Source organism: Notolepis coatsorum (assembly GCF_963971535.1).
Source record: "Notolepis coatsorum genome assembly, chromosome: 1".
Lineage (NCBI taxonomy): Eukaryota > Metazoa > Chordata > Actinopteri > Aulopiformes > Paralepididae > Notolepis > Notolepis coatsorum.
In genome coordinates, this window is record NC_140165.1 from 158,590,175 (window position 1) to 158,662,263 (window position 72,089).

Sequence of the window (72,089 nt, forward strand, 5' to 3'; positions counted from 1 at the left end):
GACTGCCTTCAATCCCAACACATTGAATGTAGTGCAGACCGGGCAGCATGGCAGCTGCCCCCTACTGCATTGGTCCGACACGTCCCCCCACCATCCCATGAGGGAGGCGTAGGTGAAGACCGTGACGTGTGACAGCCTGCTGCCCAAGGGGACCCCGCAGGTGAGGGCACCAGACCCTCCCCAGAAGACGAGGTCCCCCAGTACTGACATGGGAACCTTCAGCCGCTTCCATATGTCTCACACCGGGTCCATTTCCATACTGGAAAAAACCACCTCTGCATCCTCCCCATGAAGAGGAGGCCAAGAGGGACCCCAGCAGCAGGCGCATCACGGACAGCGCCGTAACCGTCCTAGGACGGAACTTCCCGAGCTCGCCGAGAACCCAATCACTCGCCGCCGCTCCGAGAGGGATGCCCATATAGACCTTGAGCTTAGAAAAAGCCCAAGTACTCCACCCGTTGACTGGGAAGAGGAGAACTCTACTTCCAGTCTACAGCAAAACCCAGGCTGGTGAGACACCACCTGCCTGGTATGAGACCTGGCGATCTACCCTGACCGGCCAAGGACCAGAACGTCGTCCAGGGGAGAATACACTTCGTAACCCCCGACGACGCAGAGGCCCCAGTGCGGTCTACACGCACTTGGAGCGGGGAGCCAGAGAATAGCCGAACGGCAGCCACTGGTACTCGTATGTTAAGCCCTGCAAAGGAAGCGTAGGTAAGCCCTAGGATGGAAGATCGGGATGCGAACACGCATCCTACAGATCTATGGAGAAGAACCAGGCTCCCACCTGACAGCGTCTAACAGGTGGGAGACGGCCAAAATTCTGAACCTTCCATGGGACAGGTCCAGTATGCGTCTATTCGAAGCCTAACCGGTTCATGCTTCCGCGTTCGCGTTTTGCGAATCTGATTGGCCACTTCCGTTTCTGGTGCGATCTGATTGGCCACTGACGTTTCTGGTCATGTGACATGTGCGCCCATTCGCGTGCCACGCCCATTTCCGCCTCGACCAGTAGCAAACTACCTAACGCCTAGTTTATCACTGGTTAAGCTTAGGCGACTCTTTCGAAGTTGGTTAAGGTTAGAGTTTGGAATCAGGGCTGGTGTTCTATCGCCCTGCTCTAAGACAAACTTAACCAACTTCGAAAGAGTGCCTAAGCTTAACCGGCGAAAGAACTTGCCGTCACACGATTGGTGCGACCAGAAACATCAGTGGCCAATCAGAGCGCAAAACGCAAACGCGGAAGCATGAACCGGTTAGGTTTAGAATAGACGCGCCCAGTATGGGTCTGACACCCCCCCCCCCCCCGATTTCTCGGGCACCAGAGAATACCGGGAGGAAACGCCACGCATCGCGTCCTCCTTTGGGACCACGACGATGGCTTGCTTCCCCCACAGAGATTGGATCTTGTCGGCCAGAGCTGTCACTGCTGTTGACCCCGACAATAGGGTCTGTACCAAACCTGAAAACGGGTGGGGTTGTGTAAACACAAGACCCCGCCTCAGCGTTCTCTCCATCCACCTCGACATATGGCACTGCTATAGCCATATGTGATGATAATCCCAAGCGCACCCGCCGCCACTTGGCGCTGGTCCACCAGGAACCGTAGATAGGCGGCCCGGTCCCACCCGCTGTGCATTGCCAACCCTGGACTCGCCAACCGCGCAAGCAGGGCGTCTCGTGGAGCTGGGATACCGCACCCCGACACTACCAACGAGGCAATCGCACCCAAGGGGGGACCCCGACAGAAAGGGCCGGTTTGATATGGGGGAAGCTGACATCACACTGGGTGACAAAAGCTCCCCCACTGAACACCTCCCCGGCATGGATTGCTGAGGAACTGTTCTACAGCTGGACATGCAAGACGTGAGGTCCCCACACTGCCCGATAGGGTGGGTACCTACACACCGTAGCCCTGCAGTGATATTACTACCACCCAAATCACGCGCGCCTGCCAGACCACCGCCAGTCTTCCGGCCGTGGGAGGCACTAACGTGATACCCGGCCTGGCGAAGGCGAGGTCGGGGGAACCCGCGCTGTGCCTCAAGAGGCCTCGAGCCCCCCTGCTGACCTTTGTAGTTGACAGACATAACACCAGGCTCACCAACCACAGACGCAGAACGCGTGGCGTGGGAGCCGCTTGACAGCACAACATTCTCACGGACAGACCCAGGCCTAGCCATCAACTGGGTGTCAGCCCCTGTCCCCATGAGAAGCGAAACGTGGGGCCGCTTGCGCTTCCTTTTGAAAGCACGCGGCCCGCAACCAAAGGAAACAAATCAGAGCCCTTATCCCGCTGGTGTTGGGGGGGCGGGGGGGTGTGACCGGAGAGCGAGCTAGATGGCGAAGTTTTTTTAGGGCGTGCTCATCTAATGTAGCCGACCCCTCGGCCGCCAAGGCTGTCGGCCTTGCGGTCACCTGTTTTCATTGTGTCCAGGGTACCTCAGGCGGGGGAAACATGGCCGCTGGTTGAGGGCCTCGCCACAGCCACTGGCGAGGCCGCGCCCTCACCTCTGGCTGTGCGGTGTGGGGCCTAGGTCAAATACCGCCCGCGCTCCTGCGGAAAGACCAAAGTCCCTCTGCGGAGAGGGGAGCCCTGAGGGAAAAATCTGATCCAACCAAGATGTCTGTAAACAAGCGTTGACAGCATCCTAGCCGCGTCTATGCCTTCTACAACGCTGTTCGGTTTCCGGGTTCCTCTGATTGGCCACTAAGCCCACGTGACCGCGCGCTAGCACGCCACCCTTATCGCCCACTCTCGCGCTGTGAAGCGGAAGCGCCAGCGGGGCGAGGCGGTGGTTTCTCCCCGGCTCCGTGCGCCGCTGACTCGGTCCAGCTCCAGCGGCCGTCTTCCGCCTGTGGTATCCTCTCTCCGAGGCGGCTCGTTCTTATTAATCCCCCATTGTTCAGGTCGACATGGTCGCACAAACACCTGTTGGAGGAGTAGTGGGGGAGAACAATTGTTAAGGGGATGCAGACCAGAGAAAGACGTTTGTCTTGTTTACATCAGGGTCCCCCATTTTCAATTAATATCGACATTTATGACATACACAACATACATGACATTAACATGTCTGATGAGCACAGAGTTGCCAGTCGATAATTCTTGCTATTTAAAAATATTACTCTTCTTCTCCCCCACTACTCCTCCAACGGGTGTTTGTGCGACCATGTCGACCTGAACAATGGGGGATAATAATAAGAACGAGCCGCCTCGGAGAGGATACCGCAGGCTGGACCGAGTCAGCGGCGCACGGAGCCGGGGAGAAACCACCGCCTCGCCCCGCTGGCGCTTCCGCTTCACAGCGCAAGAGTGGGCGATAAGGGGGCCGTGCTAGCGCGCGGTCACATGGGCTTAGTGGCCAATCAGAGGAACCCGGAAACCGAACAGCGTTGTAGAAGGCATAGACGCATCCTAGCCCTCCCTGTGGTTATAGCTTGCGGCTAGGTCAAAGGACTGATGCCACCTGCTTCACAAGCACGGAGCACCAGTGGTGGCTGCAACAAAAAACGACTACTAGTACTACTAAAAACGACTGCCTCACTAGTAGGAATGCAGCAACCTCCACTGTGGTGTGCACCCATGAAGGGGTAAATGAATAAATGAACGAAAACTCCACTAACACACTGCAGAATGGGCTAGTCCATACACACAATGTTAAGGGCATGCAGACCAGAGAAACACCAGTCCCGCACACAATTCATAGATTCACAAAAAGCACACCAGCCCTAGGCCTCAGCCCATCCACCCATGAAATGGTAAACAAGCCCCCGTCAAAACTCCCAACAGTAGACACCGATTGCCTGGCAGCGCAGGCCCTACCTGTGCGCGACCTAGCCCGACAGCTAGCCGCCGTGCAACGTCCCTCGGTCCGCTGTCACGAGACGAGGAAACCCAGGACAGACCTGATGCGCTGTTAGGATGTGCCGAGAAGATTCCAGGGGCTGGTGAATCTCCGGCGAAAACCCAACATTGTTCAATTTCTCTCTGCATTTCATAACAACTGGTTCATGGAGTGCACTGCAGTGTCCATGATGGAAACAAAAAAAGAGGAAGGGGGAGTGTGACCATGTCCGGCGTCTTATAGGAGGACGCTGGGGCGGGGCCTGGTCAGGTGCATTTGTTTTGTTCATGAGCACAGTAGGTGCTGGAGATAAGAGATATCTCAATATCTCATTATAGCGAAGAGCGAGACGCGAGGCCAGTAATGCTATATAACAGGTGTTTCATACTAAACTCCTCATATTAACAGGTGTTCCATACTAAACTCTTCATATTAACAGGTGTTCCATACTAAACTCCTCATATTAACAGGTTATATACTAAACTCCTCATATTAACAGGTTATATACTAAACTCATATTAACAGGTTATATACCAAACTCCTCATTAACAGGTGTTCCATACTAAACTCCTCATATTAACAGGTGTTCCATACTAAACTCATATTAACAGGTGTTCCATACTAAACTCTTCATATTAACAGGTGTTCCTTACTAAACTAAAAAAGATTCAATGACATGATACACCGTAAATTTATCTCAGTCAATGCTCATTTTACCGGCCGTGATGTAGCTAGCGTTACATAGTGGTGGACGAGGGACAGGTTAGTGTGACTGAAAGATACTGAGTTCCATGGTCACAATCAATCTACATGAATCCCCACTGTGAGTGAGGAAGAGTGAGGTTGTAAAGTAGAAGACGGACAGAGAGAACAGACTTTGTGATGTGATCATGACCTACATGACAACTAAGTCACCTGCTCGATTCCTGAAGCCAGTGATTAAACGAGCACTTCACCAAAAAACTGATTTGTATTGCACATAATCTAACACATCCAAAAACTAAACCGTTTTGCACATTCATTTAGTTTGACATTATTATTGAGAGTAAATTAGTTTGTGGCCACCAGTGGCCAATCAGGGACATTGGATCCTTGTGTTGTGTTCATTACAGCACCATGTAATGATGTAGATGGGGGGGAAATAGCAATAGCCTACCTTATATGGACTGCTACTTTATAATTTCATTGATCTGTAATTAACATAACACAATGATTCAATGTCCCGATGACATCACTGGTGACCATATTCAAACTCATTTACTCTCAATGTTAAACTAAATTAATGTGTGTAAGAGTTTTTGGATGGCGTAATTTTTTGGTTAAGTGTCCCTTCAAGAATTAAACTAACACAATTAGCTGTCGGTTAGATTTGCTGTGTGTTTTTTCATATAAAAGTCCATCGAACCAAAAACTGTTACTATGTTATGTCAGTACAGGCATATAGACATGTCTATTTGGACACTAATGTTCCTCTCTACTGTTTCCCGTTTGCTGGGAAATAAAAACGAAACAAAAAGGAAACAAAGGGTTATTTTTTTCTTCTTCAAAAAATTAATTAGCCATTAGACGTACAATACAATTACATAGATACATATTTTCAATACTGCACATTCAGTCTGCCAAAAAAGTTATGATTACAAAGCCAACACGGATGCTGTCATATATATATATAGAGAGATGTATGTACAATGATTATAGCATTCATAATTGCACTATGCCTCAATAAAATGTAAATTACAGGCTTATTTTTTAGGGCATTGTTACAAAAAAATCTATATGCTCAGAATAACGATCAGGTTTTGTGGAGCTCTAAACCTTGGGAGCCAATCAAAAACAAGAAGAGCCTAATTGATTCTCCACCGCTAGTCTATTACAACAGTCAAAAAGCCGGGCTGTGATTGGACAATTGAAAAGACACAGCTGGAATGTGGCTGGACAATCTGTAGGCCAGGAGGAGGGGACAGCAGCAGCACACCCCATGGTTTGATTGGACAGTTCAGACAGTTCAGCACACTGATTAGCTGCCTCCTCTGTGTCAGCTTGCTAACTGGAGCATAAGTCAGTCCAAGCAGTGGGACGGGCCTTTTAGTTACCATGTTGAATAATTCAACATTGCAGCAGTCAGTCAGTCAGTCAGTCAACTCTGTTCATTCAGTAAGCCCTGTCCTCCTTTAATTAGATTATCATAGTAAACACTGAGTCCGGTGGTAAGGGTTGGGTTTGGCATCGGTAATAAATACACACGTTACCGTAATAAAAAGCATTAGTGGCACAGTCGAACATGATCATCAAAAACAACATTGTCTCATAAATTATAGTCAGAATCTATGGAGAACAATCGCTACCATCCTCATCATGGCACATGACAGACAGAAGAGGTCCTCCTAACCTAGCACCTGCACGTGCCTCCTCCAGCACCAGGGAGCTCCTCCTCCAGCACCAAGGAGGTCCATCACTCATCTTAACATTAGCGGTACATAGTCGTTGGTCATCTTTAAAAACGACTGACGTTCACAACAGAATTCAGGCTTTCCCTACTGGAAGCCACGTTCCCCTGGCCGCCATACAAATTCTACACACTGGATGGAACCAAAGTCAATGCAATGTTGTAATAATAATAATAATCAATATCAAATAATTTAATTAAAAAATCACAGTTGATATAGATCAAGACCTGTCAATCAATCCCTCAGAGGACGCAGAAAACCGTTAAAGATCTGTGATGTAATTTACTGCCGGGTGGAGGCGTAAACACAGTGGCGGTTTGGAGCAGACCAACAGGACGGGAGGAGGATCGAATAAAATCATAGAACCGTTTTTTTTTGTCCTTTTTTTTTTTTTTTTTAAACAAGGCAGGAGGGTGGGAGGGAGGGAGCACCTTCATTCAACGACTAGACGTCAGACAGACGGACTCCTTCCCCAGGCCTCCAGTGCACAAACTAGTTTCTCCTTAGTGGAATCCAAGACTCATGGATGCGCAAAGCTTAAAAATGAGGAGCTGTGCTGTACATATTCAAAAGCAATTCGACCCCCAAAACACCCCCCCCCCCCCCCCCCCCCACACACATGATCACCTCCTTAAATAGTAAGATAACATGGACTCCTGCTCACACCTCAAAGAGCAAAGGGTCAACAAAAATGGCAAATAAATTAGTAATATGCAACCATACGATTTTTTTTCTCCGATTTTCTTTTTCGTGTCTGTGTGTGTGTGTGTGTTTCTTTCACAGATCATGTCAGGCAGTCCGTCAGTGTTGTTGATTTTGTTGTTGTTGAGGGTGACGGGGGTCTTCTCCTTTCCTCTCCTGCCCTCTCTCCTCTCTCCTCCCCTCCTACACCAGGTTGTATTCTTTCAGATTGAGTTGTAGGATGGTGTCTTTGACAGCAGCGAACACGAAGCGGATGTTCTCCGTGTCGGTGGCGCAGGTGAAGTGTGAGTAGATGATCTTGTCGCAGTCGGGGTTCAGATCCACAAACATCTTCAAGATGAACTCTCGTCCCGCCGGGGCGTCCCGCTGGGGACCTGGGAGGGACAAAGAATACGGTTTAGTTTATTTAACCTTTATTTGTACATTTTTTGTTTATAAACGTGGTCCCTGTGGGTGTGTGGTGGTATGTATGTATGTATGTATGTATGTATGTATGTATGTATGTAGTATGCATGCGTCTCTTTTTGTAAAACAAACCTTCTGTGTATATAACCCCTTGTGAGGCTGTCACTTCTTATCCCTCTAACCAGGGAGCGTACTGTCAGGGAGCATGTTGTCAGGGAGCGTGTTGTCAGGGAGCGTGTTGTCAGGGAGCGTACTGTCAGGGAGCATGTTGTTAGGGAGCGTGTTGTCAGGGAGCGTACTGTCAGGGAGCGTGTTGTTAGGGAGCGTGTTGTCAGGGAGCATGTTGTTAGGGAGCGTGTTGTCAGGGAGCGTACTGTCAGGGAGCATGTTGTTAGGGAGCGTGTTGTCAGGGAGCATGTTGTTAGGGAGCGTGTTGTCAGGGAGCATACTGTCAGGGAGCATGTTGTCAGGGAGCGTGTTGTCAGGGAGCATGTTGTTAGGGAGCATGTTGTTAGGGAGCGTGTTGTCTTTTATGTCGAGGCCTGCTGTATCCAGTAGTTTGAATGCCAAAACAGCGTCGGCTAGAACCATATCGAATTTCTTGGTCCGGTTGTACTTCTGTTCAAAATCAACAATATAGTCCACCATGGAGACGCCGTCTTCCCGCGAAATCGTATCAAACTCAGAATAGGCTTCGTAGGCCCAGTCCTTCTCTTCTCTCAAAAACACATTGTCAAGTTCCCGAATCAAAGTTGTCATTCCATCATCCTTATTTAGATCATCGGCAGGTATTTCTAACGCAGTATCCCTCGCCCTACCCGTCAACGATAGAGCAACAGTCAACGCTTGTTTCTTCTTGGCTAAATCGGTCACCCGACTCCATATTTCCACTTCATTCTTCCACTTCTCAAAATACTTCTTTTCGTCCAGTCCAGGCGGCAGCCTGTAGTTAGTAACGTTAGAGGCCGACATCCTCTGCTACCATGCTAGTCTATAAATAAGACGAGTGTTTATTTGTACTCCAGTTTATTTCACGCTCTCAACAGCATAGTGGCCACAGCCTCCGCACAGTTAAACAAGTGAAGAGCTCCAGCAGCGCACATTCCGCTCTGCCCAGATTACCGTAAAGGCTGCAGTAGAAGTAGGCTAACTAACAGAACAGTTAGTGATACCGTATTAACTGTACTAGTATCAAGCACCAAAGTTAACTTACCACCCACCTGTCACCTAGACTAGACTGTCCCCACCAGTCACCTAGACCATCCTGACCTGTCACTTAAGACCATCCAGACATGTCACTTAGACCATCCAGGCACGTCCTAGTGTGATCTAATGATAAATCACACTGAAATGACAAGTGTAACCAGAGACCAAATGAGCATCATGCATTATAGGCCAGGTGTAAAACGTACCATCATACTCTGGGAAGTAGTCCACGAGATGGGAGTACATGATCTTCTCCTCCAGAAGGTCCTTCTTGTTGAGGAACAGGATGACTGAGGAGTTCTGGAACCAGGGGTAGGTGATGATGGTCCTGAACAATGCCTTGCTCTCCTCCATACGGTTCTAGAGAAAGAGACATAATGACTTAATTGAACCAGACTTTTTGACACTCAATTAGTTTAGGGTAAGTTTACACACACACAGAGAGACAGAGAGACAGAGAGACAGAGAGACAGAGAGACAGAGAGACAGAGAGAGAGAGAGAGAGAGAGAGAAAAGAGACAGAGTTTTTGTGATCAGTTTCAGTGTTTAATTGACCAAAACAACTGTAAAATACCACCCTCACCATTTGTTTATCTTCCACAGTCAGCCTGACTGATACAGGAAGGAAACACGCTAACATACAGTATTGGTATCAGAGAATTTTCCCAATATTAATGCACACACACACACACACATGCTCTCTTAAAAAGTGTGTGAGTCACTCAACACTGTGTGCAAAGCAGCTGGCTGATAATTTACAAGTGTTTTCCAAGGGAAAGAGAGAGGGAAGGACCTAAGGAGTCTGATTTACATTCTGCCTACTTCACCTCTTAACAGCAGCAGGACAGGCCTACTTCTCCTCTAACAGCAGCAGGACAGGCCTACTTCTCCTCTAACAGCAGCAGGACAGGCCTACTTCTCCTCTAACAGCAGCAGGACACGCCTACTTCACCTCTAACAGCAGCAGGACACGCCTACTTCTCCTCTAACAGCAGCAGGACACGCCTACTTCTCCTCTAACAGCAGCAGGACACGCCTACTTCTCCTCTAACAGCAGCAGGACACGCCTACTTCACCTCTAACAGCAGCAGGACACACCTACTTCACCTCTAACAGCAGCAGGACACGCCTACTTCACCTCTAACAGCAGCAGGACACACCTACTTCACCTCTAACAGCAGCAGGATACGCCTACTTCACCTCTAACAGCAGCAGGATACGCCTACTTCACCTCTAACAGCAGCAGGATACGCCTACTTCACCTCTAACAGCAGCAGGATACGCCTACTTCACCTCTAACAGCAGCAGGGGAAGCCTGCCATTGGAGTGAAGATCATCGAATGGTATTTCTGCTTCATCAGATATAGTATTTACAGGTCAAAACCTCGTAACACCTGATTTTAATTTTTTTTTTATGGTTACAAAGTCATAAGATCTTTCTTTTTTGATCCCCTTGGGGAAATTCAGGCAAAGTGGGTAAGTCCCATGCGTACAATACATAATGGGTGGCCCCGGTGGGAATGGAACCCCTAACCCTGGCAGTGTTAGTGCCTTGCTCTACCCAATGAGTTACACAGGGAATATAACCTCTAACCCTGGCAGTGTTAGTGCCTTGCTCTACCCATTGAGCTACACAGGGAATAGAACATCTAACCCTGGGAGTGTTAGTGCCTTGCTCCACCCATTGAGCTACACAGGGAAAGGAACCGCTAACCCTGGCAGTGTTAGTGCCTTGCTCCACCCATTGAGCTACACAGGGAAAGGAACCGCTAACCCTGGCAGTGTTAGTGTCTTGCGAGCTAGATGGGCAATGGAACCCCCAGTGTTAGTGCCTTGCTCTACACAGGGAATGGAAATGGAATTGGAATTGTTAGCAGAGACTACGGCAAGCCTAACAATGCCCTCATTTATGACATCATCACAACAAAATCCCTAAGGGAGATTTGAACCACTAGAGGGAGCAGCAAGCTTTTCAATTCTCACACAAATAACAAATGATTCATTAAATGCACTTAATTGCTATGTTTCCAAGTGAAAGAAGTCACTGTGTAGTTAAACCTAAAATGGAAACTTTAGGATTCAGAAGCCTATTTACAGACAAGTGATCAAGTCACCTGTTAGATATACATCCAGAACAGAGAACTTGGCACCAGGCTCCAGTTAGCGCTTGTTAGCAATGCTAGTGCAAGTCAATGGAAAGTTCTGGCATCTGTAGGACCGGTCCAACTCACCTCGTTGTCGGACTCCACCAGCACCTGGTCGTACTCGCTCAGCGCCACCAGGAACATGATGGAGGTGACGTTCTCAAAGCAGTGGATCCACTTCCTCCTCTCTGACCTCTGACCCCCCACATCCACCATCCTGCCATAGCAACAGAGTAAACGGGAGTTAGCCAACCTGCCGTAGCAATAGAGTAAACGGGAGTTAGCCCATGACAAATTCACATCTATTTCCACAATCACACGTAGACTATATACCCTACTCGTGTAGATTCACAGACAACTTGTTCAGAGATTGGTTTGTGGCACTGGAGTGTTTTGAACCATACTAACTTTCAGAAAGCACACTTTCTTGCTATCTAGTGCTAATGAAAGGTGGCTTGACGAGAGTAGTCCGATGACAGGAAGTCATCTTCCCTGTGTTGTAGGGGTGTAACGGTACACAAAAACCACGGTATGGTACGTACCTCGGTTTTGAAGTCAAGGTTCGGTACAAGTTTTCGGTACAGTGGGGGAAAGTTTGGCTTTCCATGTTCCACTCAGGGGTGATGTAGTGTGCACTAATTGTACTTGTAGGGCCGTCAACGAATATTCTATATTGAAATTAATAATCGACTTGTAAAAAAAGAAATATTAATAATAATAAAGATTGTGAAAAAAACAGCCCCCGGTGGTTAACATACCGCTGTATTCGTTCAGTAGTCGGTACACAGCCGTTCGGTACACACTGAAACGGTTCGGTACGGATACGCGTACCTTTACACCCCTACTGTGTTGTGCCCTTACAAGTCCCTAGTGACTGATTGGAGAGCGCACACGCACACACACACACACACGCTGAACCCTGGAAACAAAATTCATATCACTAATCAGGCTCATTGATCTCATAATTGTATTCATCTATTTTCCCCATAAATGCACTTTACACCTGTTCTAATTCTGTAATCGACAGTGCATTTGACAGTGCTATAAAAATACATACTGTATCTGAGCGCCATCTACTGGTATATCTCCACTACTACTCTACCCTTGGGTTCTCCGCCCTATTTGGCAGGCAACCCGACTACATGTAGCAGCTGTGCTGTCCTGGTAGAACTGTTGGATTGCTGTATGCCAGCACAGAAGTCAAATTCCGATGTATAACAACATTGGAGAATGAAGTGATTCTGAAAAAGGTGATGTTTTCACCTGTGAAACTAATGTGTCTTTTCTGTAAGGGATGAAGAATGCTGTCCCAGTCCTACGTGTCTTCTCATTTGGCCACTGTTGTGTCTGTCTGCTTGAGTGTTTGGAGTCGTGTCTCCTTTGGCGTGGCTGCGGGTCCTGGGGCGTGTGGCCTGTCATTTCTCTATGTAGTTTGGGGGTGGGATTCACTGGTGTTCCTCGTGGTGGTGGGGGCGCCGGGACCGGGGGGGGATGGGGCGGCCCACAGGCGTGGCATTCCCATCGCCGTGCATGGCGGTGTGAGTGGCGCGCGGGCTGTTTGCATTTTCCTTCGGTCATGGCGTGCTTTATCAGGGGGTGTGTCTTGGATGGGGATCTGGTAGGGATTGATGTGTGGGGTGTTTGGGGGACTGACTGTTCCGGGGGGGGGGTTCACATGCCTTCGAGCGACATTGTACTTATTTTATGCCTATTCTTAAGTCTGCATGTTTACATTGCAAGACTTTTATTGTTTTAAATCTTTTTATTTTTCATGAGGTTTCACATTCAATCGACAGATCTACAGAATGTTCAGTGTCACTCTCATGAACAATTTTCACTGTGCTCCCCACTCACTCCATTCTCCCATCTCTCACTCACGCTTGCACACACTGGGATATACACGCACGCACATGCGCACATAGGCATACACACACGGACACACAGGCACACACGCACACAAACAAACAAAATAAATAAAAATGTATAAATCATAAGTAAATAAGTAATAGGAAATAAAAGTGCAAATGTTGGTATTGTAAACAGTGACAGGTTATAGCACTCGGTTGCTCACACCCGCCTGCCGACGCCCACCCCGACAGGGAAGGGTCCGGGCCGCTGCGTGTTCAGCTCCCGTTCCCAGACCCGACCCCGCGCAGGCAACCAGGCACTGACACGCAGACAAAGAGCCTCAACAGATCAGCTAATCTAATCTGCTAAAACTCCACGTCTGTTATATTAGATATGACACATTTATAGGACTGTATTATGAATTTCCAGTTGAGTATAGAGTGGATTCCAAAGTTCTTGAAATAAGTGACCCTGGTTATGCTTTTCAAGCGTTATCTTTTCTAAGGGAAGAAACTGAGATATTTGTTCTATGAACATATGCAGAAATGTTCCTTCCTTCATTTTACATCTTGGGCAATTCGGTGAGTTTTCTTTCGAGATTTTGTGCATTTTTACAGGAGTAAGGTAGAATTTATGAATAAATTTGAAATTACTTAGGGCGGCTACGTGGCGTAGTGGGCAAGGCGCTTGCCACGAAATGCTGGAGACACTGGGCTCGTCGGTTCGAGCCCAGCGCTCCACATTTGCTTTCAGTTTAGCTGGTCGTCCGTACTAATACACATTGGCCGTATTAGGGGGTGGGAAACTGATGGGTGGGGATCGGGCGTTGTGGACAGCGACTCCTACAGGTCGGTTGGTGCGCCTGCGCAGTAGAATCAGGAAGTGTCGGGGGCAGCGTGAGCCTCCCACGCGTTACTCCTCGCCACTGAGAGATCGAGCTGCGCAGGTGAAAAGATGCGACTGCTGTTACCTCGAGTACCGGAGGGGACTTGTGCTATGTATGACTTAGTCCACATTGCAGCCGGCTTGTGGGAGGCAAGAAACAGCGTCCGTGACAGGGGAGGGTTGAATTGGATGATACGAAATTGGGATGGGAGAAAATATAGAAAATGGGAGAAAAAGTGGATAAAAAAAAAAAAATTGAAATTACTTTCTTTGATCTCATTGCTTGTAAAAGGAAAGAAAATTCTATCACAGATGTCTTGCCAATTGTTTTCTTCAAATTTCGTTGCCAGGTCCGTCTCCCAGCACCTTAACACATTGAGTGCCAGCGACGACATATCTCGTTTCATCAGCCCCCCCGGTGAGTGCCGACGACAACAAATGTCGTTTTATTTTTTTATTAGCGATCTGAATTCATATTTCATCAATCGAGTCTCCCGTTGGTACAGCAGCCCCTCCAGGAGCTCAGATGGGAAAAAAGCGCCCCCTATCGTCTATCCCTGTGTAACTGCAGGTCAGTCGATTAGACTGACCTGGGATCTGTAGATCTGTAAAGGTAGAGCCAACTGGCTCCATTGTGCTGGCGAGCCGTCTGATGAACATGGAAGTGATCGCGAGTTGGAAAGCAGCGTGGAATATATATTTACAGCAGCCAATAATCAATCAATAAGCGTGATCGATATTTGGAATGGCGATCAGGAATTGGAATAATCTTTTTGGAGAACATCTGATCTAAGGTAAGGAGTCTATGTTACCAGTCTTGGGGTAATCGGAGCTGTATTCACTGAGATAACAGCGTGTCCCTATGTGTGTATGTGTGTGTAATGAGGAAACGAGAGAATAGATTTTTCAGCTCGCGTCTATAGCATGGATAACTACACATATACTATCGATAATCTAGCGTTTATTTGAAAACGATTCATAAATAGGCCGACAAATGACAACGTGTTTAGTGTATTCGAGAATATTCCAATAAATGCAGTTTATGGGGGAATCTTTCAATTTTCCAAAAATGTTCGAGAGAACGATAGCTTTTCGAAATGCTATAAAAAGGATATGAACCGATTAAAAAACAATCCGTTTCGACAATGTTGACTGCAAACAAGTCATTGATAAGCGACGGGCAGATTAGACACATAGCCATAATTTAAAACATAGATTAGGCGTTTTTAACGCTAACATTGAAGTGGATGATGGCATTCAACGGGGTAAAAATTTAAACAAGGTCGGCACTGAAACTGTTAATAGAGCTGGAAAGACTGTTTGGCATTCATTAGTTAGAATTTCATATAGTTCACTGATTTGACCTTTAATTGTGGATGAGGTAGTTAGTTTTTCTTCCAATTCTGTCATTTCAAAGCTTAACTTGTTTTCTTTAGTAAGTGAACTTAAAGTGCTTTGAATTTGCATATATTTTAGGAAGTCTGAGTTAGGAATATTATATTCTTCTCTTAGCTCCTGAAATGCTTTTAATTTCCAGTTTTTATGAAAAAGGTCTTTAAGTTGAGTTACTCCCGCGTGTCTCCACTTGTTTATATCAGTTGAGTGAAAATATTTTTTTAAGTCAGGGTTTTGATGAATAGGTGAATAAACAGAGATGCATTTAGTTATGCCAAACTTTTTCGAGCAGTCTTTCCATGCAGACAGGGTATTCACAACCGTGAAGTATTGCTTTATATTTTTTATTGTATCAGAATTCTTTATAAATATAAGAGTCTAGAGGTAAAGGATCAACATATCCCACTTCTGTCTGTATCCAGTGTGAGTCTGGTCCTCCCAATGACCATGATACTATAGTTCGAAGTTGGGCTGACCAGTAGTAGTGTTGGAGATTGGGAAGACCTAGACCACCCATGGACTCGGGTTTAATAAGAGTCAGTAATTTAATCCTTGGTTTTTTATTGGACCAAATACATTTTGAGATATTTATTCAATATGTTAAAATATGTTACAGATAGGTAGCAGGGTACAGTTTGAAAGAGAAAGTTCAATCTCGGAAGGATATTCATCCTAATGACGTTTATCCTTCCTAGAAGGGATAAAGGTAGTTTGTCCCATCTACCTAAATCTGTGTTAATTTGTAAGAGGAGTGTAGTTTTTTTCAAATAAATCATTTAATTGCGGTGTAAAGTGTACTCCCAAGTATTTGAAACCTCCTGGTGACCATTGAAATGGGTAGGATTTCTGCATTTCTTTTGTTGGTTTCATATGTAGGAGACATGCATTAGATTTATTATAGTTTATCTTGTATCATGTCATCAGCATATAAAGATATTTTATGTTCAACCTTATTGATATACACTCCTTTTATGTTAATGTTGTCTCGTACAGATGCAGCCAAAATTTCAATTATTATTGCGAATAATGAACTTGACATTGGGCACCCCTGTCTTGTTCCTCTCATCAGGAGAAACGGATCAGATGTAATACCATTAGTAATAACTGCTGCTTTTGGAGTTTGATAAATTGCTTTAATCCACTGGATAAAATGTCACCCTATATTAAGTTTATGCAACACGTTGAAAAGAAAATTCCATTCAACTCTATCAAAAGCCTTCTCTGCATCCAGAGATAGGAGCAGAGAGGGCCTCTGTTTTAGATTCAGATGATTGGTTATGTTTAATAACCTTCTGATATTATCGGTAGCATATCTTCCCTTAACAAATCCAGCCTGATCTGGGTTTACCAATTTCGGCATAATGTTTTCAAGTCTTTTTGCTAATGCTTTGGTGATAGTCTTATAATCATGATCTAAAAGACTTATAGGTCTATATGATGAACAGTCTAATGGATCCTTACCACTTTTATGCAGTACTGTGATGTTAGCCAAGCTCATTGTTTGAGGAAGTGCCTTATTGCGTCCAAAATTGTTGATTATTCCCATAAAAATGGGTTTCAAGTCATTCCAGTACTCCTTATATAGTTGCGCCGGGAAGCCATCTGGTCCTGGACTTTTGTCTATAGGCATTGAATTGATTGTTGCTAGTATTTCCTGTTCGGTAAAGGGTGCGTTAAGACTCTCTTGATCCGTTTCGGAAAGCTTTGGCATTTTGATACCTTCTAAGAATCTATCCAGTTCATCCTGTGTGTAGTTACCTTGAGATTTGTATAATATATTGTAATACTCCTGGAATGCCTGATTGATTTATTTTGGATGATATGTGATCTCGCCCTTAAATCAAATTGCTTTTATCGTCCTTTCGGCTTGTTCTTTCTTTAGTTGGTGGGCTAATTGTTTACTGGGTTTTATTGTCTTTTATACCTATTCTTATGTCTGCAATTTATGCATTGTTTTTATTCCGTCAATTGTGTGTTGATTTTATGCTTATGTTCATTTTATACTTATTGCTGTGGGGCACTCTGGACTGCGGTCCATGTGTACTATATACAGGGTTCAACAAGGTCCTTGAAGTGCTTGATTTTTTACTAAAAAAGTCAAGGCCTGGAATTCCTTGAAAACAGCCCAAGCACAAGGTGCTTAAAAAATCCTTGAAATTCAAATAAACCATTTGCATTGAATGTTTTGTTCATCCATGATCAAATTGTTCTGAATCAAGAAATCGTATTTTCTTTGTTCCGTTTTAATAAAATCTGACGAGTCGCTGTCTCGCACGCCCCACTGCTTTTCCTCATTTATTCGCGTGATGCAAGCAGGCCAAGAAGATGCTTAAAAAACAAGCATTTAACTCATTGAGCGCCACGCTCTTTCCCCATCTGTACTGCCTGGCGCCAGCTCTTTTTTTTTATACCATTTTCACGATAGTTCACGATCTTTGCGTAGCTATTGTATATTCTATATTATAGCTATGGAGACAATAGTATGGCTCAATTGACAGACACTATTTATAGTCCAACATGTAAAAAAGAGTTTGTTTCTACATACCCTCGTGCGTTCACAATCCCAAGATAAACATTGCCCGTTTCAAAATAATGGCACTAACACACTAATAGCTGGCCCATGCATGTTCATAAGGTAGGTGATACTGCCACCTGGCGTGATTCGATCGTCATTGCAATTCCAACGTAGGCAGATGTGCCAGGGAGCTCCGGCTGAGTGTTTAGAACAGGGATCAAAGGAAAAATATCAAAGGCTCTACGTTACGTTTTTGGCGCTCAAGCATTGGCGGCTAAACACGAGATATTACGTTTTTGGCGCTCAATGAGTTAAAAGTTAATTGTATCCTTTGGGAATGTGGGAACCCTGCATATTATAGTTATTATTGTTATATTGTAGAAATGTGTGCATTGAAATGTATTTTTTTTTATCTGCTTTTTTTTCCTCCTTTTTTCTGTGATTTTTCTCCCCGTCCCAATTTTACCTCTCGTGCCAATTATCCCTCCCCTGTCCTGATCGTTGCTCGCATATGCCCCCCACTGGCCGGTTGTAGGGAGGATAGAAGCCTTGCATCACATGTCCCCTCCGATACATGTGGAGGCAGCCCGTCACATCTTTTCACCTGCCAGCGCGGACTCTCATTTTGGCGAGGAGTAACGTGTAGGAGGCTCACACTGCCCCCGCCATTTTTCCTGACTTTGTTGTGCAGGCGCCCCAACAGACCTGTAGGAGTCGCTGTTCACAACGACCAGACTACCACCCTTCGACTTCCCACCCGCTAACTCTGCCAATTGAGTTAGTATGACGGCCGGCCCAAGCTGGAGGCAACGCCGACAGCCGGATTCGAACCCGGTGTCTCTTGCGTTGGTGACGAGCGCAATGCCTGGGTGTCTCCCTCTCAGCCTGCCTACTGTCTCAATAAAGAACCTTCTCTCCTGTGTCCTCTACTCTGTCTCCCTCTCAGCCTTCTTACTGTCTCAACAAAGAACATTCTCTCCTGTGGCTCCTCTTCTCTGTCTCCCTCTCAGCCTTCCTACTGTCTCATTAAAGAACCTTCTCGGGCGGTCAGGTGGCATAGCGGAGATTGTGCTCGTCACCAATGCAAGAGGCTGCGGTCTCGACTCCCGGAGAGTCAGCATTGCCTTGGCTTGGGCTGATCGCTATACTAACTCGTTTGGCTGAGTTAGTGAGTTAGGGGGAGGGAAGCCGTGGGTGAGTCCTGGGCGTTGTGGACAGCGACCCCTACAGTTCGGTCGGGGCGCCTGCACAGTGAGGGTAGGATCTGGAGAAAGGTAGTGTGACCTTCCACACGTTACACTCTCCCGGTGATAATCTGCTCTGCCAGGCTGGCTGCCGGCTGGCTGCACATGTGTCAGAGGAAAGCATGAGACAGTCTCCGGCCTCCCGGACCAACAGTAGGGGGGGGTGCGCAACAACCAGGAAGGGGGTTGGGAATTGGCATAACGACTAACAGTGGGATGGGAGAAAAATCGGAAAAAGGAGGGGAAAAAGATAATGGGGAAAAGAACCTTCTCACCTGTGTCTCCCCTACTCTGTCTCCCTCTCAGCCTTCCTACTGTCTCATTAAATAACCTTCTCTCCTGTGTCTCCCCTACTCTGTCTCCCCGTTTCTTTTTCCTCACCTGAATATGACACTCTGCAGGTCGAAGGGATACTCTATGATGCCTGTGGTTGGAACTCGAACCCTCAACACGTCCTGCTGGGTGGGGAGGTAGGATGGCTCGGCGATCCGGTCCAAGGCGTTCATGTAACTATGGCAACACCAGAGGGAAGAGGATGAGCATGACTGATTCCCATTAAAGAGGCAGTTTGCTGACTATTAGTGAATGAACTGTAGACATTATTTCCTCAACTGTTTCTTCAACCTTCCCTAAGATGGGTGGGGTTGGTGTAGTCAAGTTGTTGATACTCATAACACATTACAATCAATTATCACATGTCCTCTTCACAACAGAGGGATAAGATTAAGGTTGAAAATGTGTGAAGTGGCCCTTTAAGAAAGTAATTTCTTGTCTTCATGTTTCTGCTGTACATTAAGTTAAGTCTATTTTTCCCCAGTGCCTAAAACATTTCAGACGGCCAAATCCATACAAAGACTAGGCAAAACCCATTTTCCATAGTATGTCCCCTGGACACATGGATTTACTAGTTGCTTTGAGGAAAGGGCTTTCTTTTTTCCACCTTGAGCAATGCATCTTCAACGGGAATAACAGTGACTAGTGACAACTTTAGCTCAACCTTTAGAGTCAAGGAACACCTGAGAGCTACCACTGTAGACCACTAGGAGCTGCCCAGTGCAACCACAGTCTGACACTGTTGACCACTAGGAGCTGCCCAGTACAACCACAGTCTGACACTGTTGACCACTAGGAGCTGCCCAGTACAACCACAGTCTGACACTGTTGACCACTAGGAGCTGCCCAGTACAACCACAGTCTGACACTGTTGACCACTAGGAGCTGCCCAGTACAACCACAGTCTGACACTGTTGACCACTAGGAGCTGCCCAGTGCAACCACAGTCTGACACTGTTGACCACTAGGAGCTGCCCAGTACAACCACAGTCTGACACTGTTGACCACTAGGAGCTGCCCAGTACAACCACAGTCTGACACTGTTGACCACTAGGAGCTGCCCAGTACAACCACAGTCTGACACTGTTAACCACTAGGAGCTGCCCAGTACAACCACAGTCTGACACTGTTGACCACTGAGCACAAACACTGGAGCAGTTGGGGGTTAAGTGCCTTGCTCAAGGGTACTTCAGCGGTGGGTGCCGAGGGAGGTGAAAGCATTGTTCCTTCACTTCCCCCGCCCAGATTTGCCTGCCAGTCCAGGGATCGAACCAGTGACCTCATGGTCACCAGCTCTGCTTGTCTAAACTTCAGGCCAGCGCTGCTCCATTCAATCTATTTTTACCAGAGTACTATTCTATCAGCGTAGTTCTACTTTTACCAAAGTACTATTCTATCCGCGTATTTCTACTTTTACCAAAGTACTATTCTATCAGGGTGTGGTGTGATTTAAGCAGCCACACTTGGGTCTAGCTAATTAGGCGCCGGGGGCATCAATGCGCACAGGTTAAATCACCCCGACACACATGCAGTATGAGTGACAGCCTGTCATGACAGCTTGTGACATCTTGTCAAGTCTCTTCAATAAACTGTTCTGCACCATCTGCCCCGTGTCTCTGTGCTGGAGACTCAGGTGGCCAGTGGCAGAGTCTACTGTCACAGTAGGCTTTATTATATTGGGTATTTCTACGGAGTACTTGTTACTCACTACTTTGTGGAGTCTGAGAGCTGGTACTCCCTCCTCCGGTCGTAGCTCTCCTGGATTCCTGGGTCGTTCCATAAGCTCTTGATGGCGTCGACGTAGGGGTTCTGAAGCATGGAGACCTTCTCCACGTCCACCTCTTTCACAACGTTGGCGTTGCCCTGAGGACACGAGGAGAGCAACAAGGAGAACCTTTAGAGGAGCACACGAGGAGAGCAACAAGGAGAACCTTTAGAGGAGCACACGAGGAGAGCAACAAGGAGAACCTTTAGAGGAGCACACGAGGAGAGCAACAAGGAGAACCTTTAGAGGAGCACACGAGGAGAGCAACAAGGAGAACCTTTAGAGGAGCACACGAGGAGAGCAACAAGGAGAACCTTTAGAGGAGCACACGAGGAGAGCAACAAGGAGAACCTTTAGAGGAGCACACGAGGAGAGCAACAAGGAGAACCTTTAGAGGAGCACACGAGGAGAGCAACAAGGAGAACCTTTAGAGGAGCACACGAGGAGAGCAACAAGGAGAACCTTTAGAGGAGCACACGAGGAGAGCAACAAGGAGAACCTTTAGAGGAGCACACGAGGAGAGCAACAAGGAGAACCTTTAGAGGAGCACACGAGGAGAGCAACAAGGAGAACCTTTAGAGGAGCACACGAGGAGAGCAACAAGGAGAACCTTTAGAGGAGCACACGAGGAGAGCAACAAGGAGAACCTTTAGAGGAGCACACGAGGAGAGCAACAAGGAGAACCTTTAGAGCAGTGATCACCAACCCGTCAATCGTGATCGACTGGTTGATCTTTGAGACTTTCCCTGTAGATCTTTCCCTGATTTTTTTTCTTTTCTTTTTTTAGATCTTTCCCTGAGAGTCCACATTACAGTTCTACTTTTGTTTTGATGTGAAAAGTGATGCTGCACTTAGCACTAGGGTTGGGCACCGAAAACCGGTTCTAATAGGAACCGGTTCCTAACTTCCGGTTCTGGATAGTATGAAAAAGATTTAAGATAAAAAAAAGAAAAAAGAAAAAATCTCCTGCGAAATAAGCTGTGACCTGTTTTGACCTGCACCTCAAAGAATCGGAATCGAGAATCGTTTAGAACAGGAATCGATATGGAGAATCGGAACCGGAATCGTTCAAATCCAAACGATGCCCAACCCTACTTAGCACTGACTGCACTTAGCACTGACTGAGAAAGTCCACATTACAGTTCTACTTTATAAAATGCTAATTGTAAATATGTTTGTCAATGTTAATAATATGAGAAAGTCCACATTACAGTTCTACTTTTGTTTTGATGTGAAAAGTGATGCTGCATAAGATGACTGCACTTAGCACTGACTGAGAAAGTACATATTACAGTTATACTTTGACGTTTTAATGTTGATCCAAAGCATTGCATGTAATTAGAATACAGGCAAATAAAAGTAATTTAGTTTAAAGTACAATCTTGGCTGTCTTTTTCTCTCAACGCTTCAATAGGTAGATCTTGCCTTCACCAAAATTTAAAAAAAAAACTGATCTTGGGCTTAAAAAGGCTGGTGACCACTGCTTTAGAGGTTCTGAGGAGCCCACGAGGAGAGCAACCAGGAGAACCTTTAGAGGTTCTGGTTTTGGGATGATCTCTACTGCCAGGCTGACACAAATGTACCTGCCCTAGCAGAACCCTATTAGTGGTTCTCCAATATAATTAATTTCATTCTATTTCTGTAGATGGTTTTACACCCCCAGGCTCTAACATGGACCTAATATTCACATTTTTCGCCCCAGATTCCAAATTAGAATATAATCACATGATTGAGCTCACCTAATGACCTCATTCTATTTGTGACCATATCTTCTCCCTCCTGTCACCACGCTGATGCTTCTTCCCTTCTACTTGTCATCTCTGAGTTCTACTTCTTATCCGAGTTCTACTTCTTATCTCTGAGTTCTACTTGTTATCCGAGTTCTACTTCTCATCTCTGAGTTCTATTTCTTATCCGAGTTCTACTTCTTATCTCTGAGTTCTATCTCATACATTTACATTTAGTCATTTAGCTGACGCTTTTATCCAAAGCGACTTACAAGTTCTGTACGACAAGTCATCAGGAAGGGCACAACTCTATCAGCTGAGTAACAATGTTCATCAAAGTGTTGAGTGCTACAGTGTAGGTTCGTTTATTAGGACAAGTGCATGACAGTAAGGTTAGTTAGGGTTAGACATTTGATTGAATTTTTCAAAAGAAAATCTATTTCAGATTATGGTTGAAGAAGTGTGTCTTTAGTCGACCACGAAATATTGGACAGGTTTCAGCTGTCCTAACTGTGGGGCAAGGACTGAGAATAGCCGGCTTCTCCTTGATGACCCTCGCGGAGCTTGGATAGGAGTAGGTCTGAGACGGCCAATCTCTGAGTTCCACTTATGAGTTATATTTGTTATTTCTGAGTTCTACTTATCTCTGAGTTCTACTTCTTATCCGAGTTCTACTGGTTATATCTGAGTTCTACTTCTTATCTCAGAGTTCTACTTCTTATCTCAGAGTCCTACTTGTTATATCGGAGTTCTACTTCTTATCTCAAGAGTCCTACTTATCTGAGTTCTACTTCTTATACGAGTTCTACTTGTTATCTCTGAGTTCTACTTGTCATCTCAGAGTTCTACTTGTTATATCGGAGTTCTACTTCTTATCGGAGTTCTACTTATCTCTGAGTTCTACTTCTTATACGAGTTCTACTTCTTATCTGAGTTCTACTTGTTATATCGGAGTTACACTTCTTTTCTGAGTTCTACTTGTTATCCGAGTTCTACTTGCTATCTTTGAGTTCTACACATACAATAAATATAGTTTAGTATGTTATGAACAAGTGGACTACATTTCCCAATAATGAATCATCAGTCAGTAGTTAACTCAATGCTAGACTCCAGCAGACAGTTGGAAACATTCTTAACACGATGCTAGGTTCCAGCAGACAGTCAGCATGACGGTTGCCTAGCTACCTAGCTATGACGCATCATGACTGCAACATGGCCGCAGGTTGTAGTTTGTAGATCAACTAAACCACACATTTAAGTGTTTCTTGGAAATACACGTACAATTATGTTTTTTGTTTTTTTTTGTCTTCTCGGATACTTATAAGTAGACTCATTAATGCTGATGACGGTGTGGTTAATGACAGGCTGAAGTCAACGGAACAGCTTCCTGAGAGCAGCGGCAACAGGCCCAGTCATTACCGAGCAGCGCGCCTCCAGAGAACCGAGGAGGAAGTGTAGTCACACAGAGGGGTCAAGTGTGTGCGAGGGGTCGACGTGTAACCCACGGAAAGACACGCCTCTTATGTATACGCCGGGCATGCAGGCGCACATGTAGAATGTGATGGAAGAGAAAGTGGCTGAAGACAAAGGAAGCGTAGAAGAAGACAGGAAGTGATTGTGGACGGCTGCTCCGAGACAGATACTGTAGACACACACACACAGAGTCATTTCCCACAGGCATCAGAAGCACAGTTCCTCACGCTGGCCTGCCTCTCCTCCCCCTCCAGTTCCTCATGCTGACCTGCCCCTCTTCCCCTTCCAGTTCCTCACACTGGCCTGCCTCTCTTCCCCCTCCAGTTCCTCACACTGGCCTGCCTCTCTTCCCCCTCCAGTTCCTCACGCTGGCCTGCCTCTCTTCCCCCTCCAGTTCCTCACGCTGGCCTGCCTCTCTTCCCCCTCCAGTTCCTCACGCTGGCCTGCCTCTCTTCCCCCTCCAGTTCCTCACGCTGGCCTGCCTCTCTTCCCCCTCCAGTTCCTCACGCTGGCCTGCCTCTCTTCCCCCTCCAGTTCCTCACGCTGGCCTGCCTCTCTTCCCTCTCCAGTTCCTCACGCTGGCCTGCCTCTCTTCCCCCTCCAGTTCCTCATGCTGGCCTGCCTCTCTTCCCCCTCCAGTTCCTCATGCTGGCCTGCCTCTCTTCCCCCTCCAGTTCCTCACGCTGGCCTGCCTCTCTTCCCCCTCCAGTTCCTCACGCTGGCCTGCCTCTCTTCCCCCTCCAGTTCCTCATGCTGGCCTGCCTCTCTTCCCCCTCCAGTTCCTCACGCTGGCCTGCCTCTCTTCCCCCTCCAGTTCCTCACGCTGGCCTGCCTCTCTTCCCCCTCCAGTTCCTCACGCTGGCCTGCCTCTCTTCCCCCTCCAGTTCCTCACGCTGGCCTGCCTCTCTTCCCCCTCCAGTTCCTCACGCTGGCCTGCCTCTCTTCCCCCTCCAGTTCCTCACGCTGGCCTGCCTCTCTTCCCCCTCCAGTTCCTCACGCTGGCCTGCCTCTCTTCCCCCTCCAGTTCCTCATGCTGGCCTGCCTCTCTTCCCCCTCCAGTTCCTCATGCTGGCCTGCCTCTCTTCCCCCTCCAGTTCCTCATGCTGGCCTGCCTCTCCTCACGCTGGCCTGCCTCTCTTCCCCCTCCAGTTCCTCATGCTGGCCTGCCTCTCTTCCCCCTCCAGTTCCTCATGCTGGCCTGCCTCTCCTCACGCTGGCCTGCCTCTCCTCCCCCTCCAGTTCCTCACGCTGGCCTGCCTCTCTTCCCCCTCCAGTTCCTCATGCTGGCCTGCCTCTCTTCCCCCTCCAGTTCCTCACGCTGGCCTGCCTCTCTTCCCCCTCCAGTTCCTCACGCTGGCCTGCCCCTCTTCCCCCTCCAGTTCCTCATGCTGGCCTGCCTCTCTTCCCCCTCCAGTTCCTCATGCTGGCCTGCCTCTCTTCCCCCTCCAGTTCCTCACGCTGGCCTGCCTCTCTTCCCCCTCCAGTTCCTCACGCTGGCCTGCCCCTCTTCCCCCTCCAGTTCCTCACGCTGGCCTGCCTCTCTTCCCCCTCCAGTTCCTCATGCTGGCCTGCCTCTCCTCATGCTGGCCTGCCTCTCTTCCCCCTCCAGTTCCTCATGCTGGCCTGCCTCTCTTCCCCCTCCAGTTCCTCACGCTGGCCTGCCTCTCCTCCCCCTCCAGTTCCTCACGCTGGCCTGCCTCTCTTCCCCCTCCAGTTCCTCATGCTGGCCTGCCTCTCTTCCCCCTCCAGTTCCTCACGCTGGCCTGCCTCTCTTCCCCCTCCAGTTCCTCACGCTGGCCTGCCTCTCTTCCCCCTCCAGTTCCTCATGCTGGCCTGCCTCTCTTCCCCCTCCAGTTCCTCACGCTGGCCTGCCTCTCTTCCCCCTCCAGTTCCTCATGCTGGCCTGCCTCTCTTCCCCCTCCAGTTCCTCATGCTGGCCTGCCTCTCTTCCCCCTCCAGTTCCTCATGCTGGCCTGCCTCTCTTCCCCCTCCAGTTCCTCATGCTGGCCTGCCTCTCCTCATGCTGGCCTGCCTCTCTTCCCCAGTGTTGTGTTCCTCATGGGACGGGGTTGCACGGCGTGCAACCAAAGTTGTGTGAGCAGAAACGCGTGCATGCACACACACGGATGTGCACGGCACGCGCATGCACACAGGAATGCGCTGCACTCGCCAACTCGCCAAGTACCCACCTGGGCTACTTTGCATATCAATAGCACCGGTCGTCAGGTGTGTTAAATACGTTCTCAAATACATTCACACAGAACTTGTGAATGAAATGTGTTACATTCCATTCGTAGAGGCAATTAGGCACTGTCTTTAGTCTGTGCTTAAGCGAGGGAACATTTATGCGGGAGCGCGCGCGCACGTGGCGTCATTAGCGTGCGTGCAACCAGTGTTGATATGAGGAACACAACACTGCTCCTCCACCTCCAGTTTGCCTCTCCTCCCCCTCCACACCGTTTAGTTTCACTATGTAACACATGGCGTCATGTGTGCGACATTAACCTCACTGGAGACATCACGCACCACCTTAACTAGAGCCATATGGAATCCGCGATCACGGAATCGCGGAATTGAGCAATAAAAATGGAATAAAAATAAATAAATAAAAATTTAACTTTCTTTTTTTTAACTTTTTTTTTTTTTTTTTATGTTGTGGGACTTGTACAGCACTTTGTTCAACTTTGTCAGTGCTGTAAAGTTTAAACCTTTTTAAATCTTAGACAAAAAAAATAAAATGGAATTTGGAAAAAAATAAAACGGATTTCATATGGCTCTACCTTAACCTAGAGTACATGAAAGATTATATTTGTGTGGTCATGGATTTTCCAAGCATTTCAGTGAGATGTGGAGAGCTTCTAGCAATGTACTAGGGCTGTCCCCGACTAAGGATTTGGATAGTTGACTATGATTGGCCGAAATTAGCCGATAGTCGACTATGAAAAAAAAAAAAAAAAAGGTACAATATATTTTTTTTATCATTCCATTTGGGCTGTGGGGGGTGTTTAATGTCTGAAGGAGTCAACGGAAGGCTTCTTGTCCTCTGCAAAAGCATGCAATTGGTCCACTGATGGATACATCTTGATATTTGTCTAGTCTAGTGTGTTCATTAGATGGGTGAAATCCTCTTTCAGTGCCTCTGTGCCTGTTTTCTTAGGCAGTTAGCCTCTGGTATGCGTGCCATTAGCATTAGCCACGATTCTAGGCCTCTTTTCTTTTGGAAAGAATGATACAAAATATATATATATTAAAAAAATTAAAATTAAAATAAATGTATTCGACTAAGTTCCGCTGACTTTCTGGTGGACCAAATATGAAAATGATACATTGTTTGATTTTGGTCTGCGTTCACACTGCCCTATTTGGTGCGGACCTAATTTGTAAACAAAGGACATGCAGTCGCCAAGTCGTTCATCTATTGGACTATAGCACTCACAAACGTAAACAGTTGCCGACAGCGTAATGAAAGAGAGAGATACTGTCATTACGAGCGCGGCACAAGTCACTAGAGAGTAGAGAGTAGAGAGAGAGAGTAGAGAGAGAGAGAGAGAGCCACACTGCAATGCACTGTAGGCTACTTTGCTTCCTAGATTAGGTACTATAGTTCGATTGAAACGGACCGAGTCCCAACTTTTCAAGAGGACCATGGTTTGGTTGTTTGGTCCTCAAAATAGTTCGGTTTGTGTTCACACCTCTACAAACGAAACGGACTATTGATTTAAAGGGACCATGGTCCACTTAAAGTGGACCAAACAGGGTAGGTGTGAACGCGCCCTAAGAGGTTGACAGTCGACTATGGCTCCTTTCGATCGATTAGTCGACTATTCGACTAATACTTGCTATTAGCAGCAATTTTTCCGTGTGCGTCACCCCTGGCAAGCATTCAGTTTAATTCAATTACAATTATGTTGTGTAAAATGGCTACACAGATATCGTCAAAAACACGATAAAATGTGTCTAGCTTGTCTAACTTAGTAGTGTGTAGTGATAGTCCATGGTATGTCCCTTCTTATAAGCGTTCAATTACATTTGGGATCGAGATAAAACAATTGTTGTGCCACATGCCGTGTTGCGCTTGTTTTGTCTTGTGTTGTAAATGCAGCGCACTTGTCCTTCACAGCTTGTTTGTAGGATCTTGGATCGTTTTGAGTCTCTCGAAAGGATTAATCTCAATTCAACTGGGGATGCTAAACCGAGCCATTTACCTTATTGTGTTCGTATTTGTAGGGGATCATGAGCGCCTCCATGGCGCGGATCATGGACTGCATGGCTGTGAAGATGTTCTGGAAGACCAGCTTAGTGAAACTTCTCTTATCCTCCTCCGAATAACCCGCTCCGTGGATGATCCTCATCTGTTTAATAAAGGTGCTTTTCCCACTCTCACCAGTACCTGAGAGAGAGAGCGAGCGAGAGCGAGAGAGAGAGAGAGAGAGAGAGAGAGAGAGAGAGAGAGAGAGAGAGGAAAGGGGGCAGAGAGGGAGAGACCGAGCGAGATGATCTTTCATTATGAAAACGCTACACAAAGACACAATAAAAACCTATGCTGGATCAAAGGAAGAGAGAGAGAGAGAGCAGGAAAAGGAGAACAGGAACAAATTATAAAGACCTCAAGCTAACTTGTTTGATTTTAAATAGTGAAGGGATATTGAGAGGAGCTGGAGAGAAGAGACATTTAGAGAAAGAATGAGGTGAACAGTTGAAATAGTTCACTGTAGACAAATTGACCTGCCCTCTAGCGGACACAGGTTTTGCCCTAGGATGCTGACATTTTACATAAAGGTCAAGTGTGTGTGTGTTCATGCCAATTGGCTAAAAGGGGGCATGGCAATGATAGTGGTCTATCACAAAAAGGTCACAGCTATTCCGAATTCAAACTTGTCAACACACAACGTCCTGTTTTTTAAAAAAAATACAATTGCCAAAAATCACAGCGGAGCGCACCGCTTTTATTTTTTGCAGGGTGCACTACATTTACAACAAGACAAAATGAGAGCAGCACGGCATGCGGCACAATAATAGTTGCATCTCAATCATCTTGTTTTCAGGAGCGTGGGAAGACAAAATCATAATTGAAACTTGATTAATCGACCAGCCCTACAATGCTGTACGTACACGTACACACACACACACACACACACACACACACACACACACATGGTTATTATAGTTAACTAAAACTAAAATAAAAACTAGGTGTGAAAAAACATTTTAGTTAACTGAAATAAAAATAAATAAAATGAACTGAAACTAGAAAGCTGCGCTCAGTAGATCACACATCTCCACCTAATAATAATAGTGATGTATTCAGGTAAACTTCCATCTAAAAAGCCATGAAAGAGTAGTGCTTCTCACTCGCCTTCTCTGTGGGGCATCTGATGAGAATGGTTTGTGGTTGCGTGGCATTATGAAGAGGCAGGGGGCTATTAGGGGATATAATTAAGCAAATGAATATCAGTATCTTCCTTGTGAAGAAATAGTTACAGGCTGCAGGGCCACACGCAGACGTACACAGAGAGAGATAAAATGAGAGAATCCTGGCTCAGCCCCCCCCCCCCCCCCCCCCATCAACCCTCGCTCTCTCTGTGGGAGCAGCTGAACTATTTATGATCATCATCAACTATCCAGTTATTGTTATAGTGTAACGATTGGCTAAGAGAGGGAGAAAGAGATAGATAAAGAGAGAGGGTCAGCCCCTCCCATGCCCCGCAGAAAGCTCGTAGCAGAGTGGAGTGCAGCGCACACAGACAGAAATGGTGAGAGAGTGGGTACGTTGGAGTGAACAATGATGGAAATGAATTCAAATAAAATAGTCGCCGTTGCCCCGATGTGAACAATATCCGTGGCATGAGCTCCTTGGGTGGGTGTGAGCTTGCACAGAAACATTAGGCTGATGAGCAGTATGAGATTAGCTTCCGGTAGAACCGCAGACATGACCAATCGCACTATCTCCTGGTGGTCCACTGGCCGGAGATAACTATATCATGTACAACTACCTAAAATAAAATAAAATACACAGAAAATGTCTTTAGTCAATTTGGTCAGATTTGTCAACACAACTAGCATGAGGAGACTGTGGTGTCTTTATATCTGTATCACTGTACATAATACTATAACACAAACAGTAGTTTCAGCTCGTGTTGAGAGGGAGGGAGCTAGGATAATGGACCGTATCCGCTTCCATTCATTGCAGTTTTTCCACCGCTGCCATTTTGTTTCACATGGACAATTGACAAACAAACCATACTCTCTAAACAAAGTCACATGATCATGCAGGTCAGACGTTTATTGGATGTCATTTTGAATAAACCTATGTGAACAAGCAAGAGTCTTGTCACTTTCACTTAGGCTTTACGTTAAAAAAATACTATTGGGGCGGCTAGGTGTAGTGGGCAAGGCGCTCGCCATCAACGCTGGAGACGCTGGGTTCGAATCCAGCTCTCGGCGTTGCCATCAGCTTGGCTGGTCGTTCATACTAACATAATTGGCAGTGTTAGGGGTGGGAAAGCTGATGGGTGGGTCCTGGGCGTTGTGGACAGCGACCCCTACAGTTCGGTCGGGGCGCCTGCACAGCGAGGGTAGGATCTGGAGGGAGGTAGTGTGACCTTCCACACGTTACACTCTCCCGGTGAGAATCTGTGCTGCCAGGCTGGCTGCCGGCTGGCTGCACATACGTCGGAGGAAAGCATGTGACAGTCTCCGGCCTCCCGGACCAACAGTAGGGGGGAGTGCGCAACAACCAGGAAGGGGGTTGGGAATTGGCATAACGACTAAACAGTGGGATGGGAGAAAAATCGGAAAAAGGAGGGGGGGAAAAGATATATATATATATTTTTTAATTATAATAAATTATAAATAATATGGTTTCTTACATATCTCGATGTGATATATCAAGAAATATCTACAGCAAGAATTCTGGGTCTCAATGAATCAAAAATGTCAATGTGGGTAGAAGTGGTGGAGAGAATAAAAGCTAGCTTATAATGGTAGTGTCTGGTTAGGAGTTAGGGATAATGGAGGTACTATCCAAGAGGGGGTCCGAGAGGGGGGGGTTCGAGCTGGAGCATATGTGTGTAGGGTTTTAGAAAATAGGTATTAGGGGTATATTCTATACTAACATTTATATAATTGTAGTTTCGCTGGATATACACTGTATACGGTTAAAATGTTATTAGACTATTTTTGTTTTATCTTGTTTTGTACTTGCATGTATTTTAACCACCTTTACGGAAAGTTTCATTATGCATTGTGTGTTTGAGTACTGACTTTTAATAATTTTTGTTCTGCAATAATAAAAAAAATATATAAAAAAAAAAAAAAAATTATAAATAATAATAATAATAATAATAATAATAATAATAATAATAATAATAATAATAATAATAATAATAATAATTGTTGTGAAGGATCAGATTAAACCGAATATATATATTTATTTATGGATATATATTTAATAGTATTTGTATATCGTTTGATATCCCCTGTATATTCCTTGTACATATACACTGAATATCCCTTTAGTCTACTAACAGCCCATAATAGTTTCATTCTACCATTGGACGAGAACCTGGCGCCAGCAGCCAAGCCCCTTGGTTCAAGTTCAATCGTGCCGACGAACATGTCGTTACAAGCCCGGTTCCGCGTAGGAATACGTCTGGCGAAATACGAATGGTACTATTTGTTCACAGCGCATATATATATGGCGCAAGTAAAGTAGAACTTTCTTTTAGTCCATTAGTCCTTTACCCTCCAACCTAGTAACAGACGTGAAGCCTCACCCACGACGCACGTGTGGTGCAGTATGGCCTACTTGGCCTCAGAATAGGCATTGAGACATCGTGTGGATTAATAGTTGAATTGTCATAGTTTGGCACTATACCGTCGAGTGGGACGTATTTCTATTAAGTTAATAATAGTCTATTATGTATGGTGCATCGTTCGGTTAGAGTTATAAAGTGAGCAGTACCCCCATCGTTCCTGACGTTATCTAGAGTCTTATCCAGGCTGGGCAGACCACGTGTGGTGCTTGCATCCGAGGAGCTCTGGGCCAGGACGAGTGGACTTGTACATTGGATTACTTTACCCGGACGACGGCGAGCCCTCCACGGCTTGGATTATCTACGTGCTTTGGGTGCTTTGATTATGCTATGGATAACGGCCAACACTGCTGAGTGTTGGAACTACCCCCCGAGAGGAGTCCAGGTGAGACGGCGCTCTACCCCGAGTGAGGTCGCCTCACGTCTCTTCGTTGTGGACCGGCAGCTACCGTCTACAAGAGGGCCCAGCTGTATTCATCTGTGGACCGAGGTTCTGTGGGCACCGTGTTCAGCACTCTGAATTCTCCCAAGAAATCGTCGGCCAGATGGGATATCGCCAGCGGCTCTCCTAACCCCCCCCCCCCCTACTGACTTACAACCAGCGGGACCCCCCTTTAGTGTATCCAGCTATAATCATTTAAGTACCATCGCTATAGTTCCCTAAAGAACCAGGTTGTATACTTGCTCCCTGCGTAACCAGAGATTGGACATTCAATGTTGATTTACCTACGAATACTAATTTGCCTTACAAGTGCATTCAAATCATAAATGTCATTAAGTGAACGTTGTATATACCCTTTGCTATATAAAATATTCGATTTATACATTTGTGTGGACTTCGTTTCATCAGGTGGGAAAGTGTTCATCATATCTATATCTTGTACTGGATGGCCAGAAGTTAAAGTACATAGACGGCAGTGGTTTAATAATACCATACTTATCAATACAGTCAGGGAATTGTACCCCTCAGTTACAATAATAATAATAATAATAATGCAGGACCTCTTTAGGGGGTCTTTATTCGGCATGCAACGAACTGGACATGCAATTGGAGCGGCACACACACACACCGGGATACACACACACACACACACATGCATTGTCTTTTTCTCAGTCGCCGATGCGATCGAGTCTCTGCACTTGACCCATCCCGTCGTCCTTCCCCCCATGGGCAGCCGGGAGCAGATAGGGCGTCAACGTGAGCCGCGCCCCGGGACCAATCCAAGTGCTCCTGCCCGTCTTCGTCAAGGACGCCACAGCGTTAGCGATCTATTGTTGTGCATGTTTTTCCATTGGGTTTATCTTATCGGGGGGGAAACCCTTGTGAGCACGGGGAGAACATGCAAACTCCACACAGAAAGGCCTGGGAGATACCCCACCTGGGTACCTGGCATCATGGAAACCTGGTCCCCAAGCGGGAATCGAACCCTGGACCTTCTTGCTGTGAGGCAACAGTGTTAACCACTACACCACCGTGCCGCTATTGATGTTGCACAGTTAATTATGTGCAGTTCTACTGTCACCCAAACACTGCATGTGATTTGGTATTTGTTTGATGGTGTTATTTCATGATTTATAACTTAATAAAAGTGTTTGGAAAAATGTTTTGAGAATTGTCACCAAAACTGATCAGTTTCATTAAATGTGTGACACTTCTTTTGGGCTATTTTCTTTCTCACTTCAAATCAAATGCTCCAGGGTTCACTTGGAGGCAGATTGACACTATAATCTAAATCTACAGTAATTTACAGTTTAAATGTTTGCAGTTATACATAACAAAGAAATCCTAACTTTTCTGCAGAATTCAGAGAAATATTTGTTTGTTTCCTTTAACAAAGTAGGTGGATCAATATCTGGTGGCATTTTTACTTCCTCTAAACTGGTCAGACAGACAGACAGGGTCAGACAGACAGACAGACAGTGAGTCAGATAGACAGAGTTCACCTGTGACATCGTCTAGTCTGTCTCTTCACAGATCCATCAGCGTTTTTGTGTGTGTGTTGGGGGGGGGGGGGGCATAATGTAAAGCAGTGGCAGCCGCCCATAGGGGGCGCTAGGGCGCCGCCCCCCCTGGTAAAGAGAGCAGGAGAAGAAAAAAAAACGTTATTGTCATTTTAATTTTAGACCCCTAAAAATAAAATAAACATGTTTAAAATGAATAATATTTACTTATTTTAAGTATGTTTGTGTTTCAAATGCACAATAACGTTAATATATCAAATATAAATCAGTTTTGTGATTCACATGACGTCACTGTCTGATATGAGAGTAGACTACCTCTGAAGCTGGGCAAGACGTATCGCGCACACAGTGGGCGTGCACTGGTATCATCGCAGCCAATTAAATAGGTCTAGCAAATACATTTCGCCTATCAGTGCGTTCAAATATGATGTAATATGATGGAATCGGAGCGCGTTTTCTAGCGCTCCTCCAAGCAAGCAGGGTCCTTCCTGCTGTGTTGCCACTCCCCCAGTCCGGAGAGTTTGCTTACTAGTAGCTACCATGGAGCATGAAGGCAGGACATTACAACCTCGAATGCAGGTAAATCCCTCAAAACAATACCTTTTGAGAGATGAACACTGGAGTGAAAGAGTTTCTACCTCATCAGCCTGATATCTCCTCAGTTCAGAAACAATCAACAGACAGAAGAAGGATATACTCTGTCGTTTTCTAGCTGCTGGTACTTGTGGTGGCTAACAAGAAGCTAACAGCAGCTACCAGCTACCGTTAGCTACCAGCTAACGGTATGGACTGTTTACTGGAGTTTCTTTTTGAGTGGATTTAAAAAAAAGTGGATTATGGCTTGTTGTGGACTGGACAGCTGAATATCTCGCCCCATTCAACTCTTGTGATGGGAAGTAAGTCTTGTAACGATAGCTGGGATTCCACGTCATGCTGTGTGTGTGTGTGAGAGAGAGCGAAAGAGAGAGATAGAGGGGGATACTAATTAATTTCGCCGCGGGGGGGCATAATCACCTGGGACAATATAATGGTAACTTGTTTAAAATGACAAGATATACATCTTAGGGCTGGGCGATATGGCAAAAAATCATATCGCGATAACGATATGATAATGTTATATCATTCGATATCGATAATTATCGAAATTGTTATAATAAAAAAAGAACTTCCTTATCAAATCATAACATAAAATACATTACTACATACATTAATAATGTAAATAAACATTTAATAACTTCAACTAAGCCAATCGATAGTAGACAATCGTGTTCGATTTTTGGAATGGCGATCAGGAATTGGAATGATCTTTTTGGAGAACATCTGATTTGAGGTAAGGAATCTATTTTACCAGTCTTGGGATAATCAGAGTTGTATTCGCTGAGATCTCAGCGTTTGCCGTATGTGTGTGTGTGTGTGTGCGCGATCGCTTTGAGGAAATCAGAGAATCGATTTTCAGCGTGCATACGTACACATATACTATCGATAATCTATTATTATTTGAAAACGATTCATAAATAGGCCGAAAAATGACAACGTTTGTGTGTATTCTAGAATATTCCAGTAAAGGGCGATTATCATGGAATATTTATATTTTCCTTGAAAACGAGGGCTTTTCAAAATGCTATAAAACGAAAATGAACAGATAAAAAAACAATCCGCTTCGACAATGTTGACTGGAAAACGAGTCATTGATAAGCGACAGGCAGATTAGACACATAGCCATAATTTAAAACATAGATTAGGCGTTATTAACGCTAACATTGAAGTGGATGGTGGGCATTCAACCGGTAAATCAAGATTAAGCTTGGGCTCTGAAAGTGTTAATACACTCCGCTGTCGATTGTACTGTAGCACTATTTTACTCTGTCCATTACCATTTTATTGCACTGCACTTTGCATCAGATACAACAGATACAATAGGTCAGTCTACATCACAAATGCCTGTGTGTGTCTGATCTGTCTCAGGCTGAGGTTACACCTTTCGTATCATCTTCGTATTGTTTTCTTATACGCATCGCCGCGTATCGCCGCGACGTCATGCGCCTCGAGTCACACTTTCGTTTTTTTTTCGTTTTTGTCAGCCAAGCACACTGATGTAGTACACTGCCAAAGCAGTAGGTGGCAGTAGGTGGCAAACATGAAGGCAATTTCAACCAATCAGAACGAATGTGCCAATACACTTCCTGGAAGCTCCAGCAAAGAAAATGTCAACAAGGCAGGCGCGGCAAGGCGCCTATGCCGCGCCACCATCTTGCTCAATGCAGCAATTCTTTTTTCAGCAAAGCCTAATAAAAGTGCAATAAACAAAACGGATACATTCACTGTGTGTTCTGCCTGTCATTTGTTGATGAAACAAAACTAACATCAACACAAGTGACCACCAAGAGCGGATAGTTTAGGCTAAAAAACGATCGGTAGCATTGTAGCATTGTTAGCTCACGCTACTTAGCCAGCATCAAAACTGATGATATCGCGAGCTATCAGTAGTTAGATAACATTAGAGACAACGCTGTGTGTATTAAACAAAGGTGAATAGATGACTGGGCCATTTTGTTTAATGCTTGTTAAGTTGAAAGAGGAACTCTGAGCTAACAGGGTCTTAATCCTGATAGCTCACGTTAGCCAGCTCATGCAATCGGTAATGCCAGCAGAATGAATGGATGTAAACTTTATTTAACATATTGCATATGGGTACAATACAATACGGCTCAATACAAACAATTGTTAAGGGAATGCAGACTGTTGTAGCTTGGACTGGGGTCCTTATAACAATAACTTGACAACACACGGAGCTCTGTCCCAAACACACACACACTGTACACAGGAAGGGCACGCAGATGGTATCTACTGCGCCGCATGGGCGTTTTCGCAACAACTGCTCCGTGCTGACTACACGCTGTATTCCTGGCGTTTTTTTTGCGTATCTCCAAACGCAAACACAATTTTGCGTTTCAGCCGTATCCACAAAAAAACGCCAAAAAACGCGTTTCTGTGTAGATAGGACATGATACGTCGTCAAAAACGTATAAAAAAACGCCAGGAATACACTAGTCTAACCTCAGCCTCAGACACTTATAGCAATAGTTCCACACCACCGACATATTTTAGGTTAGTCAGCATGCAGCGATGACAACCAATTCCGCTGAGAATTTGCTCACGTTTTCTGCGTCATCAAACAATTTCTGCAATCGGCGCCTACAACGCATTAACGGAATTCCCTCAATGTCATATTTATACTGAATATCTGCCGATCGGTCGGGCCAGTGCTGGCCCTCGTTACGTGACGTCGGATTCATCTTCAGCCCCCTTTAGCCTTCCCCTATGGCATTACCCCATTCAAAAGCAGGTGGTTTCCTCATTTCCCTACCTGGATATTTAATATTACCCTTGGATCTCTGGGTGACCTAAAACAAAGAGGTAATGACTATTTCTGGGTACTTGAGTCTTCTGCGTGATTTTACATGGTTTGTTTTGTCCTAAAGTTGTAGATTGTGAACAAATGCCGCCTAGCCCGTTTATTTGAGTTGTTTTCCCCCAAAAAGAGTCATGTCAGGACGGGAGGCCAAAATGCAGGGTAAATATCATGGTCTTAGTCAGCTGGTCTGACGATTAAACCCGTTTCTTGGGGCATCCTGATGATTCAGCAGGCTACTCAAACCAGGTTGCAAACCATTGGTCACACCAAACCATTGGTCACACCTCTAATGTTCTTCCGTTGAAGAGGTCAAAGTTCAACTTTGGGCGTGGTGTGTGGTGGGAATTCCAAGGCGGCGCAGCGCGCTTCAGGTCATGCAGCTGTTTAGGAGGGGGCAGAGCATTCCTCCACTGATTCAGAACAAAGATCTCGCTCAGCGCAGGTCCATGTTTGTTCACAGCTCTTTGACAGCACGTACTGAATGGTGTGAAGGCCCGGTACGGCTCTGTTGTCACGATAACCAACATTTTTATTTTGATACCGATACCAGTTCTAAAACGATACCATTTTTTTTTTATATCAGCACGTAATGGCATATAATATTAGATGAACCTGGACAATTATTTAGAAAATTATTTTTATGAATAAAATATTTGATCAAATTATTATTGAAACTTTCAAAATATTAGAAATGATTCTGTTCAGCTGAGCTCTGCTTGGCTACTTAAAATCAGGCACTGTTAACACCGCTCGCCCCCCGCACCCACGGTACCGGTATCAATTCACAGGTACCGGTTCAAATGTGAACGGTACCCAACACTACAGAGATGTGGTATAAACAATCTAATTATAATATACATCTAATCTCTCTACCTCTCGCATTCATTCAGTCAGCCCAACATATTTGTGTAATTTTAACAATAGCATGGTCAGATGGTAAATGGCTGCATTTATACAGCGTTTTTATTAGTGATGCACGATATATCGGCCGCCGATATAATATCGGCCGATATGGCCGTTTTTTTACACATCGGTATCGGTCCGATATCAAGATAGGGCCGATATTAAAAAAAAAAAAAAAAAAAAAAAAAAAAAAAAAACATTTAATCTTTTTTTTTTTTTTTTTTTTTATTATCTTTTTTTTCTTCTTTTTACATGTTTTGGCCTCAAATAGTTTCAAAATATCAGTCATTTCTGAAAATAAGTTGCAAAAGTAAAAAAAATTATGCATTTTGGAAAATAGCTCTTTATTTGATTATCATAAAAAAGTGTTTTCTATACAGAGATATCGACATCGGTAAATATCGGTATCGGCCAGAACAGCAATATTAATATCGGTTATCGGTATCGGCCACAATTTTCACATCGGTGCATCACTAGTTTTTATCAAAAGCGCTTTACAATTTGTTCCTCACATTTGACCAATTCACTCACACATTCACACACCGATGGCAGAGGCAAAACATGCAAGGTGCCAACCTGCACATCGGGAGAAATTAGGGGGGTTAAGTTAAGTGTCTTGCTCAAGGACACTCCGACACGCTGCCCGGGAGGAGTGGGAATCGAACCGGGAACCTCCGGATTACCAGACGACTTCTCTACCTCCTGAGCCAGTGTGTGTGTGTGTGTGTGTGTTGTGCCAGTTTGAGAGCATGATGTTCTGGGACACCAAGCAATTAGTGAGCTTCAGCTCCTCAATGCGCTGATAGTAGGATACAGTAATATATTTAAGTATGGGTTAATGGAGTGATGTCACTTCCTCCCATTAACTCATCCGCTGGGTTAATGGAGTGATGTCACTTCCTCCTGTTAACTCATCCGCTGGTAATGGGGGTGATGGGAGGCTATAGTGCACACACATTACACACACAACCACTCCACTGCCAAACACTAGCACTAGGGTATTGTACGTCAACACCAGACACAGTATTTAGTTTTCCAGTACAAATTACAATGTGAAATGCCATATTTGTTACAATACAAATGTCATGGGGCTATTTCATTCAAAATAGTTGATTTTCCTTTATTTCTTTTTAAATATTGCTGCAAGGAACAGTTTTGAACTTTGTAAAAAAAATATATATATATATATATAGCCCACAGTATGTATATTTTCTTTTACAATATGTATATATCATGGACGATGGTATAGTGAAAATGCATACCGTTGCATGGATGCATACCTTTGCAAAACCTAGAGAGCAGGAAGCTATAGTGTTGTCACGATACCAACATTTTTACTTCGATACCGATACCAGCCAAAGTATCACGATACCGGTTCTAAAACGATACCACAGCAAAAACCTAAAACGAATGGAATATAATATTAGATGACAGAACATGGAAAATTCTTTATAAAATTAGTTTTTTAATAATAAAATAACAGAATATTTCCAAAATGTCCTATTTTTTTTATATTATTTATTTTAGTCGCAAATGCAATTGAAACTCTTGCACTGACGAGTCCTGGCTTTAGGCAAAATCACGAACAGACAATGTGTAAAATGCTTTGGTGCGTAGCTGACACGCCCACTACGCAAAGCCTGCGCTCTCACACACACTGTTCCAGTCACGCATCCATTCAACTCATAGAAAAAAACGGCATCAGGATATTATTCTAAAAGTATTGATAATAATAAAATGGAGTATTGGACCGTCTTTAACACATTGACCGCCGGGGGTTGTGCCCATCTTATACCACTCTCTGCCACCGTTAAAAGCCTATGGAGATGTTTACCTTCTTTGCAGGGCTATAACTTTTTAAATTGTATTGCTATATTGACATTACTATGGCCCATTCAACATCGATTATCTATCGTTCAGGATGTGGGAACGTTATACTTTTTCATTCATACATTGTTGTGTTAATACCTTCGAGTATATAAGTATGTTTTAATCTTTTCTGCTGTAATTCGAAAAACAGTAGTTATAGGCCCAAACGCATATGATAGATTATCGATTGGCGTTTCTTTCCCATACATGATATATAAAAAAATTAAAATGTATATCGGTATACATTATGCTTAATTATGCGTGGAGGAAAGGGGGGGGGGTCGTTTATAATTCCTTGATCATCAGTAACGGCTTTATGTAGTATGGGTGGATATATTGATCAGACTGAGCAAACAAGGAAATGCACAATCGGGTTGAAAATAACGTTACTGTTCTCTTACCGTGGGCCGATGAGACTGGCGGAGAAAGATCCCAATTATTCGATGCCGATCACCTAGATCAATTTCCGGTTTGTATGGCGCAATACACGCCGAAATCATATCGATTATTGCGTTATGGCAGCGATCAATATGTACTATAGTGTCTGTCAGGAGTCCCGTAGCGAGATGTGACTGCCGGAGGAATTTCCTCGACGCACCGATGACACTTCCGGTTTTTGAGTGTGTAACTCGCCCGACCATCCACCAGGCGGCGGTATTGAGCCGTTGCAGTCCCATCTAGGGTCCCGCTAGGGCACCGGGGGTTGGGTGGATGAATTATGAATGCCATGGCGAAAAAATTAAATATTGATCTCAAAAAACGCTGTACACAAACACATAAACGCATATAAATTGCTCCAACAAGCATGCCGGGCCAGTAGGTGGCGATAAGCGATGTACGAGCGGTCAGGACGACTGAGAAACGATAGGAATTGTCCATTGATTCACCCAGCCCACTTGACCATTCCTAGCATTTCCATTGGCTATATTGACATACATAGAAGATGATAAATAGATAGATATAGCGGAGGATTATGCAGTCCAGAGGAAACAACCAATCTAGATATGTCACGATTCAATGCTTTACTTCTGCGCACTGGGCGACCGAGAGATACAATGTCAATGTTGAGATCACAATCTCCTAGCCCCTTTCGTGACTGTGATGCACCGAGTGACTCCACAGTCACTTGCTCCTCAATAGGAGACCAACCTAGATTTACCATGAAGGACTGGTTCTAACCGAACCGTTCGTTATACAAGTATCACAGAGACGTTTCAAAAGGTACTCACAGTTGCACAAGGGTTTCGGACAGACATACGGGATGGTTTGAAATCTCGGCGTTGCTAATAAACATTTTAAATATTCTTTATAAACTGCTCAACGGCATCATTTCCGGCGTTGGGTGCATGATGCGCATGCACTGTGATAACACCAGGCAGCCAACGCCGGAAATAATGCCGTTTTGAGCAGTTTATAGAAAATATTTAAAATGTTTATTAGCAACGCCGAGCTTTCAAACCATCCCGTATCTCCGTTCGAAACCCTTGTGCAACTGTGAGTACCTTTGACATTTCTCTGTGATACTTGTATAACGAACGGTTCGGTTAGAACCAGTCCTTCAGGGTAAATCTAGGTTGGTTTCCTATTGAGGAGCAAGTGACTGTGGATTCACTCGGTGCATCACAGTCACGAAAGGGGATAACAATCTCCGGATTGTGAAACTAAATGGTGAGTCCTTATCACAAACTATATATATATATACTAATTACAACAAGACATTCATTAATTGCATTGTACTGTTCACGTGTGGTGCTGTCGTCGCATATATAAGTAAGGATAGTTTGAATGACATTTCAGCACCAAGTCCACCGAAGTTATTATTACTTCAAAGCGCTACTGCCTATATGGATAAAACAAGGTGTAATAAGGATGTTTTAGGTGGTGGTAGTTTCTCTGTTAGGACATTATAGCTGAAATATATAGCCTAGCTAGCCTATAGTCGGTCTGATATATAATAGAGAAATCGTAAAGTAATATTCGCCAAACAATCTGACGGGCCAGATATTATTACAGCCTGCCACAGTCTGAGCATGCGTAGTGAGCTGTGGCGTCATCGTTTATCTAGACTACCGTACTTTTCGCACTATAAGCCGCACCTGACTATAAGCCGCAGCAGCTAAATTGAATGATGTGTACATATATAAGCCGCACTGGACTATAAGCCGCAGGTGTTTTAATGTTTAATTACCATATGTAATTAGCATTGGGACACAATACTGTCGGACAAATAACAAGAATTAACTCATTTACAAGTTGTATTAAGTTTAGCAAATAAGGGAACAGATAAATAACATTTCAATGCAGTCAAAAAAGCAATAGTTTGATTTTTACATTTTCGGGTTTGGTCACGTCGAGTCACATATAAGCCGCACCGTTATATAAGCCGCAGGGTCGAAAAATGGGGGGGAAAGCCGCGGCTTATAGTCCGAAAAGTACGGTATGCGTTTACAGTGGCTGCACGGATCCACTGAACGGATATTTTGGAAAATCTTCACTTTAAAATGCGTTTAAGAAAATCTCCGTTTATGTCTCTGTCTGAAAACACCCTTTACGTGTGGATGAAAGGCCCAATCGTGGAATAAAATGTGCGTTTGGCAAAAGATCCAGACACGTGGGGACATGGCCTAACCCTAAATCAAGGCTTGGTTGATCAACTAATCAAGAGCACCTGTGTAAATAACCCCAAGAATGGTTTATTATTTTTTGAGTAATTACCCGTGTAATATTTGTGTTTAGGAATATTTACATTTACATTTATATATAATATGAATATCCAGGACCTTTTTGTTATTAGAATTGATAGAAGCCTGTGTGTGTTTAACAAGGCAGTTAAGGCAGTGTTTTCCGGTCGCTGTCACGGGCTTTTGTTGACAGTTTTGACAGTGCATTGCGAGAGAAGGAATACGCAACAAGTTTTAATGGACCTGTATGAGGCCATATCTCTTACGGTGGGAATGTTATTGTTTTAAAAGGAAATGTAATACGATGTAAAAGGATAAATAAAACAGTGATTATACCATCAGTACGTTTATAAGCCACTCAATATACGGGGATCCGTTACAACCTGCATCAATTAACCCCTGACAAACAATACATGTCCAGTTACAGTTTTAAGGTTTGAAATTAATGTAGCGCTGCATTATTGTGACACATGAATAGTGAAATATAGACAAACCAGACATAGCCTACAAACTTGCTCAAACTATTTACAATAACATTTACAATAAAACATGGGCGTATGAAGGAGCCCCATGAAGGAGTCTCTCCTTCACAAGACGATTGAACATTTACATTTAAGTTCATGTGAGTTTTATTTTCCCCATGAATGCACACTGAAGCACTCATTTTAACATGGTCTTTTTGAGAGTATTTCTGAACAGTCTTAGTGCTTCTGAATGAAATGATTCTTCTGCTTCTGTATTTCTGTCAGACGAGACACTGGAATGTTTGACTGCCACCAGTTAAATGTTTTCAAGAATCGATGTAGTAATTTTAATCGATTATTTCTTGTAATAGATTTATTCGATTCCATCGACCCAATTCTCCAAGATTAGGATTGGCCCAGATTAAAAAATGTGACATAATTCCCTCAAGCTTGATCGGTTCAAGTTCCAATTGTACAGACTTTTCTTTGTTATACAGTACATTATGTGTGAGGACTGGCCTAATGTGGATGATGTTAAAACCAGGTCCTACTCAGGTTCTGGATCATAAAGTCCTGCTGAGTTGAAGGCATGGACCTGGTTCAGTGGCATGAAGGGAGGCAGTCGCACACTTGTAGCCTTGCTGACAGAATAATTCATTAAATGATCAACATTTCCACATGACAGTCTTCTTCAGGGTATTGAAGAAGACTGTCATGTTGAAACGTTGGTAATTCGGGAGCATGTCTATGTTCCCCGGGTCCTATGTTCCCCGGTAGCAATAGCTAGTCAGACCACCAGCCCTGATTCCAAACTCTAACCTTAACCAACTTCGAAAGAGGGCCTAAGCTTAACCAGTTCGAAACAAGGCGGACATTAATAATTAATAAAATAATAAATTTATAAAATGTTCAATCAATCAATCGGGGAACATAGGACCCAGGGAACATAGGGATGACCCCGGTAATGCGATCAATTATTCTTGCATCAAGGGAGGCTACCTTCCTTCACACCACTCTGTTTTCATCGTGTTCTGTACCTCTCCCAACACCGGTGCATGTCTGTTCTCCTGTATGGATCTGGTTTAGACCAGGTTCAGGTCAGGCCCACTAGGGCTGGTGTTTAGACCTGAACTTGTCTTTTTCAGCATAACTCTGTTTCACACTCACACAGTTCAACACATCCACAGTACCTGGCAGCAGCAACCAGTACAACCACAGTCCGACACTGGCCACTGATCATCAGCAGTGAGGGGGGGGGGGGGGGGGTAACTGCCTTGCCCAAGGGCACTTCAGCAGTAGACAGTAGTTGTTGAGGTAGAGGAGTTAATCATTCACACACACTTCCCCGTCTGTCCGAGGGAATCGAACCAGTGACCTATCAAACAAGCCAGCTGCTTGTTACAAGCCAGCTGCTCTGACCTTTAGGCCATAACCTGCCCCCCCATTGTGTAATTAACCCACTTAACTCAATCAGCGCCAATCACGTAAAAAGTCGGGTTATCTCGCCAAAGGTTGAGCGCCAAAACCCGAGAAAAGTCAAGTTTTCGATCGTTTATCGTTTCTTTTATTCGATTTTAATATTCTATAGTCTCACGGACATCGGTGTAACATTGGGACTCATTCTGAGACCCCGAGATTGCAATTCCGGCCGAATCCTGCTAGGTGGCAGTATCGCCTACCCTTTGAAACCTTATTTCACACTGTGTGTTACATTTTATATGGTCCTGGTGGAGAAATGGTACCCGGGCAAGTGAAAGGCTTCATTCGAGCCACTTGGAACGAGTCCAGCACACTTGATTCATAGTTTGTCCCATTTCATGTCAGGGACCCGATGGACATCAATACTGGAAATCGCGATCAGACAATTGGAATATTCATTTTGGAATACCTCCTAGCAACGGTAAGGACTATATGACATCAATCCTACTTTGATCCTACAATGATTTCACATCGATCGCAACAATCATATGTAACATACTCCAAAACGTATGCCGTTGCCGACGATCAGAGAATCTCTGCAAACATTGTGACGCACCGTGAAAATGTTTTAAAGCGTGGCCCATTGACAACAGGGATGGGGATACACGCTGGCGCTGAAAGAGTTAAAGGGACAGTGAGCAGGTGAGTTCTCTTCCATTTCAACTCCAGTTCTATTGATAACATGATGCTCCCAACCAGAGAGGGCTGTCCAACCAGAGCTGTCATTATCCATTCCCTCCACAGCCTTTATTAACACGTCCAGACCCGGTAGTTACGACGCCTAACCTCTCATTTACATTCAGGTCTGTAGTCGATGGGGGATCAGAGAGGAGTGTAGCGTACTTCTGTTCTGACGCACCATGAGCAGAGTGGCAGTGGACTTTGGTTCTACCTCAGTTCACTGTAAGCACAGTAGAACAGTAGGGGGGGGGGGGTGATGAATACAGTGTTTACAGTATGAATGGTGTTTAGTAACAGCTGTGGTTTGGTTCCACATGAAGACCCTGGTTTGGTTCAGTTGCATTCATTCTACTCACTGGATTCATCAATACTGTACGAATAAACACTGACATAGATAGGACTGTCCGCCAATACCGGCCGCGGGCACAGACACACATGCACACACCCTCACTGTCCAATAGGCCTTATGATATGAACACTGCCAGGAGGCGGCTGTATATGATATGAACACTGCCAGGAGGCGGCTGTATATGATATGAACACTGCCAGGAGGCGGCTGTATATATGATATGAACACTGCCAGGAGGCGGCTGTATATGATATGAACACTGCCAGGAGGCGGCTGTATATGATATGAACACTGCCAGGAGGCGGCTGTATATGATATGAACACTGCCAGGAGGCGGCTGTATATGATATGAACACTGCCAGGAGGCGGCTGTATTTAAGATATGAACACTGCCAGGAGGCGGCTGTATATGATATGAACACTGCCAGGAGGCGGCTGTATTTAAGATATGAACACTGCCAGGAGGCGGCTGTATATGATATGAACACTGCCAGGAGGCGGCTGTATATGATATGAACACTGCCAGGAGGCGGCTGTATATGCTGCAATGTGCGGTTGATTGCTCCCAATAAAACAGGCTAGACTTTGGCCTTAACAACTCTCTACCTGAATAAAGCGAGCCCCCCCCCCCCCCCCCAGACAGGTCGCTATCAGGCCTATGGAAGCACGGCTGACCAGGGCTGTCATGTTGGTATTTCTTTGCTAGACACACAGTCTGTTTACAGTTATTCAAATCAGGTGGTTCTTAGGTATATCACATCGCGGGCCTATCACGGATGTTTACTGCTCCCGCCGGTCTATCAATCTGTGCAACTCAAAATAACAACGGTTAAAATAAAGGTATAGGTTCACCCGCCCCACCAGTAACTTAATTCGGGGTGTGAAACAATCGTGAGGAGAGACCTTTGCATTGGAGGGTTTGCAGGGCTATTGGGGGGTTTGAGTTTGAGTTTTAGCATCCCCCCTTCCAGCCTGTCTTACCAAGAAGCAACAGTTTCAGCTCCCGGCGGGCGTCCCTCTTGTCCCGGCGCAGCTGCCTTTCGATCTCGTCGTTGATCCGCCTGGCTTCCTTGCCCTCTTCGCTAAGGCAACACGCCATTATGGATTCCAGGGTCATTCTTTTTCTGTAAAAACACGCACTTTTCCGTTTTAGTTTTTTTTGCTTCCGCTAATTCATCCAGATGTCACGTTTGGTTGTGGAAAAACAAAGGCCTAAGGAACGACAGATAACCCTCATGTAGGCCTACTTGTGGAGGAATACGCGTGGAGGACGCCCTTATAATAACAGCCCTAAGAGCGCACAGATTGGGGGGAAAAGGAAAATGTATATTTCATAAATTGTTGCCTCCCTCCCCCCGGTTAGTCTCTCTTTTTGGCCGCTTGACAGCTTCAAATAGTGGGCGAAGTAGCTTGTGTTGAATATCAGTCCAATCTTAATTGGTGGGTAGTCTTCTTTTCCTTCTCAATATGATCAACAGATCCTTGAAGACATATCGCCCGTACGCTGCCGTCTGATCTCGTTAGACATTCTCGCCCAGTCGCAGGCTCTTCCGAGTCTTCAATGTCCTTATTTTGTCTTCACGGTATCCCCTACGTCCGTTTTATGTTCGTATTTCAGATCGACGGGGGAACACACGTGAATAAAGGAGTCCGTTTTATTTCCAATAGCTCGACTCCCGGGCGTGGTAAGGCAGAATATGGCGGACTTTCACTTCCAATCCGCTCGGCTGGGATACAGTACAGTTATCTGTTTGTCTGCTTAGAAAACCAACAAAAACACACTACACGCCCATTTCAGCAGGCCGTTATGATCCAGCAGAAAATAGCACCCACAAGTTGGCGAAATGTCCGTGACATCCAGCGCTGGGTTTCGGGTGAGATGGGAACGAGAGCCGTGTGTTTCTGCCAGTCTGCTGCTTTTCTTCTTCTTCTTCTTCATGTGTTTTATTACAGGCTATCCACTCCTCACTGCCAGTGACGTCATAACAACACCGACGGGGGAGTGTCTGGTCGGAAAGAAACGCTACAATCAAGCCCCCCCCCCACACACACAAACCGTATCATCATCATCATCATCATCATCATCATCATCATCATCATCATCATCATCATCATCATCATTATTATTATTATTATTATTATTATTAGTATTATTATTATTATTATTATTATTATTATTATTATTATTATTATTATTATCATACGAACAGTAAGTGTAAAGAGAGCATTAGCACCATGCCAGGGCAGGGGAAGGTTGAGACCTTGTTAGACACGCATATTAGCCTATCTGAATGCTTTTTACAACCTTTTATTGTTATTTATCTATTTATTTTACTAGAGAGAAGACTATTTCCCCCAGGCAGTCATTGTATCCTGATTACACACACAAAATAATATGGATGGATGGACTTTTGGGGTGGTTGGTTGGATAATGGATGGGCCTTGATGAAAGTCTTGAATTGAAATATTGGCGGTAGATGATTTGCAGATCTGTTATCAAATGTTTAAACCTCTTGACCAACATATCTACAAACAACCACCTGCATCAGAACAGTATAACCTGCATCAGAACAGTATAACCTGCATCAGAACAGTATAACCTGCATCAGAACAGTATAACCTGCATCAGAACAGTGTAACCTGCATCAGAACAGTATAACCTGCATCAGAACAGTATAACCTGCATCAGAACAGTATAACCTGCATCAGAACAGTATAACCTGCATCAGAACAGTGTGACCTGCATCAGAACAGTATAACCTGCATCAGAACAGTATAACCTGCATCAGAACAGTATAACCTGCGTTGGAACAGTATAACCTGCATCAGAACAGTATAACCTGCATCAGAACAGTATAACCTGCATCAGAACAGTATAACCTGCATCAGAACAGTATAACCTGCATCAGAACAGTATAACCTGCATCAGAACAGTGTAACCTGCATCAGAACAGTATAACCTGCATCAGAACAGTATAACCTGCATCAGAACAGTGTAACCTGCATCAGAACAGTATAACCTGCATCAGAACACAACCTGCATCAGAACAGTGTAACCTGCATCAGAACAGTATAACCTGCATCAGAACAGTATAACCTGCGTTGGAACAGTATAACCTGCATCAGCACAGGTTAACCTGCATCAGAACAGTATAACCTGCGTTGGAACAGTATAACCTGCATCAGAACAGTATAACCTGCGTTGGAACAGTATAACCTGCGTTGGAACAGTATAACCTGCATCAGCACAGTATAACCTGCATCAGAACAGTATAACCTGCATCAGAACAGTATAACCTGTGTTGGAACAGTATAACCTGCATCAGCACAGTGTAACCTGCATCAGCACAGTGTAACCTGCATCAGCACAGTATAGCCTGCATCAGAACAGTATAACCTGCATCAGAACAGTGTAACCTGCATCAGAACAGTATAACCTGCATCAGAACAGTATAACCTGCATCAGAACAGTATAACCTGCATCTGCATCAGAACAGTATAACCTGCATCAGAACAGTATAACCTGCATCAGAACAGTATAACCTGCATCAGAACAGTATAACCTGCATCAGAACAGTATAACCTGCGTTGGAACAGTATAACCTGCATCAGCACAGGTTAACCTGCATCAGAACAGTATAACCTGCATCAGAACAGTATAACCTGCATCAGAACAGTATAACCTGTGTTGGAACAGTATAACCTGCATCAGCACAGTGTAACCTGCATCAGCACAGTGTAACCTGCATCAGAACAGTATAACCTGCATCAGAACAGTATAACCTGCATCAGAACAGTATAACCTGCATCAGAACAGTATAACCTGCATCAGAACAGTGTAACCTGCATCAGAACAGTACCTGCATCAGAACAGTATAACCTGCATCAGAACAGTGTAACCTGCATCAGAACAGTATAACCTGCATCAGAACAGTATAACCTGCATCAGAACAGTATAACCTGCATCAGAACAGGTTAACCTGCATCAGAACAGTATAATCTGCATCAGAACAGGTTAACCTGCATCAGAACAGTATAATCTGCATCAGAACAGTATAACCTGCATCAGAACAGTATAACCTGCATCAGAACAGTATAACCCGCATCAGAACAGTATAACCTGCATCAGAACAGTATAACCTGCATCAGAACAGTATAACCTGCATCAGAACAATGTAACCTGCATCAGAACAGTGTGACCTGCATCAGAACAGTGTAACCCGCATCAGAACAGTATAACCTGCATCAGAACAGTATAACCTGCATCAGAACAGTATAACCTGCATCAGAACAGTGTAACCTGCATCAGAACAGTGTAACCTGCATCAGAACAGTATAACCTGCATCAGAACAGTGTAACCTGCATCAGAACAGTATAACCTGCATCAGAACAGTATAACCTGCATCAGAACAGTATAACCTGCATCAGAACAGTATAACCTGCATCAGAACAGTATAACCTGCATCAGAACAGTATAACCTGCATCAGAACATAACCTGCATCAGAACAGTGTAACCTGCATCAGAACAGTATAACCTGCATCAGAACAGTATAACCTGCATCAGAACAGTGTAACCTGCATCAGAACAGTATAACCTGCATCAGAACAGTATAACCTGCATCAGAACAGTATAACCTGCATCAGAACAGTATAACCTGCATCAGAACAGTATAACCTGCATCAGAACAGTATAACCTGCATCAGAACAGTGTAACCTGCATCAGAACAGTATAACCTGCATCAGAACAGTATAACCTGCATCAGAACAGTATAACCTGCATCAGAACAGTATAACCTGCATCAGAACAGTATAACCTGCATCAGAACAGTATAACCTGCATCAGAACAGTATAACCTGCATCAGAACAGTGTAACCTGCATCAGAACAGTGTAACCTGCATCAGAACAGTATAACCTGCATCAGAACAGTGTAACCTGCATCAGAACAGTATAACCTGCATCAGAACAGTATAACCTGCATCAGAACAGTATAACCTGCATCAGAACAGTATAACCTGCATCAGAACAGTATAACCTGCATCAGAACAGTATAACCTGCATCAGAACATAACCTGCATCAGAACAGTGTAACCTGCATCAGAACAGTATAACCTGCATCAGAACAGTATAACCTGCATCAGAACAGTGTAACCTGCATCAGAACAGTGTAACCTGCATCAGAACAGTATAACCTGCATCAGAACAGTGTAACCTGCATCAGAACAGTATAACCTGCATCAGAACAGTATAACCTGCATCAGAACAGTATAACCTGCATCAGAACAGTATAACCTGCATCAGAACAGTGTAACCTGCATCAGAACAGTATAACCTGCATCAGAACAGTATAACCTGCATCAGAACAGTATAACCTGCATCAGAACAGTATAACCTGCATCAGAACAGTATAACCTGCATCAGAACAGTGTGACCTGCATCAGAACAGTGTGACCTGCATCAGAACAGTATAACCTGCATCAGAACAGTATAACCTGCATCAGAACAGTGTAACCTGCATCAGAACAGTATAACCTGCATCAGAACAGTATAACCTGCATCAGAACAGTGTAACCTGCATCAGAACAGTGTAACCTGCATCAGAACAGTATAACCTGCATCAGAACAGTATAACCTGCATCAGAACAGTATAACCTGCATCAGAACAGTATAACCTGCATCAGAACAGTATAACCTGCATCAGAACAGTGTGACCTGCATCAGAACAGTATAACCTGCATCAGAACAGTATAACCTGCATCAGAACAGTGTGACCTGCATCAGAACAGTATAACCTGCATCAGAACAGTATAACCTGCATCAGAACAGTATAACCTGCATCAGAACAGTATAACCTGCATCAGAACAGTATAACCTGCATCAGAACAGTATAACCTGCATCAGAACAGTATAACCTGCATCAGAACAGTATAACCTGCATCAGAACAGTGTAACCTGCATCAGAACAGTATAACCTGCATCAGAACAGTATAACCTGCATCAGAACAGTATAACCTGCATCAGAACAGTATAACCTGCATCAGAACAGTATAACCTGCATCAGAACAGTATAACCTGCATCAGAACAGTGTGACCTGCATCAGAACAGTATAACCTGCATCAGAACAGTATAACCTGCATCAGAACAGTATAACCTGCGTTGGAACAGTATAACCTGCATCAGAACAGTATAACCTGCATCAGAACAGTATAACCTGCATCAGAACAGTATAACCTGCATCAGAACAGTATAACCTGCATCAGAACAGTATAACCTGCATCAGAACAGTGTAACCTGCATCAGAACAGTATAACCTGCATCAGAACAGTATAACCTGCATCAGAACAGTGTAACCTGCATCAGAACACAACCTGCATCAGAACAGTGTAACCTGCATCAGAACAGTATAACCTGCATCAGAACAGTATAACCTGCGTTGGAACAGTATAACCTGCATCAGCACAGGTTAACCTGCATCAGAACAGTATAACCTGCGTTGGAACAGTATAACCTGCATCAGAACAGTATAACCTGCGTTGGAACAGTATAACCTGCGTTGGAACAGTATAACCTGCATCAGCACAGTATAACCTGCATCAGAACAGTATAACCTGCATCAGAACAGTATAACCTGTGTTGGAACAGTATAACCTGCATCAGCACAGTGTAACCTGCATCAGCACAGTGTAACCTGCATCAGCACAGTATAGCCTGCATCAGAACAGTATAACCTGCATCAGAACAGTGTAACCTGCATCAGAACAGTATAACCTGCATCAGAACAGTATAACCTGCATCAGAACAGTATAACCTGCATCTGCATCAGAACAGTATAACCTGCATCAGAACAGTATAACCTGCATCAGAACAGTATAACCTGCATCAGAACAGTATAACCTGCATCAGAACAGTATAACCTGCGTTGGAACAGTATAACCTGCATCAGCACAGGTTAACCTGCATCAGAACAGTATAACCTGCATCAGAACAGTATAACCTGCATCAGAACAGTATAACCTGTGTTGGAACAGTATAACCTGCATCAGCACAGTGTAACCTGCATCAGAACAGTATAACCTGCATCAGAACAGTATAACCTGCATCAGAACAGTATAACCTGCATCAGAACAGTATAACCTGCATCAGAACAGTGTAACCTGCATCAGAACAGTACCTGCATCAGAACAGTATAACCTGCATCAGAACAGTATAACCTGCATCAGAACAGGTTAACCTGCATCAGAACAGTATAATCTGCATCAGAACAGTATAACCTGCATCAGAACAGTATAACCTGCATCAGAACAGTATAACCCGCATCAGAACAGTATAACCTGCATCAGAACAGTATAACCTGCATCAGAACAGTATAACCTGCATCAGAACAATGTAACCTGCATCAGAACAGTGTGACCTGCATCAGAACAGTGTAACCTGCATCAGAACAGTATAACCTGCATCAGAACAGTGTAACCTGCATCAGAACAGTATAACCTGCATCAGAACAGTATAACCTGCATCAGAACAGTGTAACCCGCATCAGAACAGTATAACCTGCATCAGAACAGTATAACCTGCATCAGAACAGTATAACCTGCATCAGAACAGTGTAACCTGCATCAGAACAGTGTAACCTGCATCAGAACAGTATAACCTGCATCAGAACAGTGTAACCTGCATCAGAACAGTATAACCTGCATCAGAACAGTATAACCTGCATCAGAACAGTATAACCTGCATCAGAACAGTATAACCTGCATCAGAACAGTATAACCTGCATCAGAACAGTATAACCTGCATCAGAACATAACCTGCATCAGAACAGTGTAACCTGCATCAGAACAGTATAACCTGCATCAGAACAGTATAACCTGCATCAGAACAGTGTAACCTGCATCAGAACAGTATAACCTGCATCAGAACAGTATAACCTGCATCAGAACAGTATAACCTGCATCAGAACAGTATAACCTGCATCAGAACAGTATAACCTGCATCAGAACAGTATAACCTGCATCAGAACAGTATAACCTGCATCAGAACAGTATAACCTGCATCAGAACAGTGTAACCTGCATCAGAACAGTGTGACCTGCATCAGAACAGTATAACCTGCATCAGAACAGTGTAACCTGCATCAGAACAGTATAACCTGCATCAGAACAGTATAACCTGCATCAGCACAGTGTAACCTGCATCAGAACAGTATAACCTGCATCAGAACAGTGTGACCTGCATCAGAACAGTATAACCTGCATCAGAACAGTATAACCTGCATCAGAACAGTATAACCTGCATCAGAACAGTATAACCTGCATCAGAACAGTATAACCTGCATCAGAACAGTGTAACCTGCATCAGAACAGTGTAACCTGCATCAGAACAGTATAACCTGCATCAGAACAGTGTAACCTGCATCAGAACAGTATAACCTGCATCAGAACAGTATAACCTGCATCAGAACAGTGTAACCTGCATCAGAACAGTATAACCTGCATCAGAACAGTATAACCTGCATCAGAACAGTATAACCTGCATCAGAACAGTATAACCTGCATCAGAACAGTATAACCTGCATCAGAACAGTATAACCTGCATCAGAACATAACCTGCATCAGAACAGTGTAACCTGCATCAGAACAGTATAACCTGCATCAGAACAGTATAACCTGCATCAGAACAGTGTAACCTGCATCAGAACAGTGTAACCTGCATCAGAACAGTATAACCTGCATCAGAACAGTATAACCTGCATCAGAACAGTATAACCTGCATCAGAACAGTATAACCTGCATCAGAACAGTGTAACCTGCATCAGAACAGTATAACCTGCATCAGAACAGTATAACCTGCATCAGAACAGTATAACCTGCATCAGAACAGTATAACCTGCATCAGAACAGTATAACCTGCATCAGAACAGTGTGACCTGCATCAGAACAGTATAACCTGCATCAGAACAGTATAACCTGCATCAGAACAGTGTGACCTGCATCAGAACAGTATAACCTGCATCAGAACAGTATAACCTGCATCAGAACAGTATAACCTGCATCAGAACAGTATAACCTGCATCAGAACAGTATAACCTGCATCAGAACAGTATAACCTGCATCAGAACAGTATAACCTGCATCAGAACAGTGTAACCTGCATCAGAACAGTATAACCTGCATCAGAACAGTATAACCTGCATCAGAACAGTATAACCTGCATCAGAACAGTATAACCTGCACCAGAACAGTATAACCTGCATCAGAACAGTATAACCTGCATCAGAACAGTATAACCTGCATCAGAACAGTATAACCTGCATCAGAACAGTATAACCTGCATCAGAACAGTGTGACCTGCATCAGAACAGTATAACCTGCATCAGAACAGTGTAACCTGCATCAGAACAGTGTAACCTGCATCAGAACAGTATAACCTGCATCAGAACAGTGTAACCTGCATCAGAACAGTGTAACCTGCATCAGAACAGTATAACCTGCATCATAACAGTATAACCTGCATCAGAACAGTGTGACCTGCATCAGAACAGTATAACCTGCATCAGAACAGTGTAACCTGCATCAGAACAGTGTAACCTGCATCAGAACAGTGTAACCTGCATCAGAACAGTATAACCTGCATCAGAACAGTGTAACCTGCATCAGAACAGTATAACCTGCATCAGAACAGTGTAACCTGCATCAGAACAGTATAACCTGCATCAGAACAGTATAACCTGCATCAGAACAGTATAACCTGCATCAGAACAGTGTAACCTGCATCAGAACAGTATAACCTGCATCAGAACAGTATAACCTGCATCAGAACAGTATAACCTGCATCAGAACAGTATAACCTGCATCAGAACAGTATAACCTGCATCAGAACAGTATAACCTGCATCAGAACAGTGTAACCTGCATCAGAACAGTATAACCTGCATCAGAACAGTATAACCTGCATCAGAACAGTATAACCTGCATCAGAACAGTGTAACCTGCATCAGAACAGTGTGACCTGCATCAGAACAGTATAACCTGCATCAGAACAGTATAACCTGCATCAGAACAGTGTGACCTGCATCAGAACAGTATAACCTGCATCAGAACAGTATAACCTGCATCAGAACAGTGTAACCTGCATCAGAACAGTGTAACCTGCATCAGAACAGTATAACCTGCATCAGAACAGTGTAACCTGCATCAGAACAGTATAACCTGCATCAGAACAGTATAACCTGCATCAGAACAGTATAACCTGCATCAGAACAGTGTAACCTGCATCAGAACAGTATAACCTGCATCAGAACAGTATAACCTGCATCAGAACAGTATAACCTGCATCAGAACAGTATAACCTGCATCAGAACAGTGTAACCTGCATCAGAACAGTATAACCTGCATCAGAACAGTATAACCTGCATCAGAACAGTGTGACCTGCATCAGAACAGTATAACCTGCATCAGAACAGTATAACCTGCATCAGAACAGTATAACCTGCATCAGAACAGTGTATCCTGCATCAGAACAGTGTAACCTGCATCAGAACAGTGTGACCTGCATCAGAACAGTATAACCTGCATCAGAACAGTATAACCTGCATCAGAACAGTATAACCTGCATCAGAACAGTATAACCTGCATCAGAACAGTGTAACCTGCATCAGAACAGTATAACCTGCATCAGAACAGTATAACCTGCATCAGAACAGTATAACCTGCATCAGAACAGTATAACCTGCATCAGAACAGTATAACCTGCATCAGAACAGTGTAACCTGCATCAGAACAGTATAACCTGCATCAGAACAGTGTAACCTGCATCAGAACAGTATAACCTGCATCAGAACAGTATAACCTGCATCAGAACAGTGTAACCTGCATCAGAACAGTATAACCTGCATCAGAACAGTATAACCTGCATCAGAACAGTATAACCTGCATCAGAACAGTATAACCTGCATCAGAACAGTGTGACCTGCATCAGAACAGTATAACCTGCATCAGAACAGTGTAACCTGCATCAGAACAGTATAACCTGCATCAGAACAGTGTGACCTGCATCAGAACAGTGTAACCTGCATCAGAACAGTGTAACCTGCATCAGAACAGTGTGACCTGCATCAGAACAGTGTGACCTGCATCAGAACAGTATAACCTGCATCAGAACAGTGTAACCTGCATCAGAACAGTGTGACCTGCATCAGAACAGTATAACCTGCATCAGAACAGTATAACCTGCATCAGAACAGTGTAACCTGCATCAGAACAGTGTGACCTGCATCAGAACAGTGTGACCTGCATCAGAACAGTATAACCTGCATCAGAACAGTATAACCTGCATCAGAACAGTGTAACCTGCATCAGAACAGTGTAACCTGCAAGACTTTATGCATATTCATCTTTTACCCAATGAATGAGCCAATCATCTCTCAGTATGTTCCATAGAGTTTATAGTTTGTTTATAACTCGTTTATAACAGCTCCTATTATAAACAATTGACAGTAGGCTACATGACAGGCCTTCACACCATTACACTTTCTAATATACTGTATATGCATTGCTCTCAACAGTGGGTGACAGCTCCATGAACATACTACTTCTCATAACAGAGTGTGTTGTGTGTGCGTGAGTGTGTGTGTGTGTGTGTGTGTGTGTGTGTGTGTGTGTGTGTGTGTGTGTGTGTGTGTGTGTGTGTGTGTGTGTGTGTGTGTATGTGTGTGTGTGTGTGTGTGTGTGTGTGTGTGTGTGTCTGTGTCTGTGTGTGTGTGTGTGTGTGTGTGTGTGTGTGTGTGTGTGTGTGTGTGTGTGTGTGTGTGTGTGTGTGTGTGTGTGTGTGTGTGTGTGTGTGTGTGTGTGTATGTGTGTGAGAGAGAAACATGTCCTTGTTGCGCCACCAAGCTGAGAGATAAGGGTTATGGCCAATGAATAGGCTCACTTCCCTTCTCTTACTCACTTTGTTGAGACTCGCTTTTGTCACAGTTCACCATAAAATATATGAGAAATGTTGATGACAGAATATGTCTAGCATGAGTTGATGATCTTTGTTGAGGCTACGTTTAGACACAGAGAGGCACAAACAAAACCCGGCCAATAAAAACTGCGGCAAAATTGTAAACAAAACAAAACAAAATATTTAAGAACAATTCTATAAATGTTGCGGCTTACACAAGGTGTCATAATGTAGACCTTGGCATTCATTGTAGCGTTTTCCCTACACTTCCCCATCATGAACAGGAGTGAACAGCCAGAGCCATTACAAGACTCCTTCCAACATGTTGCCCTCCCTCCCACACTGACATAACTTTGTCCATCCCCACCCTCTCTGCCTCTCTATCTGTCTCTCCGCTCCCTCTCTTTCTCTCTCTCTCACACACACACACTTTTCTTCCCCCTCCCCCTCTCTCTTTCTCCCCCTCCCCTCTCTCTCTTTCCCCCTTAGTAATGTTTGTATTTTGTGTTATGATGGGATAAGGAAGTTCTAAAAAAGCTTAATTACCACCTACCCTTTAGAAACACGTGAATAGATGGTGACGTAATTAATTCTGGATTAGCTAATAAAGTGCCAAGTCTGTTCTGTTATCATTTTGAATTGATTAGATCATGGAGTGAATTGATCTTTACATTATGCCCCCCCCCCCCAATACACACACACACACACACACAACTATGTTTGTGCTGATGGATCTGTGAAGAGACAGACTAGACGATGTCACAGGTGAACTCTGTCTATCTGACTCACTGGCTGGCTGGCTGGCTGGCTGGCTGTCTGGCTGTCTGTCTGTCTGGCTGTCTGTCTGTCTGTCTGTCTCTCTGTCTCTCTGTTTCTCTCTCTCTCTCTCTCTCTCTCTCTCTCTCTCTCTCTCTCTCTCTCTCTCTGTGTGTACAGGGGAAAACCCAGTGCGTAAACAGTATGGCTGATGATGTGTATTGAGCCGTACTGTATTGTACCCATTCTGCAATGTGTTAATAAAGTTTTCAATCAATCAATCACTGTATCATCATCACTTTACTACTAGTCTGTCTTGTCCTGCCTGTGTCTCTCTCCTCTCAGGCAGTCATTTTATTTATGGATCAGAGAGATAACAGACAACTCTTCTCAAAGAGAGGTCTGCAGCATAGAGAGTTCAGAATGAAACCACTTCATATTAAACATTACAATACATGAATTCACAATAAGAGCAAGGGCACACAAGAGACAAAGAGAGAGAGAGAGAGAGAGAGAGAGAGAGAGAGAGAGAGAGAGAGAGAGAGAGAGACACACACACACACACACCAGGGCTCCAGACTAACTTTTTTCACCACCGTCCCAGAACCGTCCCGAAATACAATTTTAACCGTCCCAAAGTGAATGTAACCGTCCCAAAAATCAAATGTAGTTTCTTTACTTTTTGTCGTCTATAGTTGTTATTGCCATAAGAAACACCATTCAGAAGGGCGGCTACGTGGCGTAGTGGGCAAGGCGCTCACCACGAAATGCTGGAGACGCTGGGCTCGTCAGTTCGAGCCCAGCGCTCCACATTTGCTTTCAGTTTAGCTGGTCGTCCGTACTAATACACATTGGCCGTATTAGGGGGTGGGAAACTGATGGGTGGGGATTGGGCGTTGTGGACAGCGACTCCTACAGGTCGGTTGGTGCGCCTGCACAGTAGAATCAGGAAGTGTCGGGGGCAGCGTGAGCCTCCCACGCGTTACTCCTCGCCACTGAGAGATCGAGCTGCGCAGGTGAAAAGATGCGACTGCTGTTACCTCAAGTACCGGAGGGGACTTGTGCTATGTATGACTTAGTCCACATTGCAGCCGGCTTGTGGGAGGCAAGAAACAGCGTCCGTGACAGGGGAGGGTTGAATTGGATGATACGAAATTGGGATGGGAGAAAAAATAGAAAAATGGGAGAAAAAGTGGATCAAAAAAAAAGAAACACCATTCAGAGAAGGGGAGAATAAATTGATTTAGTCAAAAGGCTCCCAGGTGGAAAGATTTCACAAGAATAATTATGATTAAAAATAAATAAATATATATATATAAAAAAAAGTGTTTAACAAGGTGCTAGTATAGGGATATTTGGTCACGGTGCTGTTATAGTCAACCAATTGGAGCCATGTTGATTATTCCTTCCCTAGGAAAATATATTTAAATGTATTTGTATTTTATTTCGTTTTAGTTTTTTTTGTTATTACAAATGTGTGTGTTTATGGTTGAAAATGTTAGAGATAAATAGAGATCAAATCAAATCTAACTGAATAAGTTATCCCTCTTCTAACAAGAAAGAAAAACGTAGTTTAGCTTTAAACTATATAATGATATTGATAACTGCTGCTAAAATAAAATAAAATAAGTCCCGAGTCGAGACTCTGTGCTGCTCCCAACGAATCCCAATAGTATGCAACTGCAGCTGCATGCTATTCGCAAATCCAGCATGAGCCAGCTCCCGCTGCAGCCGTCGTTATCAGAACACTACACGCATATCATAATGTTTACAGCAAACTGTAGTTGATCACCAGGTATGTTTTATTAACGTAGAATAATTCATATATATATATGCGCGCACTGACAGTCGGCTAATTGACATTTCCTGTGAAAAAAATTAAATCCTCTCCGTCCCGTTTGTGTCCCAAAAAAGATTTCTGTTTGTCCCAAATCAATATTTGATCGTCCCCGGGACGACGGGACATCGTTAGTCTTGAGCCCTGACACACACACACACACATGCAAACACATAATCACACTATAGGTGGTGATGCACAGGGCAACGTTTTGGCCAACTTCGATTGTGCAAGGAGTTGCCTCAGCATTGCTATGTCCTAACCCAACTCTAATTCTAACCCTTAGCCCAATAATGTTTTTGGTGTGAGAACCTGTCAAAAAGTCCTCACAACCCAAAATGTCCTCACATTAACTCAATGGACGCCAACCACGAAAATATACGTGTTTGGCGGACGACCGTTGAACACCAACCACGTATACGTTATTAGATCGTTTTTCCTTTTTTAGATTTTAATATCCCATTCAATGTCAGGGACCCGCATGTTGCCGGTAGAAGGCATACTGCGACGCCGAGGGTGCAGTACCGGCCAGATCCTCCCAGGTGGCGGTATTGAGCACCCTTTGAAACATTGTATCTTGGCTTGTGGGTTGATCTAATGGGTCCGGGTCGTTTTAATTTTTTTGCTCAAGCTCAGCATTTATAACGGTCAGATTGAGAAGAATCAAATACTCCCGATGCATGATGTGTAGTGGATTATGTTGGCGACACGATGGACATCAATACTTGGAATGGCGATCAGATAATTGGAATATTCCTTTTGGGGTACACACACACACACACACACACACACACACACACACACACACACACACACACACACACACACACACACACACACACACACACACACACACACACACACACACACACACACACACACACACACACACACACACACACACACACACACACACACACACACACACACACACACACACTCACACACACACACACACACACACACACACACACACACACACACACACACACACACACACACACACAAGAACACAAGAGGGGAGAGAGAAAGAGAGTAACCGAGAAAGACAATGCATATCTGAAGGGAGGGAGGGAAGGAAAAAGCATCATGGTTTTTTAATCCTCGCCCTCCCTGGCCCTAATTTGTGTTACTATTTCAATAACACTCCCTTCAGAAAGAACGTTTAAATTTAGGTCACCTCCCAGGGGTACTGGGCAGGGTTGATAATAACCTAGCTAAGTGGCCCATTTAGACTTGTGAAAAAGCAGCATTGAACTATTGTTTAACCGGGCAAGTTGTTGTAGAACACATTGTTATTTACGGCTAGTACCTGGGGGCTGGGCCGTGCCCACTACAACCACACTCTGCCCCTGTCTGCCCCTGAGCAGATACACCAGAGCAGAGGCGGAGACACAGGGGGTGTAGGGAGAGCAACTAGTACCCAGGCTCACAGTGTGAATAGTGTACCCACACACTACATGCTATGGCTACAGCATGAACACTATCAGCTGGAAGGAGGGGGTCATTGTTCTGCTGGATGATGCACAATAACCTGGATGCTTGTTAAGGACAGGAGAGGGAGAGAAGAGGGGAGGAAGGGAGAGGAGAAGAGAGGAAAGGAGGAGAGGAGGAAGGGAGAGAAGAATAGGAGGGGAGGAGAGGATAGGAGAACATATCCTGTTGACTTCCTTCACCTAGAGAGGGGGTTTGAATTGAACCAGTGACATTCTGGTATGAGGTACAGCAGGCTATACATACAGTATCCACAATGTCTTGGGTACGACTCTGATTTACTACTATACTACTACTACTACTACTACTACTACTACTACTGCTGCTGCTGCTACCGCTGCTGCTCCTGCTACTACTACTAATAATAATACTTGTGATGGATCACGGTTTATGTGGGTTTTATTTTAGTTTATTCTAAGGTGCTTTGGCTTTATTTCGTCTTTCTGTGAGGGGCAGCTGTCTATTTCGTCTTTCTGTGAGGGACAACTGTCAATCACTGGCCTCTGCAGTTAATTGCCATGTGGCATGGCAGGTGTGTGGGCTTGATTGCCACCTGATTAGTGTCAGGTGTGCAGTGCCTTTAAGTAGGTTTGGTTGACTGTGTTCGGATGCTTGTCCATTTCATGTTTTCCCTTGATAGTAGAGGAGTGTCCCAAGCTCATGCTTCTAGGGTTTTCTCTGTCTATAGTGCTATTGTTTTTCTTGTTGTTTTCAACTGCTAGGCAGTGGTGATTATTTTAGGATTTTTACCCAGTTTTTTTATACTGGTGTTTTGTGTTTCCGACCGTTTTTTTTTAATTTATTTTATTCGTGTGTTTTCCCCCACTCAGTGATTCCAGTGGTTACACTTTAAGATTCCTCTTTTTGTCTACTGCTGCTGCTGCTGCTGCTACTACTACTACTACTGCTGCTGCTGCTGCTACTACTACTACTGCTACTACTGTTGCTACTACTACTACTACTACTACTAATACTACTACTACTACTACTACTACTACTACTACTGCTGCTGCTGCTGCTACTACTAATAATAATAATACTACTACTACTGCTGCTGCTGCTCCTGCTACTACTGCTGCTGCTACTACTGCTACTGCTGCTACTACTACTACTGCTGCTGCTGTTGCTACTACTACTACTGTTGCTACTACTACTACTACTACTACTACTACTACTACTACTGCTGCTGCTGCTCCTGCTGCTGCTGCTGCTGCTGCTGCTGCTGCTGCTGCTACTACTACTACTACTGATGCTGCTGCTGTTGCTGTTGCTACTGTGACAGATCGTATCGGACTCCTCTGCGTTGTGTATTAAATGCTGATGTCCCGAGGGAGAGTCGAACTGGGGTCTCTCGCTCCGCGGGCGACGACATAGACTGCTGCACTAAGAAGTGCATTCACCTCTGGGTACCGTACTGTCGTGTATGTTGTCTATTTACACAACTACATAATCCAATAATCACGGAGATGTTGATAGCGTTGAACCCATGGCTTTAATGACTTACCCCAACCCGGCAGTACATTTATACGACCTGTGCGTAACGTAAGCATGCATGACCAGAGGGGCGTATATAGACTAACGTTAAGTAGTCCCTGTATTAACTCCATACATTACACATCCTCCCCCTTTAGCTTAACGGTAGACCTATATATAATAACAAAAAATAACCAAAATAATTATGACATTATGTTTTCAAACATGTCTGAATACACAACAATATGGCCTTTGGGCTACAGATCAAGTCTCTGAGGCGGTTTACGCTGCCTCTCTGGGTAGCGCCTCACTGGCTCGCTTGAGAGCGGGGAACCAGGCTGTGGAGACATCGCAGGTGGTGAGGTATCAGCACTAGAGCTCTCAGTTTCGGACGGAGCTACGGTGGGTGGTGCTGAGTAAACTGGATTGTCTGAGCAAACTGGATTGTCTATTTCCTGCTCAGGTGAGCCCAGGCCAGGTGACACACTGCTCTGTACCTGAGTGTCCAGGATTTGGTCAACATGACGTCTCCATAAATCATCTCCCATGTCCACAGTATACATCAGTGGTCCATCACGTGAAGTGATTGTTCCGGTGTTCCACTTGTCCTTCCGATAATCACGAGCGAGAACCGTCTGTCCTACTTTGAAGCTCCTTGTTGGTTTGTCATTAAGATGTTTGAACTGTTTGTCCTCCACATCACGTCGCACATCTGGTTTGAGAAGGTCCATGTGAGATCTTAGGTTTCTTTTGAGAAACAGCATCGCTGGCGTCTGGTTGGTAGTGGCGTGTGTGGCATTGCGATATGCAAAGAGGAATTTGTCGATTTTGTGCTGGATCGGTAGATCTTCATTATCCATCGCTTTGATTGCTTTCTTGAATGTCTGCACAAACCTTTCTGCTAAGCCATTCGTGGCTGGATGGTATGGTGCAGATGTGAAGTGCTTGATTCCATTTCTCTTTACAAACATCTGGAATTCATCCGAAACGAACTGGCGTCCATTATCTGTGCATATCTGTTGTGCTAAACCATTCCTGGCGAACACAGTCCTCAGCACCGAAATGGTCTTCTCAGATGTAGTTGACTTCATTTTTATCACTTCCGGCCATTTTGAATGCGCATCTACAGCGATCAAGAACATCGAGTCTTTGAATGGTCCTGCAAAATCAATGTGTACTCGCTGCCACGGTGATGATGGCCATTCCCATGGATGTAGAGCAGCCTGTGGTGGTGCATTCTGCATCTTCTGACATCCGGGGCAGCTCTTTGCCATGTCCTCAATTTCCTTATCGATTCCTGGCCACCACATATAACTGCGGCCCAGGCTCTTCATCTTTACGGTTCCCAGGTGTCCTTCATGTAATGCTTCCAACACTCTGGAGCGCAGCTTGGACGGAATCACTACTCGTGAACCACACATCAGCGTTCCCTGGCACACTGTCAGTTGCTCTCTCCTCGCTGAGAATGCTGGATATATTGAGTTACCGTGTCGTGGCCACCCCTTCACAGTGATGTCATAGATCTGTGACAGTGTGGGGTCGTTGCGTGTCTCTCTTTGGATGAGAGCGTTGGTCACTGGCAGCTGGTTGACGATTGTGGTGTGAAACACCTCTGCTGGGTCTACAGCTGCGGCTGTCTCTGCGGTTTGCAGGGGTAGACGTGACAGTCCGTCAGCATTCCCATGCTGTTTCGTCCCCTTGAACTCGATGTCATATTGATGTGCCCCCAGGAAGAGTGACCACCGCTGTAGCCGCTGCGCCGTCATTATCGGAACGCCTTTCCGGGGATTGAAGATAGATATGAGAGGCTGATGGTCGGTCAGAAGCGTGAACTTTTGACCATACAGGTAGTGGTTAAACTTCTTGACCCCCCCATACGAGACTGAGGGCCTCTCTGTCAATTTGAGCGTAGTTGCGCTCAGCTTTAGTTAATGATCTTGAGGCGAAGGCTATTGGCTTCTCTGAGCCATCTGGAAATGTATGTGACAACACCGCTCCAATGCCATAAGGTGAGGCATCACATGCTAATTTAATGGGTAAAGATGGATTGAAGTGAGCGAGCACCTGTTCTGACGTGATGAGACTCTTAGACTCCTGAAAAGCCTTCTTGCAGCTGTCAGTCCACTTCCAGTGTGTTCCTGCCTGCAGCAGTGTGTTCAGAGGGTGCAGCACAGTTGATAGATTGGGTAAAAACTTGTGGTAGTAGTAGTTTACAAGTCCAAGGTAAGAACGGAGCTGAGACACATTCTCTGGTGGTGGTGCTTTAAGCACAGCTTCAATCTTGTCCTGAGATTTGTGTAGGCCGTTCTTGTTGATCACATGTCCGCAGTAGGATATTTCCTTTTTGAAAAACTCACATTTTGGTTGGTTAGCTCGAAGTCCATATTCCCGCAGCCTTGTGAGCACCTGTTCCAGGTTTGATAGATGCTCCTGATCATCCTTGCCGGTAACAAGAATGTCATCAAGGTAACACTGTGTACCTGGGACTCCTTGTAGTACCTGGTCCATTGTCCTCTGCCAGATAGCTGGGGCTGAAGCTATACCAAACACAAGGCGGTTGTATTGGTAAAGGCCTTTGTGTGTGTTGATAGTCAGATACGGCTTTGATGAATCCTCAACCTCCATCTGCAGGTACGCTTGAGCCAGGTCAATTTTAGTGAAACGTTCCCCTCCTGACAGGGAGGCGAAGATGTCCTCTATACGAGGCAGAGGATACTGTACAGTGTGGAGCACTGCATTTACAGTTACTTTAAAGTCCCCACAAATGCGCACTTTACTTTGACTTCCTGGCTTTGTGTCTATGTTTTTCTTCATTACTGGGACTATGGGCGTTGCCCATTCACTCCACTCCACCTTGGACAGCACTCCTGTCTGTTCCAAGCTTTTCAACTCCGCTTCTACTGCGGGGCGGATTGCATAAGGCACGGGCCGGGCTTTATGAAATTTCGGGCTTGCATTCTCCTCTATCTCAATCTTTGCCTTTATAACTTTTAGTGTTCCCAGTTCCTTCCCGAACACTTCATGTGCCTCTGCGAGTATCCTTGACAGTCTCCCAGACGTGGCGTTCTTCTCATCTCCTGCTGACACACACACAAAGATTTAACAGCATGCCAGTCCAGTTTAATTTTTCTGAGCCACTCACGGCCAAACAGCGGAGGACCCCCATTTGGTATAACATACATGTCCAGCTCCTTAGTTTTGTCTTTGTATTTCACTGTGACCCGTATTTTCCCTTTGAGCCACACTTTCTCCGGTGTAAGTCTTCAGCAACACCTTTGTAATTTTCAGAGCTATCTGTGGATAGTCTTTTGTAGTCATTCTCAGAAATTACTGATAAGGCGGAGCCTGTGTCCAACTCCATTTTGAGTCTCGCTCCTGCCACTTCTGGAGTGATCCATATTATTTTCCGTGCATTTGTCTCTTTCATGCGATGCAGCTCTAGACATCCTAAGTCACTGCTCTCTGCATCACTTTCATGTTCATCTGAACTCTCTTCAGTCACTCTATGCAGCTTTTTGTATTTCCCTTTGGGTGCTGCTTTCCTGCCACCTTGTGTTTTGTCAGAGTACTGTTTTTTCCCTGATTTGCACACTCTCTCAATGTGACCTTGCTTCTGACATCTTCTACACTCTTTGGTTTGAACCAACATTCATCTGGATCGTGTGATGTCTTGCCACAACGATAACATTGCTTTCCTGGTTTCAGTGACATTTTATTGGTTTCATACTCTAACCCCTTTTGTTGTATTTCTGATGCTCCCCTTGCTGCAGTTTCCATAGATATTGCTATGTTGAGCGCCTTTTTATAATCAAGGTCTTTCTCTGACAGTAGTTTCTTTTGTGTGGCTTCATTATGCATACCACAAACTAGTCTGTCCCTCAACGCATCATTTAGGCCTAGTCTGAAATCACAGTGTTCTGACAATCTGCGTAGCTCGGCAACATATTCAGATATGCTTTCCCCTTTGTCCTGATTTCGCTTGTGAAATTTGAATCTCTCTGCAATTACCAATGGTTTGGGGCTCAAGTGGTTTTGAAGAGTATCCTGAATTTCTTTGAATGTCATCTCCGCGGGCTTCACAGGTGCTAGCAAATTGCGCAGCAGTCCGTAAGTCTTTGCGCCCATCACACTCAACAGAACAACAGCTTTTTGTTCATCGCCGATAAGATTTGCCTGGCAATAAAGCTCCACTCTTTCAACATAACATGTCCAGTCTTCAATACTGCTATCAAATGCAGCCAAAGTGCCAATCAACGACATATTTTTTTCCATTCAGTCCAAGATTACTCCTGTCAAACTTTTCCACCCGACTCATGTGAACCTCAAGTTAAGTTATTCTCTCCTTCGTGACTGGTGGCATCCTCCGGTGGTTCCATGAATGAAAAAACGTAGGTACTTTTAATCTCGTCGCCAATTTGTCGTGTATGTTGTCTATTTACACAACTACATAATCCAATAATCACGGAGATGTTGATAGCGTTGAACCCATGGCTTTATTGACGTACCCCAACCCGGCAGTACATTTATACGACCTGTGCGTAACGTAAGCACGCATGACCAGAGGGGCGTATATAGACTAACGTTAAGTAGTCCCTGTATTAACTCCATACATTACACGTACCTATGCATCTATTAACCCTGTTATGAGGAAGTGAGTTTAACTCTCAGCCCGCTTACTGCCACAGTCACTTCTCAACACACCTGTTTCTGTGACTGTGGATATACTCACGGACCTCCGTTACACTCACCTCCCTAAACTCACGTCACCTCAGGACATCCGGGTCACGGCACCAGTGTGACAGATCATATCGGACTCCTCTGCGTTGTGTATTAAATGCTGATGTCCCGAGGGAGAGTCGAACTGGGGTCACAGTCACTTCTCAACACACCTGTTTCTGTGACTGTGGATATACTCACAGACCTCCGTTACACTACTACTACTGCTGCTACTACTACTACTACTACTACTACTGCTGCTACTACTGATGCTGCTGCTGCTGCTACTACTACTGCTGCTACTACTACTACTACTACTGCTACTACTACTACTACTATACTACTACTACTACTACTACTACTATACTACTACTACTACTACTACTACTACTACTACTACTACTACTACTACTATACTACTATACTACTATACTACTACTACTACTACTACTACTACTACTATACTACTATACTACTACTACTACTACTACTACTACTACTACTACTACTACTACTACTGCTGCTGCTACTACTGATGCTGCTGCTGTTGCTACTACTACTGCTGCTACTACTACTACTACTACTACTACTACTACTACTACTATACTACTACTACTACTACTACTACTACTACTACTACTACTACTACTACTACAACTACTACTACTACTACTACTACTACTGCTGCTGCTACTACTGATGCTGTTGCTACTACTACTGCTGCTACTACTACTACTACTACTACTACTACTACTACTACTACTACTACTACTACTACTGCTGCTGCTACTACTGATGCTGCTGCTGTTGCTACTACTACTGCTGCTACTACTACTACTGCTATACTAATACTAGCCTACTACTACTACTACTACTACTACTACTACTACTACTACTACTACTACTACTACTATTATTACTATTGCTACTGCTATTACTACAACCATACTACAGGTGCCATTGAATGCTACTGTACCTAGGACTACAGTTTTCTCTCAGGGTGAGTGTCTTCAGACAGTCTGTATGGTAACAACCAGTCTTTAGCTGTTAGTATGACAGACCGCCACATACAGTAACAGACCAAGACCGCGACTTTTACCCGGGAAGTAAGCTTAATGTACTTATTAAATTACAAGATTACAATTAGAATGAATGTGTCTCGGGAGCTGCGGTGTCCCAGATTCGTCACATCAACCTGTGTCTGAAATGAAGGCCAACCTCCCAGCTCTCTGGAGGACAGACTGCTAACAGGTCTTTAGCTCTCTGACCTCTAACCTGTTGTTCATCCACACCATGTCAACTTCTGGTCACACCATGTCAACTTTAGTTCAGGTCCCGAATTTCCCCAAGGGGATCAACAAAGAAATATATTATCTTAGTTTATCTAATCTTATCTTATCTTATCTTATCTTATCTTATCTTATTTTATCTTATGGGCAGACACACACACACACACACACACACACACACATGTGCAAATACAGTACTGTTTGTGATACAAAAGTGTCCAGAAAAAGAGTGTATATACATTTGACGTAGAAACTGTACATTGGAGGAGGTTGGGTGGGTGGGGTGGGGTTGGGTGGGTGGGTGGGGGCTGTACATTGGAGGTGGGGGGGGCGGTTGGGTAGGGGGACACACACACTGTACACTGTACATTGGAATACTAGAAACTAGATACTAGAAACTAGAGTTCTAACACACACACACACACACACACACACACACACACACACACACACACTAAAAGGTTCTAACACCCACACACACAAATGATCACGGTATAATAATGTTTATACCATAAATGTCGTTTTGAAACACTGTGCAGTGGCGTCGTTTCAGTAAAAGGCAAGGTATGGCGAGGATTGGTGGATTTTTTTTGTCAAATCAGTTGTGCAATAGTCACTTTTGGTGAGTTGTTTCTATACAATTCAGTTATATGACATTTAGGTATTACGCAGGACTACACAAGCGTTTTTAGTATAGAAATGTGTCAACAGACTAAAGCAGGGAACCACAATATTTTGCATACGAATTATGCAGAATGTAATATCATAACTATCTATAACTTTTCTTGCAATTGACCCAATTTTCCTTAGGTACGGTTTTGAGGTGTGTGTTCAACAGAATGTAGTATCAAAAACACATTCACAAAAAGTATGGGTTACTGAATGCTGAACTGCACTGTTATAATCACTAAGCCATTGTAAGACCTTACCTGTGTCCCTGTATCACTTGTCTCTGCTGCCCTTTGATTAAAAAACGTCCCTATGTCCATTTTCCTTTTTTTTTGGGCATATTTCAGTTAGTCACAGTAAAAGTCACCTAGTAAAAGTGAGATAATTGACAATATCAAAACATGCTAGGGCTGTACCGCATAGTTCGAAGCTTCGTTCATAATGTTGACATTCGAATTCTAAATCAACATAAAAAATTGGAATAAAAAAAAAAAAATGTATTTGCCAAGGTATGGCGAGTGCCATACCTTTCCATACCAGAACGACGCCCCTGGGTGTACGCGGGAAGCCTATTGCTTATTAACAGCGGAGGAGTGCGCCGAATGCTTCCGCGTTTTCCCTGATTGGCTGCGACACGCCCCGCGGCAGGCGCGGCAACCGCAGAGCGGAGCGGCAGACCAGAGCTTGCGGCATTATTTAGCCGTAAACCGCCATGATTCTCGTTCGAAGCTTAGCTCACCTGGCAGCGCGGCGGTCCTGCGGTCTGTTGTTTTCAAGTTTGAATCCCATAATTTTTTTTTTTTTTTTTAACGTGTATTCTTTCGCCGGTTAAGGTTAGGCATGGTTAAGGTTAAGGTTAGGCATTGTTTCGGAGTTGGTTAAGGTTAGAAAGGTTAAGTTTAGGCGCTGTTAAGGAGCTGGTTAAGGTTAGAGTTTGTCTTAGAGAATGGCAATATTCTTTCTATGGTTAAGGTTAAGGTTAGGCATGGTTAAGGTTAAGTTTAGGCGCTGTTAAGGAGCTGGTTAAGGTTAGAGTTTGTCTTAGAGAATGGCAATATTCTTTCTATGGTTAAGGTTAAGGTTAGGCATGGTTAAGGTTAAGGTTAGGCATTGTTTCGGAGTTGGTTAAGGTTAGAAAGGTTAAGTTTAGGCGTTGTTAAGGAGCTGGTTAAGGTTAGCGTTTGTCTTAGAGAATGGCAATTGTTGTGAAGGGCCAGATTAAACCGAATATATATATTTATTTATATATATATATTTAATTGTATTTGTATATTCTCTAATATTCCCTGATATCCCTTGTATATTCCTTGTACAATATGCATTGAATATCCATTCTAGCCTACTGAACATCCCATAATAGTCTCCATTCTACTATTGGTCGAGACCTTGGTGCCAGGCTGCCATACCCCTCAGACCCAGTTCAAACGTACCGCTCCACATGTACGAACAAGTCCTAGTTCCGCGTAGGAATCTGGCTACCGCACCACTAATGGGACTATTTGTTCATAGTGCGTATATATACTGCGCTACTAAAGTAGGACTTTCTTTTCAGTCCAGTTTCTTACCCTCCAATAGAGTCACAGACGTAAAGCCTCCCCGCGACGCCACGTGTGGGAGTAAGGCCAAGTTCGCCTACCATCGGTATTGAGACATCGTGTATATTAATATTTGAATAGTCATATTTGGCACTATATCGTCGAGTTGGACGTAGTCTATTAAGCTAATAATAGTCTGTTAATATATAGTGCTTCGTGCGGTGAGAATACTACCGTAGTCAGTACCCCATCGTTTCGGGCAGAGAACTGGCTGCTTACCCAGGGTGGTTGACCCCATGTGAAGCTGCACCCGAGGAGCCCCAGAGCCGACGAGCGAGTGGACCTGTATACCGGATTATTCTACCGACGACAGCCCGCCTTCCCAGGCACGGATTATGCTTTGTATACTTTGATTATTCCATGGATAAAGACCCCCGACACTGCCGTGTGTTGGAACCCCCCCCCCTGGAGAGGACGCAAGGTGAGGAGACGCTCTGTAAGACGAGGTCGCTTCACGTCTCTCCCCCGTGGACCGGAGAGAGCCGGCCCACAAAGAGTCCACCTGCTTTCATCTGTGGTCCAAGGATCGCCGGCGCATTGAACGGCACTACAGTGGGTTCACCTGGGATACCCTTGGCCGGACGAGGCAGCCGGATTCTACCCCCCCCCCCCTCCTACTCCTGTCGGCTTACAAGCGACCGGATTAACCCCCTCTAGTGTATCTAGTATATAATCATTAAAGTATCATTGCTGTTATTCCTTAACTATTCCAGGTCGTATATTTACCACCTGCGCCTTCAGAGATTGGACATTCTCTATTGAT

The 72,089-nt window shown here is 44.6% G+C and overlaps 1 protein-coding gene across 1 annotated transcript; it reads right to left on the reverse strand.

The window, feature by feature from the left end:
- Positions 1–6,922: 6,922 nt before the first annotated feature.
- Positions 6,923–47,472, reverse strand: LOC311237441 (guanine nucleotide-binding protein G(q) subunit alpha). The gene is made up of 7 exons (XM_084325328.1): positions 46,536–47,472; positions 28,143–28,327; positions 20,681–20,835; positions 19,021–19,149; positions 10,840–10,969; positions 8,815–8,968; positions 6,923–7,371 (listed from the first exon to the last, which is right to left on the reverse strand). Exons 1-7 carry the CDS (start codon positions 46,669–46,671, stop codon positions 7,181–7,183), a joined length of 1,080 nt encoding a protein of 359 aa, XP_084181454.1. The 5' UTR covers positions 46,672–47,472; the 3' UTR covers positions 6,923–7,180.
- Positions 47,473–72,089: the final 24,617 nt, after the last annotated feature.

Bases quoted from the DNA above. Each gene is read 5' to 3' on its own strand.
- LOC311237441 (XM_084325328.1), bottom strand. From the start codon at position 46,671: ATGACCCTGGAATCCATAATGGCGTGTTGCCTTAGCGAAGAGGGCAAG. The intron at 19,150-20,680 runs GTGAGTAACAAG...GTGTTGCCATAG, and splicing joins CTCTCAGACTCCACAAAGTA to TTACATGAACGCCTTGGACC. The intron at 10,970-19,020 runs GTGAGGAAAAAG...TTGCTATGGCAG, and splicing joins CTGCAGAGTGTCATATTCAG to GATGGTGGATGTGGGGGGTC.